The following is a 72,089-nucleotide window of genomic DNA, read 5'->3' as shown; positions in this document are numbered from 1 at the left end:
CAACAGATTCGAGAGGTTTTCCTGCTCATTCCTCATCTGCGCCTGTGATACAGCTGATTACCTTCCGAACGGCGCCCTTTCCGCCTTTCCCTCCTGTTGAATTAGATCGTTCTGGCCCTACGTTCATTCGCTCGGCCATGTCGCGCCTGCTTTTAATCTGTCCCCCCCCCCAAAAATCCAATTGTTAGAAATGTTAAATACCAAAACACTCTTGCTGCGTTATGACGTCAGAACAATCAATCCAATGAAATGACAGAGTTGATGAAATTAGCTCATCGACGAAAAATGCGATAATATTAAATTATAACTTCCAGAAGTATTAAGATCTGCCTCTATTAGCTTCACTTTTCACAACTTTATCGCGGAAAGATTGACTATATCGATATTTATCTATTAGTACAGTCTGGACACTTCAACCTTTCACCACCACATTCACCACACCTCGCCAGGCATCAACGAGAAAGTCACACAGACATTGTTTGTCTGCTTTCACTGATTGTATCCTGCATTCCAAAACATAGCGTTTCAGAAAATCAATATAGTTTTACACTAGGATCCTCTTGTCAATATTTAGTCCACTAAACCTGATGGTCATTAGCATGTTGCTGTTTCGTGCAATCAAAGTGATTGTCGAGTTTCCCTACATTACAATGATAAGAAATAAAACACGTAATTTTATGCGAGGTGCTTAGGGACACCATTATGCCCCGAAAGGAAATGATAGAGTCTGAGTTGTTTGTAGCTTGCACACCAATCGAAGGGCGGCATGGTGGTACAGTGGTTAGAACTGTATTCCGGTCTTTTATCCGTCTCTGCGTGCGTATCCTTCGCGTGGTCCGGTATCCTCCCACAGTCCAAATATGTAAGGTGGTTTGACCATGCTAAATTGCTCCTCCAGTGTTGCGTAGGTTTGGCTCATGTGTTATTGGGATAGGGTGTGGAAGGCGGCCTATGGAGAGTCGGTGCAGACTCGATGGTACGAATGGCTTCCTTCTGCACTGCAGGGTGTTAGGATCCTCCTGGATTCCCTTGTGTATACCCTGTCTGACTATTCCTTGTCCTTTTAGATGCTAGTGGTCATGCGTTTGGAAAGTTCTGTCAAAGGAACCTTGCTGAGTTCCTGCAGTACAGCTTAGAGATGGTACACTCTGCTGCCCAGCCGCTCATACTCCTTTACATTTGGCAAGATTCGCAATCTCAGAATACGGGGTAGACCATTTACAACTCAGATGGGGGACTTCTCTTCACTCAGATGGTTGTGAACTTGTGTAATTCTCTACTGCAGAAGTCTGTGGGGACCAAGTCAGTGAATGTGTTGAAGAATAATTAGATGTATTTATGGACAATAAAGACATGAAGGATATGTGAAGAGTTCGGATGAGGTGTTGAGTTAGTCGGTCAAATGTGATTATATTAATTGTGGTAGAGTAGGCTCGAGAGAATGAATGGCCTACTTCTCCTACATGCATCTTTCTATAACTGGCTAGGCAGGTGCAGAGAGTTGAACGTGCAAAAGCTAACAGCCGGAAATTGAATAATCCATATTGGGAAAGTTTAGAATGAATGGTAGGAGAACTTCCTTGAAGAACTGATGCATGATGCAAATCGCAGAGACATAATTTATTCAAATATCGAAATGAAGCGAACATGAAGATAAATGAAAGTTGATGCTTATTAAAGCTATTTGCATCATTGAAGATACACAAGATTTAACTTGTCTGAATAATCTGTTCCCTGCTACAAAATACCAACATTTTGAAGCCTAATTGAGAGGAAAGTTAATAACTACAACAAATAACCTAATGCCACATCGATGGACCAATTCCCTGCTCTCTCATTATTAGCTACTGATCTGGAGACAGGACATTCTTCTGTTACTCGTGGGAAATGAAGGCCATTTGAAACACATGGCTCTAAATTCAGGAAATGATTTCTGATGTCTGCTGATTTTCACAACAGCTATCGCTTTACGACAGGTGACCATTCCATATGGTATCATGGGCAGTTATGGTGTTCTAACGAGGACAGGAAGTTTGGGTTTGATTGTTCATATTTTTAACAAATGAAAAAATATATACCCAAGGCCATTTCACGAGTTTTACAAGCTCTTCCCTGAACTTCGTTTGTGTGGCTGCATAAATGCATGTGTTTGTACAAGACTTCAATTGGGTGAGCATATCTCCGACTTTAAAGGCAATGTACGCAGAATCTGTATAAACAGGTCGACTATGTATGACCAGGGCGTCAGCCCACTGACTGGCCATCGATGGCAGACTCAACAATATAAAATTAGCCGACACAGCGAAGAGCAAAATAATGGATTTCCTTCGGCTCTCTATCTCTGGGTCGCACTTATTCCCTATCCCAGAAGACCGGAGTCGAATGCGGGCAATATTGGTGACTACAATGCGTCTGATAATTAAACAATTAAACAGCAGCATTAAAGCAAAGGGGATGACGGAAAATAAAACACTTTGTAATCTGAAGTAGGGCCCACCTGCAGGAGATCTAAAAAAGGCCGCACTGGGAATAATCCCCCAGGGAACATTATTAATTATTTTCTTATGTTCAAATGCAAACCAAAAAGGAATAGTCTCTGCACATATTAGCACAGAAACAATGGTTATAACAATGGACGCACTTCTCACTGTGCAATACCTGGTTTTCAGTTTCTGGCAACATATAGCTACAAACCGGTCAAATGTGAAACCAACTGTAAACCACACCGACAGACCCACGTTGCTCCCAGTCAAGTACAACGTAATCTTCCAAATTACAGTGTAGGAAAGAAATGAATGTGGAAACCGTTCCCTGAATATCTGGTGCGCAATTCGTTGGTTGATTGTGGCCAGTAGATCCGCTGTTGCCATGGCCACCATATAGATAGAGATACTTTTGGAAAGGTTGCACCTTCCTCTGCAGAGGGTCACTATTGTCAACACGTTCACTGTAAGAAAGAGAAAGGCATTACATCAGACTGACGTTCAGATAAATTTCATCATATATTGTGGGGCGATGTACAGAATTTGGGGGACAGTTTCTTTTTAGAAAGTTTGGTAAGCATTTATGGCATTGCTTTCGAAACAAATGAATCATTGAACATTTAATAGCCTTCATGCATGTTTCATTCAGAAAAGACCAGGGCCGTTCGGATTCTGGTTGGGGAATGCTAAAGCAGGACGACACACACCCTTCTTGAAACCGAGATTCTGGTGACTAACCACGGAGAGGGGCGGTGGGAGTTGCTAATGATGCACAACATATTCTTTCCCTTTTAAAAAAATAAATTTAGAGTGCCCAATTCATATTTTCATTCCAATTAAGGGGCAATTTACCGTGGCCAACCCAGCTATCCTGCACATCTTTTGGGTTGTGGATGCGAAACCCACGCAAACACGGGGAGAATGTGCAAACTCCACACGGACAGTGACAAAGAGCCGGGGTCGAACTTGGGGCCTCGGTGCCCTGAGGCCGCAGTGCTAACAACTGCGCCACCGTGATGCCGTGCACAACATATTCTGTCCAAGATGCCAGGGGTCGGTTTGGTATTCTGATGACTCCCGTTTTGTCCTATTCCTGATAGTCGTCCTGAGGGGGAACTGGTCGAGTCACCTCCCCCGGCAGAATCAAGGCTGTATGCATTTTGGAGCGATGGCGTGGTGGAAATAATGTTGCGTCGTGCTCCGATCGTTGGAATCATTGTAAGATCCTGAAGAGTGCTCAATGGTCTAGTTTCATCCCAGATTCTGCTGCCATCGTGCGTACATGAAGAAGTATTTATCCTGAGGATTGTCTTGCATTTCAGTTGAAGTCCTTAACAGTGCTCCCTGTTGCCCCGTATTGTTATTTGCGCCGTGATGCATTTCCTTTCATACAGGGGCGTGTATAATCGGGGTGTGATCAGCTGTGCCTTCGGTTATTCTGATTTAACAACTTCGTATCATGTTGAGCCGAATATGGGGAGTGGAATTTGTTTAAAAATTCAATCCTAGAGGTCACCATGCGTTATAACGTCTGGCGAATCCTGTGGTGTAGCGAGGGTGGTGTCCCTTGTTGTCTCCCCCGCCTCGTTTAAAGGGAAAATGACAACAACCGACCCTGGGAGCAGGGTGGACGGCTGGCTTTGGTTGAGTTAGTTCATGCTTGCTGTATCTGAGAATAGTTAGAGCTAATCCGTTTCAGGTTTTTCTTTCGGTTTTGGTTTTCAGAATCCGTGCTTTCATCTTCTCTGGCCCGTCCCCTGGTGAGGAATGGGTTGTCTTTGACTCTACCTTCGGGGCGTGCTTGACTTTTCTCTTCATACAGGTCTCTCTGGTTAGTTTTTGTTGCTGCTATTGCAACTAATAGAGTGTCAGGTCCGCTATTACAAAAGGGGATTTGGTTCAATGGTTTCGGACGGCGGAATGAGGGGGGCCTTGATATCCTTTGATTGGCAGCTGCTTCCGTGATCCGGTCCCCTCCCTCGGTTTTTCTTTCCCTACCATATGGGCGATCACGGTTCTGGTGCTGGCTCTTGCCTGACCACATTTGACGGGTGGTGCTTTTGGTGATGGGGGAGCAGAAATGGCCCTCCCAACCTTGACGCCTATCTTATGGGACTCTTGAGGGTTCTTCGTGCTATGGACTGCGATCTACTCGTGGCAACGGCCAAAGGGTTTATACTTCCTTTTTTGGCGCAATAGATGTATTGTGTTGCCCTGGATACGACTTGTACGTGTAGGCTCAGCTGGTGTAGAGGTTGGAGTTGAGTTGGAGATCCGTGCTGGGTTAGGTCAGGTCGTTCGCCGTGGTCGGTGGCGTGTGGTCCATTTCAGGAACCCATTCAGTGGGAGCGCGGGATGTTCGGTTTGATACTCGGGTGTGTGAAGATTTGGGGATGGGCGGAGTGCCGTTGCCTTGTCGATAACCTGCTTCATTTAAGTTGAGGTATGTGTGATGTTCACTTGTGGCTTGATTGGCTAGCGTTGCTTGTTCGTTGGTGTGTCTCTGGTGGTGTGTGGGTTGGATGCCGATTTCCTGTTACGTAATTAGTTCTGATGGTTCTTCATCTCTCCCTTTTTTCTTTCCCGAGAGACCGCGGAAGTGAATCTTCCACTGTGGTTCGTATTTTATATTTACCTTTTCCCTGTTTGTCTCTGGTGTATGTTGTAGATGGCTGAGTCTCGACGTTCAGGAGTGGGTCCACTTTGTGTGCTCGTTTCTTTTTTCCTGGGTGGTCCTGTTTTTTGGGGTAGGTTCCCTGGCGCTGGGGGCGGGGCAGTGGAGGGGTGGTGGGTTGTGGTGTTTCGACGCTCCCTCCTTGGCTGACCTTTCCAGAGGGAGTGTTGACAGCTACCTCCCAGGAGCGGCGCTGCACTTTCGGCTTTTTTCAAAAGGTTATCCTTCCTTAAATACCAGCTCTCGGGGGCGGGGGCGGCGGGGGGCGGGGGGGGGGGGAGGGGGGGCGTTGTATGCTTGGCGGTCGGGTGGTCTATTCCCTTCTGACTGTTGGACATTTCACGTGTGGTGTTATGAATCTTGACCTGGGATCAGATGGGTTGGTTCTAGTCTCTCTGGTATCCACTCTTTTCCTGTTCTCTGATTCTGAGAATAACTTGGACTTGTTGGCGCCAGCCCTTTCGGAAAAATGTTGCAGTCATACGATTGATTTTGATTCTGTCCTGGGCATGGTTGGGGTTGGATTGTATTTGAAGGTTTAATTTCCCCCCTAGTGCTCGGGTTATTGTAGATTTGCTTTACTTTCTAATGTGGGGTATTATGTATCTTTACGTTGTTGACTATATCCTGCATTGGTTATAGACAGTTCGTACATCCGTGGATGGAACATGATGGGGGATACTGTCCTGAGCATATCTTGTCTTATTTCTTCTAATGTTTGCAATTATTCTTGTTCTGTGCTGCACCTGTTGCAGTGACTACAACTTTCTCTTTTTACTTTGTGGCGATATCTGTAAAAAAAAACAATCCAATAAAGATACGTTTTAAAAATGCAACAGCAGAAGTCTTAATTTGTTTCCATAGCAGTACGATTCAGGAAAGCTGCAGCTTAAGCAGAAATAATTGATGAGAGACGGGATTACAATGGAGGGTTGGCTCTCATCAAGCAGTTGATGCATTTTTGGATGATATCTACGTGGAGCAACTTGTAGATGGGAAGGGGAAGGGCGACCTCGTCTGAGGTCGACATCAGACGGAACGGTGCAGATGTGGGAATAGAAAGCTTTCCAATTGAAAATTTGGCGATTATTAAATAAATAAGAATCAGAGATGAGTTTCGGCATGGAAAGAGTCCACATGAGCCATCGTGACTGTATGGGCTCTCCAAATTACTAATTCACCTCATGCCATTCTCCACCTTCTACATGTAGACCTGAATATTCGGACATTGCCGATAACAGTCTAATTCTACGTTGAATTCTTCAATTGAACTTGCCTTCACCACAATGTTGGACAGTGAACTCCAACCCTAACCATACGCTGAATATAAAACGAAGTTTCTCCTCATGTCACCTTTTAATTTTACGAATTACTTCAAATCGATATCCTCTCATTCTCGATTCCTCCACAAGTGAGAGCAAGTCCTCCCAGTCTACTCGCAAGAACCGTCATGATTTTCAGTGTTACTCAAATCCACTCCATTCCCACCCTCCCCCACCTTTACCACCTTCTGTTCTCGAGGGAAAACAGTTCTAACTTCTTTAGTCTACGTTGGTAACTGAAGTCCCTCATCCCTGGAATCATTCTCATGCACCATTCTTCCAGAAACGCTGCACCGAGAACTGGACGCAATATTCTAGCTGAAGCAGAAATTGTGACTGACACAAAATCAGGATAATCTCCTTGCTCTTTTATTCAATGCCCCCATTATTAACGCTAATAAAACACCCACTAATCACTTTATTTTTCTATTCGCTCAACAAATTATGTATCCACGTTGCAACTGTCCCTCTTATTCCAGGAGATACAACCTTACTCACAAGTCTGTTGTGTGGCCTTATAACAAATGTCTTTTGAATGTCCACACGCGTAACTTGAACAGCGTTATCCTTATAAAAAGTTTCTGTTGCCTCCTGCGAAATTCGCTGGCAAGATCGTTGAACATGTTTCCCCTTAATGTCCCTAAATGTCTTTGGAGCGAGGAGAATACTATCTTGATCAGCTAGAAGACAGAATCGAAGGTTGGAGGAAGGTGGCTTGGTAAACGTTTTCAACGGTTGCAGACAGACACGGAGCGAAACGATAGAATGGACGATTCGTATGTGGTGCGATTTGTTTCTTTGATTGAATCTATTTTCATATTGTAGCTGCAGTTGAACATTATTGGAGGGATTCAAACATGGAGATTGAAAAAGGTCGACACAGTTTAGAGAGGAGACAATGTGTCCAGGGGGCTTTTCAAAGGTAGCGAGGTTGGAGACGAGGCCGTAGTTTGCAAGAACTAGATAAGAAGAGGATTGTTTTTAGTAGTAAGCTGACCATGGAGCGAACGGTCTCATTGGAAGAAAGACAGTTACTGACAATATTAGCCAGCATGGGGAGAATCAAGTGAAGTTGTTGATCAGCAATTTAGACGGACTAAGAATCAGGAAACAAGGAAATGGGTCTCACGGAGAAGATGAGTTTGAAAAGAAATGATACAATGTGAGGACCTAACAGGAAGAGTTCAGCTACAAAAAGCTATGAAAGTAAATCTTAGATGATTCTATAACGTATTTATTTTCGGCAGTGTCAAAGGAATTCTCTCACATATTTCTTAATGTCCATATTTCTGTGCTATGCACTAAAAACAAACAATTTAAATAAACTTGTACATTATGGTTCAGCGACACGATTTTCTGCATTAATACTCAAGACCAGTGGTGAAAGTGATGAAACTTCACATTTAGTTCCTGTGATTTATTTGGAGACAAGGTTCGCAGCATTAGATTCAAACAAAATTAAAGCTCAATAATTGGAAAAACGACAATTCAAATAAATCATTCAAATGAGCGAGAAAATAACATAATTCAGAAACACGCCTGTGTAATAGGCGTGTGCACTGGAACTGAGTGGGATCTGATGGAACCCTTAACTTTTTTCCCAGCCGAGTGTTTTATTACTCGTTGCTTTAAAATGCCTACTTTTCAGGATGGTTTTGCAATTCTTCCGCAGTCAGTAAAATTATCAAATTAATGTAGTCAGGGATGTATAATACCATGAGATGATGGGAAATGCGCCAGCATCAACTCACGTCCAATTAGAAAGGGGCAGCAAATGGTGGCAACGCTAATGCCTCTCACGTGCCTGAAATAATAAAATTTTAAGAACTCTTTGTCATTTGATTCATCAAACTATTGGAGTGTCGGGAATAGTCTCGCCGTCTCTTCTTTTCGAGAGAAAGCTGTGTCCTGACTCTCTCCTTCCACCGTCCAGCAGAGCCCCCCCCCCCCCCCCCCCCAGCCGCTGTGTGGGCTCTTCGCGCTAATATTCACCATGTTAATTGACCAGAAAAACAGATCTGCCAGGAGGACATTCTTGTTCTGTTACATTACCAGTGACACATAAATATTAACAGCTATTATACAGAACGCTATTCTGGCTTACCGGGAGTGCCAATGGCTACCAGAACAGGATAGTAAATGTCTTTGATCTGTAGAATTATCGGCCGTTCCATTATTTGGAAGAACCTTCGCCCACTGATCCGCTTTGCAGTTCTCACTGGAAATGTGTGAGATCCCTCGGAGCCCCTTTATAGAACAATCCTTTCCCAGCTGAGAAACGCAGCTTGCACAATATTTGCCGTTAGTTACAGTCACTAAACAAACAAAGGAGTGTTTCCAGTTCAGTGCATTGTGAACGGCAATGGCAAAATTGAGCAGGTCAGTCCACAATACTACTGCCATTTATATTAATCAACAGAAATAAATCCCAGACGATGTGCCGAATGGCCTTACTTCCGCTCCTATGTCTTATGGTCTTATGGAAACGTGCCTTATTCGTACAGCTCGTAGAACGAAAATTCAAGATAGTTTTTCAGATTAGTATGCCGTCGAACCAACAAGTGAGCCGTTTATTTTAGATCTGGTCTTGAAGAATGAGGGAGGTCTTATAACACATTTGCTTCTAAGGAAGAGTGAAACAATATCATGGAAAATGTCATTCTATATTGAAAAATATTTATGTAGCTTTGTCCCGAGGATGACACATCTCGTAATAGTAAACTACGTAGCTTTTCGTTGCGAACTTTCAAATGGAGATCTTGAAATGACTTTTCAAAATGTATGATTGGAGACATGAAATTCATCGAAAATGTTAAATGCATATTAATGCAAGGACGAACGGCCACACAAATAAAGAAAAGTGGTACAACCGTGATTAACAATAAGATAAATATATCAAATTTTATCGCCAAATTAAATAACAAACCTCGGAAATGGAAGTGGTTTAGATTTCATCAAAATCGGACCTACAATTGGGAAGCACACTGGGGATAAATAAGTGAGACTGAGATGAACACGGTTCAGAGTAAGAGCAGGCAGAGGCTCGGGGCAGGGCCCAGCGCGCCTGTAGTACAGTGCAGAATGAAAGAACTATAACAAGTAAAACAGACGAACTGAGAGCCTGGATTACGAGATGGAATTATGATGCAATTGCAAATACAAAGACAGGTTAAAGGAGGGACAGGACTGGCAGTTTAACATTCCGGGTATCGTTGTTTTAGACGGGTCAGAAGGGGAAACAAAAGAGGTTGGGCAGTTGCAATGCTGAATAGGGAGCAGATCACATCTGTGTTGAGGGAGGGCACATTGGAGGGATCGTGCAGTGCGGTATTATGGGTTGACCTTAGGAATAAAAAGGGTGAAATCACAATGCTCGGAGTAACATTGAGCATCCCCCGCAGGAGACAGAGGAGCAGTTGTGTAGTCAGATACTGAAAGGTGTGAAAAACACAGGGTAATTGCGACGGGGGACTTTAACTTCCATATTGACTAAGAATCCCTTACAGCCAGGTGCCCGGAGGGAGAGTAATTTGTTAGATGTGTCCACCTAACAATTGGAGGGCTATTTGATGCAGTATGTTGATATTCAAACCAGGGAAGGGGCCATACTAGATTTGATATTGGGGAATGTGCCAGGCCACGGGATTGACGTTTCAGTGGGGAAGCATTTTGGTCTTAGCGACTATCATTTCAGAAGATTTTGGGTAGTCACGGATAACGACAAGAGTGGCGCCGGGTGAGGGTGCTTATTTGAGTGAGGGCCAATTATATCCAAATTGAGCAGCAATGACGGGAATGTGGATTGGGAGCGGTTATTTGGCAGCAAATCCACGTCTGACACGTGGGAGATTTTTTAAAGGCCAGTTGATTGAAGTGTCGGATGTCCCCGCCAAAATAAAGGATATAAATGCCAAGATTCGGGAACCATGGATGACAACGGAAATTGTAAGATTAGTCAAATGTGAAAAGGAAGCATACGCTAGGCCTAGGCATCTAAAAACTGACGAAGCCTTGAGGACTACAGTGAAAGTAGGAAGGAACTTGAACGTGGAATTAGGATGGCTACAAAGTGCCATGAAATATCTTCAGCAAACATGATCAACGAGAATCCCAAGGCTTTTAGGCATATATTCGAAACAAGAGGGTGGCAAGAGAAAGTGTAGGCCCGCTCAAGGACAATGGAGGAAGGTTATGCGTACAACCAGATGAACTGAGTGAAATTGAAATTCTTAATGAGTACTTTGAGTATTCGCCAGGGAGAAGGACATGACGGAGTTGGAGGTCAGGGATAGGTGTGTGCACGCGCTTGAGAACGTCTCCATATCAAAGGAGGAAGTGTTAAGTATCCTCATTTGCATTAAGGTATACAAGTCCCCGGGGCCGTACTGGAACCATGCCAGGTTACTTCCGGAGGCAAGGGGAGATATAGCTAGTGCCTTGCCAGATACCTTCACATCCTCTTTGACCAAAGGCGAGGTTCCAGAGAACTGGAGAATGAATACCCAACGCTGTTCCCTTGTTTAAGAAAGGAAGCAGGGAAAATCGAACAAATCATAGGCCGGCTAGCCTGACATCAGCGGTGGGGACGTTTTTGGAAAAGATGCTGAGGGACAGGGTAAATGCGCATTTGGAGGAAAATGCATTAGTTAGTGACCAGCAGAACGGTTTTGTGTGGGGACGTTTATGTCTCACCAACTTGAATGAGTTTTACGAACAGGTAAAAAAGAAAACTGATGTGGGAATGGCTTTGGGTATAGTTTATATGGTCTTTAGTAAGGCGTTTGACAAGTTCCCTCATGGCAGACTGGTACAAAAACTAAACTCACATGAGTTGTGGGGTGGGGAGGGGGGCGGGGGGGGGGGTGGAGCTAGGTGAATGCTGAACTGGCTTGGTTATAGAAGACAGAAAGTAGCGATCGAATGGTCTTTTTCCGAAAGGAGACCTGTAGCAAGTAGTGTTTCGCCAAAACAAAAAATGCTGGAAACTCCCAGCAGATTTGGCAGCATCTGTAAGGAGAGAAACGCGCTAACGTTTCGAGTCTCGATGAACCTTTGTCAAACAAAAAAGGCATAGAAAGTGGGAGATACTTATATTGCAGGGTGAGGGAATGGAAGATGAGTAATAGCCACAGAAACCAAGGGAAAGGAGTGCTAATGGCCGTCCCCAGAGAGAATAAAATGGATGAAAGGCCAAAAAGCAGAGAAATTAAAATCAGATGGTAAACTGTGAGATGTAGATGTGGGGGAACGGGGGACATTGCAGGGAGGGAGGTAAAATGAGAAAAATGGGGAAGGGGAAGCAAAGGGGAGAAAACGTAAGGAAAGGAGGGACAACGAAGGGGGAAAGAGTGGGGGGGGGGGAGAACTATTTATAAAGAAAGACAAGAAAGAAATGAAAGGTAAAATAAAGTTGAAATTAAATGGAATGAGAGCAAATGGGTCGAGGTGGGGTAGAGCTAATAATCTGAAGTTGTCGAATTTTAAGTTGAGACCGGAAGGCTGTAGCGTGCCTAATCGGAAGATGAGATGCTGTTCCTTCAGTTGAGCGTTGAGCTTCACTGGAACATTGCAGCAGGCCACGGACAGACACGTGACCATGGGTGCAGGGCCCTGTGTTAAAATGGCAATCAACGGGAAGCTAAGGGTCCTGAATGCACACAGAATGCAGGTACTCAGCAAAGCGATCACCCAGTCTACGTTTGGTCTCTCGGATATAGAGGAGACCACTAGTGAGCAGCAAATGCGATTGACCAAACTGAATGGGGTGCAATTTAAACGCGGCTTAACCTGGAATGAGTGTTTGTGAGCTGGGATGTTCAACCAGGTAAAAGGACAGGTGTTACACCTTCTGCGATTGCACGGGAAGGTGCCATGGTGATGGGAGAGGTGTTGGGTATGGTGGAGGAGTGGACTAGATTATACCGGATGGAACAGTCTCTGCCGAATTCTGACAGAAGGACTGAAGGGAAGATACATTTGGCGGTGGTATCACGCTGGGGTTGGCGAAAATGGTAGAGGATTATGCTTTGCATACCGAGGCTGGTGGGAGGAAATGAGAGAACGAGGGGGATTCTGTCCTTATTCTGGGATGGTGGGGAGGGGGAGGGGATACTGGCGCGGGTGACGGACCGCACGCTGTTGAGGGCCCTGCCAACAACTGTAGGTGGGAAATCAAGGTTGAGGAAGAACCACTTTGCCAAGCACCTTCGGTCTCTGCGCATTCAGGACCCTGACCTTCCCGTTGCTTGCCATTTTAACACACTCCCTGCTCCCACGTCCACATGTTTGTCCTTGGCCTGCTGCAATGTTCCAGTGAAGCTCAACGCAGACTGGAAACAGAATCTCATCTTCCGGTTAGGCATACAACAGCTTTCTGGTCTCAACGTCGAATTCACCAACATCATATTATTAGCTGCAGCCCTTTTATTTATTTTTTGTCTTTCTTTGTATATATTTTCCCCACCCTTTGCCCTATCTTATGCCCCCTTTTCGAACCCTTTCTCCTCTTTACTTCCCCATCCTGCCCTTTTTCTGATTTTACCTCAAGAATAAACAAGTATTTTTCGCCACTATGTAGACATCAGTGGCATCTGTCGTGCCATGTATAAATTTTCTAATTTTGGATACCCAATTAATTTTTTCCAATTAAGGCGCAATTTAACGTGGCCAATCCACCTACACTGCATATTTTTCGGTTGTGGGGGCGAAGCCAACGTAAACACGAGGCGAATGTGCAAACTCCACATGGATAGTAAGCCAGAGCAGGAATAGAACCTAGGACCCCGGCGTCGTCAGACAGCAATGCTAACCACTGCGCCACCGTGCTGCCCCTGACCTGCCACATTGACCTGAGGAGTAAGAAATTAGTCAGGGAAATGACGATTATTCATTTCGAATAATGGATAATGTTTTTGTTTTAATAACATCTTGGAAGAACCCACTTCAGACAATTCAGTGGCAATTATTTTTAAATTTTGGTCATTTCAATATAGTAATGTAGTTTGACAAGGGTTGAAATCACTTATTTACTTTGTCCCTTTTCTTTCTAAATGTGTGCAAATCACCTTTACAGCATCCCTAAAGATAATATGACTGTAAGATATTGGAACCAAACTAGGCCATTTAGCCTATCGAATCAGCGGGAGTACTGATAGTAGTATTAAAAACTGCAGAAGAGAACAAGCGACAGATGATCCTGTGGGGGAGGTACGACATTTGGACTATAACAGGGTTAACTTTGATCCTTTCGGACTACAGAGCTTGTCCAGATTCCTGTCGATGTCGCTGTTTTGACTTAAAGACATGCATCGGCTAAAGTGTCATGAAGATTTGAGCTTAGGACCTTCTGTTCTTTCGGCAATCATATGTCTTTTCTCGTGTCTTGAAGGAGCTTCTGGCGAAGGAGCGGGCCCCTATGGTGCCCCCGCCCGAGACCCCAGCAACAGCCAGACACCCAGGTGCCAGGCTGCGACTAGGATGATACCACCATAGCTGGGAGTCAACGACCTGCACCTCAGGACACCCCGGAGCTCGAGTCCAGCAATAACACTGATTAATCGTCAGAGATATCTCCAACCCCTCCGAGACCCTGACATCAGTTCGCCACCTCAGTGAAGAGGCTCCTGGGGGGCACTACGACATGCACCGGTACGCAGACTGACGGTCGGGAGTGCGAGCCGATCCATAGACTAGCTGCCTTTCAGATGGGGTTTGGGCTTCTGGATAAGGAAGCCCCATCGATTGCGGAGCTGCAGTCGTAGAACCAGGCACGACATGAGGGGTTAACGGTGATCATACCGCATCTGCAGGTGCAGTTGGAGGACACCATCCGCTTGATGGAGCAGGAGATGGTGCGACCATCTGTGCCACCCAGGCCAACACTGCACGGGTGGCGTCCATGGTGGAGGGCTTGGGGGGTGAAGGTTTCAGCAAATGGGTCAGGGTAAACATGGACCAGGAATCTTTGTGTAGGCGGTGACGAAGGACCAGGGCAGGGCGGCACTATCACAGGCAACTATGTGCCAAGGCCACTTGGATATTGTAGCTGTGCACTGTTGCTTGCACTGGTCGCAATGGGCAATGGTTGAGAGCGTACACAGAATTTCCAGGGGCTTACCGACGTTGCACACAGAGGGAGATGGCCCAGTCACAGCATGACATGGTGCAATCCCAGAACAAGGTGGTCCACTCCCTATCGTCCATGACCGAGAGCATTAAGACCCTGGATGAGGCGGCAGCAGCTTCCAGGACTGGCAGTGTCAGGTAGCAGGGCAGCCTCAGGATGTAGCTCCGCTCGCAGCGCCATTCCATAGATTAGCCCATGGACCAACGGGCACCTTAAGGAAGGAGGAAGTGGTGGAATCTGTGTCAGTGACTCCCGCAGGGGATGTGCCGGAACACCGAAGCACATCGGACTGCCCCCCCCCCCCCCACTCCCCTTCCTCTCCCTGGTGTATCACATGGGCAACGGGTAGAACAGGGCGGTGCCACGCCTCGTAGGAGACCCGAGCTGCAGCCGGGCCCATTCAGGCCAGGTCGCCCTAGAAGGCGGCCACCAAAGGGGAACTAGGTCACAGGGCAGGAATCACAGCAGGTATCCTCCACTCCTGATGTACCACCTGAGGATCACCTAGGCATAGCGTTAGGGTCTGTATAGCTAGAAAAGTGGACACTATTAAGTTGGCACGGGTGCAGGGCACAGTTTAATGATAAGGGCTAGGGCAAAATCCACCATATCTGTTTGCACATTAAAGATCTCTGCAGAATGTTATAACCTGCCTCGGTGCACTGGGATGGAAAGGCTGGACTGGGGTGGACGCAGAGGGCAAGCGGGGCGCGCGGGTGGAAATGTGTAGAGGTTGAGGGTGGGGGGGGGGGGGGGGGGTTGGCCCTGGGACCGCGGTTCAGGGAGTGCTCACCGCTCTGGGGTCGCACCCCCAACCCACCCACCACCCACCACTCCAGCCCCACGTCCGCCAGCCCTTGGAATCTTTGGACCACGTGATGGAATGGCCAGCTCTCATGCAGAGGTCACCTAGGTGGCCGTGGTAAGTACTACTGTGGGCTGGAGTCAGACGTTGTCACGTGATGTGGAGCTCCTGAGCTCATCGCAGAGCAGATTGCCTTCATCCTCCATCCCGTGGGCTAGACAGGCTGCCCGTGCCAGCCCAGGGCCCGCACCTCGTCGTGAGCCAGGTAGCTTTCATGGAGTGGGTGCAGGAGTGGGTGGGGTGTGCCGGTGGCCAAGGGAGACATTGTAGTGTGGGTTGTGGTGTCTTTGCCCTTGGCCAGTGGATGGCGAAATTGCAGACGATCAGAGCATACCGGACGCATTGGCTCTGGCACACAGGTTGTGATTCCTCCCGTGCCTGCCGGGGCCCCATGCCATGACCATCCGCACGCTCACCCACAACCTCCTCCTCGCCCCAGGCCTGGAGTTCAACATACTCCTGCAGCACGTCACCCTTCTGCTGCGTGACCTTGTGGGGGACGCAGCAGGCCACCACAATGTCGGCGATCCTCCCTCCCATCGCTATACTGGAGGGCTCCTCTAGAACGGTGCAGGGAACTGAACTACATCTTGAGGACGTCAAAGCACTGCTCGATCAGGACTCTGGTCGCTGCATGGTCTCTCTGACAGTCTGGGGCTTCCGGATAGGCGTCGTCAGTCACTGCTGCAGCAGCTAAACCCTGTTGCCCAAAAAACAAACTTTCAGCCGGGGGTATCTCACGAAGAAGACGGGAACCGTCGAGTGTTCTTGCATGAAATCTGGGTGCACATTTCCCGTGTACCAACTGCAGTCGTGCAAGATGTGCATCTAAGGTCACACACCAGCTGCAGGTTCATCGAGTGGATCCCTTTAGGTTTATAAAGAATGGCCTGTCATGCGATGGTTCTCATTAGGGACTTGCATCCCGTCGATCACCACTGGACCTGGGCATGTTGGCGAGGATGGCAAAACTCACTGCCTGGGCAACCTGATAGGAATGGTCCACATCGAATTTGATCTATTTGTGCCACCCCGGAATTTAGGGCCAGCATGACGGCATGAATGCACCTGTGAGATGTCGGTTAGGTCCCCACTCAGCGCCTAGAGGGATCCCGTGGCGTCAACGTTCAGGGCGACCATCACCTTGACGGCCACCAGGAGCAGGTATCCTCTTACATTCCCCCGTGTTGCTGTCGGCATCCTGACTTGGGAGACGTGTTGCACTGTCCACCTACTCAGCCAGAGTCTTCGACGGCATGACCGGTCTGCCATGTCCTCGAACGACAAGCGCTGTGAAACACTCGAGGTCTCATGCGTTGCCTTATTCCCACCTCTTGCTCGGCCTGTTGGGCGGTCAGCTCCCCATTCTCACCGGCTGCCTCCTGTTCCACTGGGACAGGATCCAATGTAGCAGGGTCCATCTCCAACATCCCGAACATCTCCAGCTCGTACTGCCTCAGTGCATCCCCCAGGCTAGCCGAAAACAGGATGAATACCACCATTCCTCGTTGCTTTCCGAAGTCCATTGACTGCTGGGGGTGAAAGCCAGATATGTTAGCATTGTCCGTACCCACGTGCCCGACCAGGCCCTACATCGTGGCCGCAGGCTGCACTGCACCTCCCTTCCCCATCCGCAAAACCACCCCAGGCGTTCCCCCTGGCACACTTCCCTCCATGCCCCTTATCCAGTCGGTGCCCAGCACCATGGGGACCTCTGGCACTGTCACCCGCCTCTGCTGCCGGCGGTACCCATGCCAGTGGTACGCACCGATCCTGTGCCCTCCTGCAGGGGCTATTGCAGCCGCTGCCATTGGTGGGCCACGTGCTACTCCGCCGTCGAGTGGCAGTTAGTTGGGGAGGGAAGTTGGTGTAGTGGAGGGTTGGGGGTGAAATATGGAGGCGGTGTGGTGCGGGAACCCATATGCCCGGTGCCACTGCACGGCCATGTGCCATTGATGGCGGTCAGTGAGGTGGGCAGCAAGATGGCGGTCTTGCAGGCTGCGGCAATAGAGGCCATCGATTGATGAACGTGGGTACGCCGGGCGGGGGTGGTGGTGGTATCAGGCCATCCGTTGTTCACCCCCGTCACTTCGCGCTGCACCGCAGACTTGAAGATGCCCCCCCCCCCCCCGCACCCCCACCCCCGCAGCGGACTAGGTCGCTGCTGTTGACGCACTGGAGCAGAGCATTCTGGTGGGCGCCCGGCACCAGCCGGGAGTTTCGCTTCACGACAGATTCTCCACCCAATCGCGTTTCCAGACATCGCCGTCGGCCCACGGAGAATGCTGTCCGTCATTGTTTTGTGTCCCCTGCCCTTGTGGCTTCAATTGCTTATTTATGCCTCTCGCCTTATTTCGCGCTTCTCGCCAGCCATTTACGATCCTAGTTCTACAAGGCTTCCAAATTACTCCAGACTTTCTGCAATAGGTATGTTACACCCATTTCCATCAGCCTGTGTGCTGAATGAGATTTCCTCTTTATTCGCATGCAAACAATGATTCTATTATCCATTCCCACCGACAAGGGCGACCTTAAACAAAGTACTGGCTATTCCTCAGAATTCTTGGAGTCCCAATTTAATTCAATGCCACACCCTTCTGAATCTGCTTTCAAATTATTTTCATTTGTGTTGTGAAGCTGCTGCTTTTGAACCAGGTACAATGAGTTCGTGGACACCTATTTCCTTAATGTTAAAAATATTACTTTTCATGCCCCTGTTAGATTACAAACCCATTCCTAACCTACGCTTCAATTTGACATGCCATCACTTGAAGCCACTTGAAGCTGTTTCCTTCAAAACCCTCTTCACATTAGGGATGTACAACGAAAATGCGGGAGTAACCAGTGACACTGATGTCCTGTGAAATAACGTGAAAAAACAAAATCCACACAGATTTCCTCCTGCTCCCCTCCTGGCCACCATGCCAGATACCATGCATGTTCCTCCATCTGATCACATTTGTATCCGCCTTTCCTCTGCGAAACTATTGATGGCTGCACCGTCTTCCAGCTAACAGCCAGGCTTCCGAATTATTTTTTTGTAACCCCTAGGTCCACTCTGATAAGATATCACGAATGGAATGACTCCCGCAAAAAACAGAAACGCGTCTCAGGCCAGTGGATTGGATAACAATCGGCGCTGTGGCTTAGTTGGTTAAAGCGCCTGTCTAATAAACAGGTGATTCTGAGTTCAAATCTCAGCAGTGCCTTTAGACGTTTCGTCGATGCACGGTTTTAGATCAAAACAGCGAGCTGAAAAACGAATGTTGGAAAATAGAAAATCATGGGAAAACCTGTTTGATGAAAGCATAAAATCATGGCAAAATCTGTAGTACCAACTTTTTTAAAAAGTGCCCTGTGCTCCATCACATGTTTGTCAAATCTTCCCCAGCATCCATTTATCGGTGACCTTATTTTAGGGCAGGACGATATCACAGTCACAGCATAACATTGTGGCTTCACAGCGCCAGAGACCCAGATTCGATTCGCTGCTGGGTCACTATCTGTGCGGTGTCTGCACGTTCTCCCCGTGTCTGCGTAGGTTCCCTCCCACAGTCCAAAGACGTGCAGACACCGCAACGGTGGTTTGCCATCCTAAATTGCCCTTCGTGCCCAAAAAAGGTGAGGAGGGGTGATTGGGTTACGGGGATAAGGTGGAAGTGAGGGCTTAAGTGGGTCGGTGCAGACTCGATGGGCGGAATGGCCACCTTCTGCACTGTATGTTCGATGTTCTAACATTCGCTCCCTGGTGCGATCTCAGTTGCTGTCACTGCAACGGCAGGGGCAAACAGCGATCTCCTTTGGCAGACATCATCAAGCTGAACTCGGAGATTCTCAACTCGGCTGCGTTGCTTTTGAATGCTTCATTCCACCCATTCTGGGGCCATTAACACGCATGCGTTGGTATTTCAATTAGTGTGACTTTTGTTAAAATTTGTATTGGAATTTTAATGATTTCTTGTACAAAGTTTACAGAAACCGAACAATAAGAGGAATAACCGCTCCAACACTCTCTCCCCACATCAATGTAAACTAATCCCTCAATATGCCCCTCATCCCCACCCAATTTCCCCCCACCCCAACTGGTTATTATTGATTTCCCATATTATATTACATGTTTTTAGAGTTTGAATTTGTTTACATGTGACAGTACAATAAGAAAAGAGGAGAAGGAAACCATACATGCAAAAGTACCCAGATAACATCGACCATCTCCCAGCCCTCCTTCTGCAAGTACATTGGCTTTGTTCGTCCACCGGTTTTATTTACATTATTCCATCTGAGATGGAGTGAGTGGTGGTACGGTAGGAAAGTGGATAACACTCTTTGATCACAACTCCAGGGTCGCAGGTTCGATTCCTAGGCTTGGATCACTGGCTGTGTGGAGTTTGCAAGTTATCCCCGTGTGTGCGTGGGTTTGCTCTGAGTGCTCCGGTTTCCTCCCACAAATCCCGAAGGACGTGCTGTTACGTGAATTGGACGTTCTTAATTCTCTCTCTGTGCACTCGAACAGGCGCCGGAATGTGGCGACTAGGGGCTTTTCACAGTGACGTCATTGTAGTGTTAATCGTTGAACATGTTTCCCCTTAATGTCCCTAAATGTCTTTGGAGCGAGGAGAATACTATCTTGATCAGCTAGAAGACAGAATCGAAGGTTGGAGGAAGGTGGCTTGGTAAACGTTTTCAACGGTTGCAGACAGACACGGAGCGAAACGATAGAATGGACGATTCGTATGTGGTGCGATTTGTTTCTTTGATTGAATCTATTTTCATATTGTAGCTGCAGTTGAACATTATTGGAGGGATTCAAACATGGAGATTGAAAAAGGTCGACACACTTTCGAGAGGAGACAATGTGTCCAGGGGCTTTTCAAAGGTAGCGAGGTTGGAGACGAGGCCGTAGTTTGCAAGAACTAGATAAGAAGAGGATTGTTTTTAGTAGTAAGCTGACCATGGAGCGAACGGTCTCATTGGAAGAAAGACAGTTACTGACAATATTAGCCAGCATGGGGAGAATCAAGTGAAGTTGTTGATCAGCAATTTAGACGGACTAAGAAGAATCAGGAAACAAGGAAATGGGTCTCACGGAGAAGATGAGTTTGAAAAGAAATGATACAATGTGAGGACCTAACAGGAAGAGTTCAGCTACAAAAAGCTATGAAAGTAAATCTTAGATGATTCTATAACGTATTTATTTTCGGCAGTGTCAAAGGAATTCTCTCACACATTTCTTAATGTCCACTTTCTGTGCTATGCACTAAAAACAAACAATTTAAATAAACTTGTACATTATGGTTCAGCGACACGATTTTCTGCATTAATACACAAGACCAGTGGTGAAAGTGATGAAACTTCACATTTAGTCCCTGTGATTTATTTGGAGACAAGGTTCGCAGTATTAGATTCAAACAAAATTAAAGCTCAATAATTGGAAAAACGACAATTCAAATAAATCATTCAAATGAGCGAGAAAATAACATAATTCAGAAACACGCCTGTGTAATAGGCGTGTGCACTGGAACTGAGTGGGATCTGGTGGAACCCTTAACTTTTTTCCCAGCCGAGTGTTTTATAACTCGTTGCTTTAAAATGCCGACTTTTCAGGATGGTTTTGCAATTCTTCCGCAGTCAGTAAAATTATCAAATTAATGTAGTCAGGGATGTATAATACCATGAGGTGATGGGAAATGCGCCAGCATCAACTCACGTCCAATTAGAAAGGGACAGCAAATGGTGGCAACGCTAATGCCTCTCACGTGCCTGAAATAATAAAATTTTAAAACCGCTTTGTCATTTGATTCATCAAACTATTGGAGTGTCGGGGAATAGTCTCGCCGTCTCTTCTTTTCGAGAGAAAGCTGTGTCCTGACTCTCTCCTTCCACCGTCCAGCAGAGCCCCCACCCCTGCCGCTGTGTGGGCACTTCGCGCTATTATTCACCGTTAATTGACCAGAAAAACAGATCTGCCAGGAGGACATTCTTGTTCTGTTACATTACCAGTGACACTGGTAATAAGTGACAATAAATATTAACAGCTATTATACAGAACGCTATTCTGGCTTACCGGGAGTACCAATGGCTACCAGAACAGGATAGTAAATGTCTTTGATCTGTAGAATTATCGGCCGTTCCATTATTTGGAAGAACCTTCGCCCACTGATCCGCTTTGCAGTTCTCACTGGAAATGTGTGAGATCCCTCGGAGCCCCTTTATAGAACAATCCGTTCCCAGCTGAGAAACGCAGCTTGCACAATATTTGCCGTTAGTTACAGTCACTAAACAAACAAAGGAGTGTTTCCAGTTCAGTGCATTGTGAACGGCAATAGCAAAATTGAGCAGGTCAGTCCACAATACTACTGCCATTTATATTACTCAACAGAAAGAAATCCCAGACGATGGGCCGAATGGCCTTACTTCCGCTCTACTGGTCTTATGGAAAGTGCCTTATTCGTACAGCTCGTAGAACGAAAATCCAAGATAGTTTTTCAGATCAGTATGCCGTCGAACCAACAAGTGAGCCGTTTATTTTAGATCTGGTCTTGAAGAATGAGGGAGGTCTTATAACACATTGGCTTCGAAGGAAGAGTGAAACAATATCATGGAAATTGTCATTCTATATTTGTCCCGAGGATGACACATCTCGTAATAGTAAACTACGTAGCCTGTCGTTGCGAACATTCAAATGGAGATCTTGAAATGACTTTTCAAAATGTATGATTGTAGACATGAAATTTATCGAAAATGTTAAATGCATATTAATGCAAGGACGAACGGCCACACAAATAAAGAAAAGTGGTACAACCGTGATTAACAATAAGATAAATATATCAAATTTTATCGCCAAATTAAATAACAAACCTCGGAAATGGAAGTGGTTTAGATTTCATCAAAATCGGACCTACAATTGGGAAGCACACTGGGGATAAATAAGTGAGACTGAGATGAACACAGTTCAGAGTAAGAGCAGGCAGAGGCTCGGGGCAGGGCCCAGCGCGCCTGTAGTACAGTGCAGAATGAAAGAACTATAACAAGTAAAACAGACGAACTGAGAGCCTGGATTAAGAGATGGAACTATGATGCAATTGCAAATGCAAAGACAGGTTAAAGGAGGGACAGGACTGGCAGCTTAACATTCCGGGTATCGTTGTTTTAGACGGGTCAGAAGGGGAAACAAAAGAGGTTGGGCAGTTGCAATGCTGAATAGGGAGCAGATCACATCTGTGTTGAGGGAGGACACATTGGAGGGATCGTGCAGTGCGGTATTATGGGTGGAACTTAGGAATAAAAAGGGTGAAATCACAATGCTCGGAGTAACATTGAGCATCCAACACGCCGCAGGAGACAGAGGGGCAGTTGTGTAGTCAGATACTGAAAGGTGTGAAAAACTCAGGGTAATTGCGACGGGGGACTTTAACTTCCATATTGACTAAGAATCCCTTACAGCCAGGTGCCCGGAGGGAGAGTAATTTGTTAGATGTTTCCATCTAACAATTGGAGGGCTATTTGATGCAGTATGTTGATATTCAAACCAGGGAAGGGGCCATACTAGATTTGATATTGGGGAATGTGCCAGGCCACGGGATTGACGTTTCAGTGGGGAAGCATTTTGGTCTTAGCGACTATCATTTCAGAAGATTTTGGGTAGTCACGGATAACGACAAGAGTGGCGCCGGGCGAGGGTGCTTATTTGAGTGAGGGCCAATTATATCCAAATTAAGCAGCAATGGTGGGAATGTGGATTGGGAGCAGTTATTTGGCAGCAAATCCACGTCTGACACGTGGGAGATTTTTAAAAGGCCAGTTGATTGAAGTGTCGGATGTCGCCGCCAAAATAAAGGATATAAATGCCAAGATTCGGGAACCATGGATGACAAGGGAAATTGTAAGATTAGTCAAATGTGAAAAGGAAGCATACGCTAGGTCTAGGCATCTAAAAACTGACGAAGCCTTGAGGACTACAGTGAAAGTAGGAAGGAACTTGAACGTGGAATTAGGATGGCTACCAAGTGCCATGAAATATCTTCAGCAAACATGATCAACGAGAATCCCACTTCTTTTAGGCATATATTCGGAACAAGAGGGTGGCAAGAGAAAGTGTAGGCCCGCTCAAGGACAATGGAGGAAGGTTATGCGTACAACCAGATGAACTGAGTGAAATTGAAATTCTTAATGAGTACTTTGTATTGGTATTCGCCAGGGAGAAGGACATGACGGAGTTTGAGGTCAGGGATAGGTGTGTGCACGCGCTTTAGAACGTCTCCATATCAAAGGAGGAAGTGTTAAGTATCCTCAATTGCATTAAGGTATACAAGTCCCCGGGGCCGTACTGGAACCATGCCAGGTTACTTCCGGAGGCAAAGGGAGATATAGCTAGTGCCTTCACATCCTCTTTGACCACAGGCGAGGTTCCAGAGGACTGGAGAATGAATACCCAACGCTGTTCCCTTGTTTAAGAAAGGAAGCAGGGAAAATCGAACAAATTATAGGCCGGCGAGCCTGACATCAGCGGTCGGGACGTTTTTGGAAAAGATGCTGAGGGACAGGGTAAATGCGCATTTGGAGGAAAATGCATTAGTTAGTGACCAGCAGAACGGTTTTGTGTGGGGAAGTTTATGTCTCACCAACTTGAATGAGTTTTACGAACAGGTAAAAAAGAAAACTGATGAGGGAATGGCTTTGGGTATAGTTTATATGGTCTTTAGTAAGGCGTTTGACAAGTTCCCTCATGGCAGACTGGTACAAAAACTAAACTCACATGAGTTGTGGGGTGGGGAGGGGGAGGGGGAGGGGGGGGGGGAGCTAGGTGAATGCTGAATTGGCTTGGTTATAGAAGACAGAAAGTAGCGATCGAAGGGTCTTTTTTCCGAAAGGAGACCTGTAGCGAGTAGTGTTTCGCCAAAACAAAAAATGCTGGAAACTCCCAGCAGGTTTGGCTGCATCTGTAGCGAGAGAAACGAGCGAACGTTTCGAGTCTCGATGAACCTTTGTCAAACAAAAAAGGCATAGAAAGTGGGAGATACTTATATTGCAGGGTGAGGGAATGGAAGATGAGTCATAGCCACAGAAACCAAGGGAAAGGAGTGCTAATGGCCGTCCCCAGAGAGAATAAAATGGATGAAAGGCCAAAAAGCAGAGAAATTAAAATCAGATGGTAAGCTGTGAGATGTAGATGTGGGGGAACGGGGGACATTGCAGGGAGGGAGGTAAAATGAGAAAAATGGGGAAGGGGATGCAAAGGGGAGAAAACGTAAGGAAAGGAGGGACAACGAAGGGGGGAAGAGTGGGGGAGAACTATATATAAAGAAAGACAAGAAAGAAATGAAAGGTAAAATAAAGTTGAAATTAAATGGAATGAAAGCAAATGGGTCGAGGTGGGGTAGAGCTAATCATCTGAAGTTGTTGAATTTTAAGTTGAGACCGGAAGGCTGTAGCGTGCCTAATCGGAAGATGAGATGCTGTTCCTTCAGTTGAGCGTTGAGCTTCACTGGAACATTGCAGCAGGCCACGGACAGACACGTGACCATGGGTGCAGGGCCCTGTGTTAAAATGGCAATCAACGGGAAGCTAAGGGTCCTGAATGCACACAGAATGCAGGTACTCAGCAAAGCGATCACCCAGTCTACGTTTGGTCTCTCGGATATAGAGGAGACCACTAGTGAGCAGCAAATGCGATTGACCAAACTGAATGGGGTGCAATTTAAACGCGGCTTAACCTGGAATGAGTGTTTGTGAGCTGGGATGTTCAACCAGGTAAAAGGACAGGTGTTACACCTTCTGCGATTGCATGGGAAGGTGCCATGGGTGATGGGAGAGGTGTTGGGTATGGTGGAGGAGTGGACTAGATTATACCGGATGGAACAGTCTCTGCCGAATTCTGACAGAAGGACTGAAGGGAAGATACATTTGGCGGTGGTATCACGCTGGGGTTGGCGAAAATGGTAGAGGATTATGCTTTGCATACCGAGGCTGGTGGGAGGAAATGAGAGAACGAGGGGGATTCTGTCCTTATTCTGGGATGGTGGGGAGGGGGCGGGGATACTGGCGCGGGTGATGGACCGCACGCTGTTGAGGGCCCTGCCAACAACTGTAGGTGGGAAATCAAGGTTGAGGAAGAACCACTTTGCCAAGCACCTTCGGTCTCTGCGCATTCAGGACCCTGACCTTCCCGTTGCTTGCCATTTTAACACACTCCCTGCTCCCACGTCCACATGTTTGTCCTTGGCCTGCTGCAATGTTCCAGTGAAGCTCAACGCAGACTGGAAACAGAATCTCATCTTCCGGTTAGGCATACAACAGCTTTCTGGTCTCAACGTCGAATTCACCAACATCATATTATTAGCTGCAGCCCTTTTATTTATTTTTTGTCTTTCTTTATATATATTTTCCCCACCCTTTGCCCTATCTTATGCCCCCTTTTCGAACCCTTTCTCCTCTTTACTTCCCCATCCTGCCCTTTTTCTGATTTTACCTCAAGAATAAAAACGTATTTTTCGCCACTATGTAGACATCAGTGGCATCTGTCGTGCCATGTATAAATTTTCTAATTTTGGATACCCAATTAATTTTTTCCAATTAAGGCGCAATTTAACGTGGCCAATCCACCTACACTGCATATTTTTCGGTTGTGGGGGCGAAGCCAACGTCAACACGAGGCGAATGTGCAAACTCCACATGGATAGCAAGCCAGAGCAGGAATAGAACCTAGGACCCCAGCGTCGTCAGACAGCAGTGCTAACCACTGCGCCACCGTGCTGCCCCTGACCTGCCACATTGACCTGAGGCGTAAGAAATTAGTCAGGGAAATGACGATTATTCAGTTCGAATAATGGATAATGTTTTTGTTTTAATAACATCTTGGAAGAACCCACTTCAGACAATTCAGTGGCAATTATTTTTAAATTTTGGTCATTTCAATATAGTAATGTAGTTTGACAAGGGTTGAAATCACTTATTTACTTTGTCCCTTTTCTTTCTAAATGTGTGCAAATCACCTTTACAGCATCCCTAAAGATAATAAGACTGTAAGATATTGGAACCAAACTAGGCCATTTAGCCTATCGAATCAGCGGGAGTACTGATAGTAGTATTAAAAACTGCAGAAGAGAACAAGCGACAGATGATCCTGTGGGGGAGGTACGACATTTGGACTATAACAGGGTTAACTTTGATCCTTTCGGACTACAGAGCTTGTCCAGATTCCTGTCGATGTCGCTGTTTTGACTTAAAGACATGCATCGGCTAAAGTGTCATGAAGATTTGAGCTTAGGACCTTCTGTTCTTTCGGCAATCATATGTCTTTTCTCGTGTCTTGAAGGAGCTTCTGGCGAAGGAGCGGGCCCCTATGGTGCCCCCGCCCCAGACCCCAGCAACAGCCAGACACCCAGGTGCCAGGCTGCGACTAGGATGATACCACCATAGCTGGGAGTCCACGACCTGCACCTCAGGACACCCCGGAGCTCGAGTCCAGCAATAACACTGATTAATCGTCAGAGATATCTCCAACCCCTCCGAGACCCTGACATCAGTTCGCCACCTCAGTGAAGAGGCTCCTGGGGGGCACTACGACATGCACCGGTACGCAGAGTGACGGTCGGGAGTGCGAGCCGATCCATAGACTAGCTGCCTTTCAGATGGGGTTTGGGCTTCTGGATAAGGAAGCCCCATCGATTGCGGAGCTGCAGTCGTAGAACCAGGCACGACATGAGGGGTTAACGGTGATCATACCGCATCTGCAGGTGTAGTTGGAGGACACCATCCGCTTGATGGAGCAGGAGATGGTGCGACCATCTGTGCCACCCAGGCCAACACTGCACGGATGGCGTCCATGGTGGAGGGCTTGGGGGGTGAAGGTTTCAGCAAATGGGTCAGGGTAAACATGGACCAGGAATCTTTGTGTAGGCGGTGACGAAGGACTAGGGCAGGGCGGCACTATCACAGGCAACTATGTGCCAAGGCCACTTGGATATTGTAGCTGTGCACTGTTGCTTGCACTGGTCGCAATGGGCAATGGTTGAGAGCATAGACAGAATTTCCAGGGGCTTACCGACGTTGCACACAGAGGGAGATGGCCCAGTCACAGCATGACATGGTGCAATCCCAGAACAAGGTGGTCCACTCCCTATCGTCCATGACCGAGAGCATTAAGACCCTGGATGAGGCGGCAGCAGCTTCCAGGACTGGCAGTGTCAGGTAGCAGGGCAGCCTCAGGATGTAGCCCCGCTCGCAGCGCCATTCCATAGATTAGCCCATGGACCAACGGGCACCTTAAGGAAGGAGGAAGTGGTGGAATCTGTGTCAGTGACTCCCGCAGGGGATGTGCCGGAACACCGAAGCACATCGGACTGCCCCCTCCCCCCCACTCCCCTTCCTCTCCCTGGTGTATCACATGGGCAACGGGTAGAACAGGGCGGCGCCACGCCTCGTAGGAGACCCGAGCTGCAGCCGGGCCCATTCAGGCCAGGTCGCCCTAGAAGGCGGCCACCAAAGGGGAACTAGGTCACAGGGCCGGAATCACAGCAGGTATCCTCCACTCCTGATGTACCACCTGAGGATCACCTAGGCATAGCGTTAGGGTCTGTATAGCTAGAAAAGTGGACACTATTAAGTTGGCACGGGTGCAGGGCACAGTTTAATGATAAGGGCTAGGGCAAAATCCACCATATCTGTTTGCACATTAAAGATCTCTGCAGAATGTTATAACCTGCCTCGGTGCACTGGGATGGAAAGGCTGGACTGGGGTGGACGCAGAGGGCAAGCGGGGCGCGCGGGTGGAAATGTGTAGAGGTTGATGGTGGGGGGGGGGGGGGTGGTTGGCCCTGGGACCGCGGTTCAGGGAGTGCTCACCGCTCTGGGGTCGCACCCCCAACCCACCCACCACCCACCACTCCAGCCCCACGTCCGCCAGCCCTTGGAATCTTTGGACCACGTGATGGAATGGCCAGCTCTCATGCAGAGGTCACCTAGGTGGCCGTGGTAAGTACTACTGTGGGCTGGAGTCAGACGTTGTCACGTGATGTGGAGCTCCTGAGCTCATCGCAGAGCAGATTGTCTTCATCCTCCATCCCGTGGGCTAGACAGGCTGCCCGTGCCAGCCCAGGGCCCGCACCTCGTCGTGAGCCAGGTAGCTTTCATGGAGTGGGTGCAGGAGTGGGTGGGGTGTGCCGGTGGCCAAGGGAGACATTGTAGTGTGGGTTGTGGTGTCTTTGCCCTTGGCCAGTGGATGGCGAAATTGCAGACGATCAGAGCATACCGGACGCATTGGCCCTGGCACACAGGTTGTGATTCCTCCCGTGCCTGCCGGGGCCCCATGCCATGACCATCCGCACGCTCACCCACAACCTCCTCGTCGCCCCAGGCCTGGAGTTCAACATACTCCTGCAGCACGTCGCCCTTCTGCTGCGTGACCTTGTGGGGGACGCAGCAGGCCACCACAATGTCGGCGATCCTCCCTCCCATCGCTATACTGGAGGGCTCCTCTAGAACGGTGCAGGGAACTGAACTACATCTTGAGGACGTCAAAGCACTGCTCGATCAGGACTCTGGTCGCTGCATGGTCTCTCTGACAGTCTGGGGCTTCCGGATAGGCGTCGTCAGTCACTGCTGCAGCAGCTAAACCCTGTTGCCCAAAAAACAAACTTTCAGCCGGGGGTATCTCGCGAAGAAGACGGGAACCGTCGAGTGTTCTTGCATGAAATCTGGGTGCACATTTCCCGTGTACCAACTGCAGTCGTGCAAGATGTGCACCTAAGGTCACACACCAGCTGCAGGTTCATCGAGTGGATCCCTTTAGGTTTATAAAGAATGGCCTTTCATGCGATGGTTCTCATTAGGGACTTGCATCCCGTCGATCACCACTGGACCTGGGCATGTTGGCGAGGATGGCAAAACTCACTGCCTGGGCAACCTGATAGGAATGGTCCACATCGAATTTGATCTATTTGTGCCACCCCGGAATTTAGGGCCAGCATGACGGCATGAATGCACCTGTGAGATGCCGGTTAGGTCCCCACTCAGCGCCTAGAGGGATCCCGTGGCGTCAACGTTCAGGGCGACCATCACCTTGACGGCCACCAGGAGCAGGTATCCTCTTACATTCCCCCGTGTTGCTGTCGGCATCCTGACTTGGGAGACGTGTTGCACTGTCCACCTACTCAGCCAGCGTCTTCGACGGCACGACCGGTCTGCCATGTCCTCGAACGACAAGCGCTGTGAAACACTCGAGGTCTCATGCGTTGCCTTATTCCCACCTCTTGCTCGGCCTGTTGGGCGGTCAGCTCCCCATTCTCACCGGCTGCCTCCTGTTGCACTGGGACAGGATCCAATGTAGCAGGGTCCATCTCCAACATCCCGAACATCTCCAGCTCGTACTGCCTCAGTGCATCCCCCAGGCTAGCAGAAAACAGGATGAATACCACCATTCCTCGTTGCTTTCCGAAGTCCATTGACTGCTGGGGGTGAAAGCCAGATATGTTAGCATTGTCCGTACCCACGTGCCCGACCAGGCCCTACATCGTGGCCGCAGGCTGCACTGCGCCTCCCTTCCCCATCCGCAAAACCACCCCAGGCGTTCCCCCTGGCACACTTCCCTCCATGCCCCTTATCCAGTCGGTGCCCAGCACCATGGGGACCTCTGGCACTGTCACCCGCCTCTGCTGCCGGCGGTACCCATGCCAGTGGTACGCACCGATCCTGTGCCCTCCTGCAGGGGCTATTGCAGCCGCTGCCATTGGTGGGCCACGTGCTACTCCGCCGTCGAGTGGCAGTTAGTTGGGGAGGGAAGTTGGTGTAGTGGAGGGTTGGGGGTGAAATATGGAGGCGGTGTGGTGCGGGAACCCATATGCCCGGTGCCATTGCACGGCCATGTGCCATTGATGGCGGTCAGTGAGGTGGGCAGCAAGATGGCGGTCTTGCAGGCTGCGGCAATAGAGGCCATCGATTGATGAACGTGGGTACGCCGGGCGGGGGTGGTGGTGGTATCAGGCCATCCGTTGTTCACCCCCGTCACTTCGCGCTGCACCGCAGACTTGAAGATGCCCCCCCGCCCCCCCCCCCCGCACCCCCACCCCCGCAGCGGAGTAGGTCGCTGCTGTTGACGCACTGGAGCATAGCATTCTGGTGGGCGCCCGGCACCAGCCGGGAGTTTCGCTTCACGACAGATTCTCCACCCAATCGCGTTTCCAGACATCGCCGTCGGCCCACGGAGAATGCCGTCCGTCATGGTTTTGTGTCCCCTGCCCTTGTGGCTTCAATTGCTTATTTATGCCTCTCGCCTTATTTCGCGCTTCTCGCCAGCCATTTACGATCCTAGTTCTACAAGGCTTCCAAATTACCCCAGCCTTTCTGCAATAGGTACGTTACACCCATTTCCATCAGCCTGTGTGCTGAATGAGATTTCCTCTTTATTCGCATGTAAACAATGATTCTATTATCCATTCCCACCGACAAGGGCGACCTTAAACAAAGTACTGGCTATTCCTCAGAATTCTTGGAGTCCCAATTTAATTCAATGCCACACCCTTCTGAATCTGCTTTCAAATTATTTTCATTTGTGTTGTGAAGCTGCTGCTTTTGAACCAGGTACAATGAGTTCGTGGACACCTATTTCCTTAATGTTAAAAATATTACTTTTCATGCCCCTCTTAGATTACAAACCCATTCCTAACCTACGCTTCAATTTGACATGCCATCACTTGAAGCCACTTGAAGCTGTTTCCTTCAAAACCCTCTTCACATTAGGGATGTACAACGAAAATGCGGGAGTAACCAGTGACACTGATGTCCTGTGAAGTAACGTGAAAAAACAAAATCCACACAGATTTCCTCCTGCTCCCCTCCTGGCCACCTTGCCAGATACCATGCATGTTCCTCCATCTGATCACATTTGTATCCGCCTTTCCTCTGCGAAACTATTGATGGCTGCACCGTCTTCCAGCTAACACCCAGGCTTCCGAATTATTTTTTTGTAACCCCTCGGTCCACTCTGATAAGATATCACGAATGGAATGACTCCCGCAAAAAACAGAAACGCGTCTCAGGCCAGCGGATTGGACAGCAATCGGCGCTGTGGCTTAGTCGGTTAAAGCGCCTGTCTAATAAACAGGCGATTCTGAGTTCAAGTCTCAGCAGTGCCTTTAGACGTTTCGTCGATGCACGGTTTTAGATCAAAACAGCGAGCTGAAAAACGAATGTTGGAAAATAGAAAATCATGGGAAAACCTGTTTGATGAAAGCATAAAATCATGGCAAAATCTGTAGTACCAACTTTTTAAAAAAGTGCCCTGTGCTCCATCACATGTTTGTCAAATCTTCCCCAGCATCCATTTATCGGTGACCTTATTTTAGGGCAGGACGATATCACAGTCACAGCATAACATTGTGGCTTCACAGCGCCAGAGACCCAGATTCGATTCGCTGCTGGGTCACTGTCTGTGCGGTGTCTGCACGTTCTCCCCGTGTCTGCGTAGGTTCCCTCCCACAGTCCAAAGACGTGCAGACACCGCAACGGTGGTTTGGCCATCCTAAATTGCCCTTCGTGCCCAAAAAAGGTGAGGAGGGGTGATTGGGTTACGGGGATAAGGTGAAAGTGAGGGCTTAAGTGGGTCGGTGCAGACTCGATGGGCGGAATGGCCACCTTCTGCACTGTATGTTCGATGTTCTAACATTCGCTCCCTGGTGCGATCTCAGTTGCTGTCACTGCAACGGCAGGGGCAAACAGCGATCTCCTTTGGCAGACATCATCAAGCTGAACTCGGAGATTCTCAACTCGGCTGCGTTGCTTTTGAATGCTTCATTCCACCCATTCTGGGGCCATTAACACGCATGCGTTGGTATTTCAATTAGTGTGACTTTTGTTAATATTTGTATTGGAATTTTAATGATTTCTTGTACAAAGTTTACAGAAACCGAACAATAAGAGGAATAACCGCTCCAACACTCTCTCCCCACATCAATGTAAACTAATCCCTCAATATGCCCCTCATCCCCACCCAATTTCCCCCCACCCCAACTGGTTATTATTGATTTCCCATGTTATATTACATGTTTTTAGAGTTTGAATTTGTTTACATGTGACAGTACAATAAGAAAAGAGGAGAAGGAAACCATACATGCAAAAGTACCCAGATAACATCGACCATCTCCCAGCCCTCCTTCTGCAAGTACACTGGCTTTGTTCGTCCACCGGTTTTATTTACATTATTCCATCTGGGCCGGAGTGAGTGGTGGTACGGTAGGAAAGTGGATAACACTCTTTGATCACAACTCCAGGGTCGCAGGTTCGATTCCTAGGCTTGGATTACTGGCTGTGTGGAGTTTGCACGTTATCCCCGTGTGTGCGTGGGTTTGCTCTGGGTGCTCTGGCTTCCTCCCACAAATCCAGAAGGACGTGCTGTTACGTGAATTGGACGTTCTTAATTCTCTCTCTGTGTACTCGAACAGGCGCCGGAATGTGGCGACTAGGGGCTTTTCACAGTAACGTCATTGTAGTGTTAATGTAAGCCAACTTGTGAAAATAAAGATTATTATTATTAGGTGGAGTTCGCCCTGTTCAGGTCAGGGCTTCGCTCCAGAGCCTCTATGTTATTTCCACCCGTAATCCTTCCCCATTTTGTTCTGTGTGTCTTCCAGCTGGCGGCGCGTCTCCCCTAAAGGTTGCCCATACAAGTCCCCGCACGTCCCCCACCTAAGTCGCCTGTGTCCAACAGTTCCTCTAACATTGAGATAGTGGAGGAAGTTTTTGATTTGTAAGTGTTTCAGTTCATTCCCGTTGGGCAGTTGCAAACTTTCCATCAGTTCCACTAACGTCGCTAGTGTGTCGTCTGTGTAGATGTCCCTAACTGTCATTGTCCCTCTGTCCTGTCTCCATCTGTTTAATGTGGCATTCATCGTGACTGGCACGAACCGTGGTTGCTGCAGATGGAGGCCACGGTAGAACGGAGTGCTGTCTCAGTTGGTTCAATGTCCAGAGTGTGGTATTACTACTGTGCTTGCTGAGTGTTTGGCTGGCGGAGAAAGCAGTGTTGTTCTTGTGAGTGCTCGGAGGAACGTATCCATGCAGGAACTCTCCTCCATCCTCACCCATTATATTTATGGCCCCTTCGCCCATCCCCTCATTCTCCCTGCTGTGGCAGCACTGGTAGTGTTGTTGGTTTCGGAAGGCCAGGCATCCCATATTTCATTTTCTGTAGAGGACCCTTTTGGGGATCCTTGGATTCCCCCCCTCAACCCCCCCTCCCCCCCCACCCCACATATTTGGGGTTGTTGCCACGGTTGGAGGCAGGAAACTTCTTGCTATCGAATCCATCCGGTCCCTGCGCCTTTTCCCTTGAATGGCATTAATGCTCTCCATTACTTCGCTCTGATCAAATGGTGCTTCCAGCCTCCGCCTCCTAGTTTCGCCCGCGACTGGCATGTCCAGACCATGACGGAATTGCTTCATACCCGAGTTCCCTTCGGAGCGTTCAGAGGTGCACAGTGCCCGGTAGAAGGTTTCAACTGCTTTCCCCCTCGATCACAGTGCTTATTAGCTACCACCTTGAGCAAGGTTTTGGCGAAGTGACCTAATGGACTTGAATTCCAGACAAAAAACCCAAAGTCCGGACCAGTTCCGGGTCTCTACTCTGCATAATCTGTTCTGGGCACTGGTTGCCTGATTTTAAAAAGACCGGACGAATGCACAGATGCGAACAGACATACTGAAAATTCAGGATGACAACAGCCGATTCGGAAGCTGATGAAGAAAAACTGCCTGGACACGCAAGACTCTTGGAAGAAAAGGGATAATTTTTCCTATTTAGAAATGACAGCTGCCTGATTGTGAACATCGAGAGAACAATTTCCACAGGATGGTCACGTCCACTATGTTGCTCCACTTGCCATGAATGATCTGGATTGGAGGAATCCCTCGTTCGCCGCTTTTCCATCATGAGCCCACGTGTCTGCATGGTCATGGTAACTTTCCTCCATTTAATCCAGGGAACCAGTGTTCAATAAATCCATCATTAGCCCAAATTAGTTTAAATTAACTCGCAGCGAGCAATTCAATGGACCCATTTCCAAACAGTGTTTTAAAATTATTAAATTTCGTTATACCTATTCCAGGTTTTGAATTCCCCAGTCACTCCAACTTTTTACTTTTCCAAACAAAGCTACTGCTGTTAATGCTACAAATTGAAAATAAAACATATATGCTGAAGTTACTTGTCAATTCTGGTAGAAACTTTGGAGAGACAAACAGAGGTAATGCTTCAAGTTCACGACCCTTCGTTAGAAATGAGAATGTATAGATTATTTATAGTTATGTGAAGAAAGGAGAAAGTAAGGGGTTATGATTAACATTGAGTTCAACAGTTAGAGTGTAACATACTTTCTCATTTGTTCTTTTGTGTACGATTAATTCAATACCTAATGAAATTCGCAATAGGTCGTCAATCCTTTTAGAACTCTGTTGCTTTACCTTCCACTTAATTTAGGAGTAATGTTTATCCTGCCTTGGAAAAGTGCAATCTCCCCGAGCACTACTTCCGACCTGATATCCATATCTGGGTTTGATTATATCGTCGGTAAGCTCACCCCTCTGTTGATATAAGTCCAATGGTTTCATTTCATGATTTTCATTAATGAATGAAATGACTACGCCATCTTCCATATGACTGCTCGGTCTGGTTCACCGTCACTCACTTGTTTGGCTGATTTGTACGCATTATTGACAGAAGCTGAAAAGTAAATATTTCACCGAAAGAAATGTAGCTCTGGTTGTATAAATAACATCACCTGGCATTGTGTATTAAAGGCTCATATTAGCACGCAAACCCCTTTATTTAGTCTTGTGAAAGTAACAACGTTTGGTTCTCTCATTTTAAGTTATCAATCAAGAGGGCAGCACGGTGGCGCAGTGGTTAGCATTGCTGCCTCACGGCGCCGCGGTCCCAGGTTCGATCCCGTCTCTGGATCACTTTCCGTCTGAAATTTGAACATCCCCCCCCCCCCCCCCCCCCCCCCCGTGTTTCCGAGGATTTCGCCCCCACAACCCAAAGATGTGCAGGGTAGGTGAATTGGCCACGCTAAATTGCCCCTCCATTAGAAACAATGTATTGGGTACTCTAAATTAAAAATAAAGTTGGAAATCAAGATACTCAACTCATCCAAAATTAATTTACGGGCCAGCATTCATTGCCCAACCAGAACAACCCGCCATTTCGGAGGGCATTTAAGAGGCATTACAATTTACCTGCATCTGGATTTACATGACGGCCAGACAAGGTAATGATGGTAGATTTCGTTCAAGGGCATTCGTGAACCAGATGGGATTTTACGGCAATTGACAATGGTTTCATGATCATTGTTAACTCCAACCTTTATTGGATTCAAATTTCACCATGTGCTGTACCAGGATCCAATCTCCAGGTCTCTTTCTGGGTCTGTGGATTATTAATCCAGTGACGATACAACTACGCCACCACGCCACTGCCTTCCCAAACACCGGCTGTACCATTTGATGTGATTCTTCTGCGCAATGCATTCACGGTTATACACATTTTAATGAGCACTAGCGGCCTTATAAGACTAGAATTTCACAAAAGTTTGAATCCCAGAGACAAAGAATGAAGACAAAAAGGAAAACGGGCTTTTTGCTGTTTTGTTTTTAATCTTTTAATCAGTGAAACAGCTCTGAAAGAGACACTTGGCGTTTGGTTATTAATGATCACAGTAAAGTAAAGGACATCACTGAAACAGCATCAAATTTCGTAACGGAACTGATGGCTGTGAGTGAATAGAACCATTGCTACTAGAATACAGTTCCTATTTTAAAACTTATTTATTGTGATCAGAATTAAACAAGAGAGTGTCATCACCAGATGTGTTCTGTCAAAACAGAACATTAATTATCTGCTGTAACCTGATTTATTTATGTAAATGAACAATGTTGTAATCTCAGTATCCCCGTGGAATTTCCATGGGGTATAAATAAAGGCTGTGAAAATATATTGACGTAAAGTTCGACAGATCATAGTTTGCAGCACGAAGGAGCAGAGCACTTCACACACGAAATGCATTATCCAATTGATAATGTGATGAAAATATATTACACTACTCTTGCTGTTATTGGTGTTCCTGGTAAGTGGTCATAAATGCGAGGCTATTTAAATCTGTATGTGTGCTGGTCTTTGGTTTACTCTCTTACTGATGGTGTTGCATCCTGATGTTGTGCTTACCGTAAAACAGTTACCCAATCAATGATATTGTTTTACTGAAGCAAATATGTGTTGTTTAAATTACTCGCCAAATATGGGCTTTGCTAAGTCTGCCAAGACCATTGCCCATCGGTAATTGGTCATGGGAAGGTGGTGGCGAGCTGCCTCTTGAACCGCAAACGTCCATGCAGTGTAGGTACGCACACAGGGCTCTTAGCGAGGGAGTTCCAGGATATTAACCCAGAGACAGTGAAGGAAAGACGATATAATTCTAAGGCAGAATGGTGAGCGACTCGAGGGGCAATATGCAGATGGCGGTGTTCCCATGTATTTTCTGCTCTCGTCCATCCAGCTGGAACTGGCCGTGAGTTTTGAAAGTGCTGTCTAAGAAGCTGTGGTTAGTTATTACAGTCCACCAGTCCAAGGTACACACTCCTGTTTTTTGCGTCGGTGTTGAATGGATTCCATCCTGTGGAAGGGATAGCAATCAAGCCAGTGCTGTGTACTGGATTGTGTCGGAGGTTTTGAGGATTGTTGGAATTGCACTCATCCAGGCAAGAGGAGAGCCTTCCATTCTACCCTTGACTTGTGCCTTCCAGATTATGGACACGGTTTGGTAGGTCAGGAGGTGAGGTACTCGCCACGATTCCTACCTTCTGACCTGCTCTTGTAATCATGGCATTTATATGGCTATTCCAGGTAATATTCCAGCCAATGGTACCCCCCCCCCCCCCAGGATGCTGATAGTGGGAGTTTCAATGACGACAATGCCATTCAATGAAGGTAATGCAGTTGATGTAGTATACATGGATTTCAGCAAAGCATGTGTCAAGGTCACACATGGGAACTTATAAAGAAGGCAAATTCACATTGGATACAGGAGAACATGATAAGGTGGATTAAAAGTTGGCTGAACTGTAGGAAACAGAGGGCGATGACAGACGGCTGTTTTCGTGACTGGAAGCCAGTGCCCAGTAGTGTACCACAGGGATCTGCGCTGTGTCCCCAATTATTTGTCATTTATATAAATGACTTAGTTGACTATGTGGGGGGTAGGATCATTAAGTTTGCAGATGACACAAAGATAGGCAGGGTGGTTAACAGTGAGGTTGAGAGTGTTAGGTTACAAGAAGATATAGATGGGATGGTCAAATGGGCAGAAACGTGTCAGACGGAATTTAATCCTGAAAAGTGTCATCTGTTACACTTTGGAAGGAGCAGTTTGACAAGGAAATATTCAATGAATGGCACCACGTTGAGAGGTCCCGAGGAACAAAGAGACTTTGGCGTATTGGTAAATAGATCTTTGAAGGTAGGATAATAGGGTGGTGGAAAAGAATTATGATACACTTGTCTTTATCAGTCGTGGCATAGATTACAAAAGCAAGGTAGTTATGTTGGAGTAATATAGAACATTGGCGATACCACAGCTGGAGTACTGTGTGCAGTTCGGGTCGCCACATTGAAGGAAGTATGTGATTGCAATGAAGCGGGTACAGGGCTGTTTCACCAGGATGATGCCTGGAATGGAACTTTAAGTTTTTAAAAATGTTTTTATTGTTTTTGTTATACAGAGCACAGTATAAGTACATACAAGATAGGACTTCTGCAGGGGTGGGAGGGGGACCTGGGTGGTGCCCCTGGTGTTATTTACATTTCTTTTTGTTAAATAGATTTAGAGTACCCAATTCATTTTTTCAAATTAAGGGGCAATTTAGTGTGGTCAATCCACCTACCCTGCACATCTTTAGGTTGTGGGGGGCGAAACCCACGCAACCACGGGGAGAATGTGCAAACTCCACACGGACAGTGACCCAGAGCTGGGATCGAACCTGGGACCTGGTTCTACTCCGTTGTTGCCCACCCTCCACTACTGTGGACATTGGCTTGAATAAGGCTGTCTCGTACCCGACAAGTCTGGGGAAAGACCAGAACATGTGGGCCTGGTTGGCCCGGCCTCCTTGGCATCGTTCGCACCTGTCCTCCACCTCTGGGAAGAACCTACTCATTCGGGCTCTGGCCAAGTTGACTCTATGTACCACTTTTTGTTGCGTTAGATTAAGTCTTGCGCATGTGGAGGTGGAGTTAACCCTGTGAAGTGCTTCGCTCCAGAGTCTCTACCCTGTTTTTAGCGTTTCAATTTGTTTACATGTGACAGTACAATAAGAAAAAGGAAGAAGGTAGCCATACATGCAAAAGTACCCAGATAACATCGACCATCTTCCAGCCCTCCTTCTGCAAGCACATTGGCTTGGTTCGTCCACCGGTTCTATTTACATAATTCCATCTGGGATGGAGTGAGTGGTGGTACGGTAGGAAAGTGGATAGCACTCTTTGATCACAACTCCAGGGTCGCAGGATCGATTCCCAGGCTTGGATCACTGGCTGTGTGGAGTTTGCACGTTATCCCCGTGTGTGCGTGGGTTTGCTCTGAGTGCTCCGGTTTCCTCCCACAAATCCCGAAGGACGTGCTGTTACGTGAATTGGACGTTCTTAATTCTCTCTCTGTGTACTCGAACAGGCGCCGGAATGTGGTGACTAGGGGCTTTTCACAGTAACGTCATTGTAGTGTTAATGTAAGCCAACTTGTGAAAATAAAGATTATTATTATTATGTGGAGTTCGCCCTGTTCAGGTCAGGGCTTCGCTCCAGAGCCTCTATGCTATTTCCACCCGTAGTTCTTCCTCCCATTTTGTTCTGTGTGTCTTCCAGCTGGCGGCGCGTCTCCCCTAAAGGTTGCCCATACAGGTCCCCGGACGTCCCCCACCTAAGTCGCCTGTGTCCAACAGTTCCTCTAACATTGAGATAGTGGAGGAAGTTTTTGATTTGTAAGTGTTTCAGTTCATTCCCGTTGGGCAGTTGCAAACTTTCCATCAGTTCCACTAACGTCGCTAGTGTGTCGTCTGTGTAAATGTCCCGAACTGTCATTGTCCCTCTGTCCTGTCTCCATCTGTTTAATGTGGCATTCATCGTGACTGGCACGAACCGTGGTTGCTGCAGATGGAGGCCACGGCAGAACGGAGTGCTGTCTCAGTTGGTTCAATGTCCAGAGTGTGGTATTACTACTGTGCTTGCTGAGTGTTTGGCTGGCGGAGAAAGCAGTGTTGTTCTTGTGAGGGCTCGGAGGAACGTATCCATGCAGGAACTCTCCTCCATCCTCACCCATTATATTTATGGCCCCTTCGCCCATCCCCTCACTCTCCCTGCTGTGGCAGCACTGGTAGTGTTGTTGGTTTCGGAAGGCCAGGCATCCCATATTTTATTTTCTGTAGAGGACCCTTTTGGGGATCCTTGGATTCTTCCCCCCCCCCCCCCCCCAACACATATCACACGAACGTTATGATAAATTTATCAACCGTATCAACTGTGCTGAAGAGGGACTTTGCGATGTCGATCGGTATGGAACTGATCAGGAAGAGTGACACGCCCAACACGTTCATCTTGATCATCTGCAACCTCCCGCCAAGGAGAGTGGGAGTACGTCCTTCCTCTGCAGGTCCTTTTTTACTTCTTCTACCAGGCTAGTCAGGTACGGTGCGTGGATTTGTGCCCAGTCATGGGCAATTTGGATCCCAGGTAGCGGAATTTGCTTTGGGCTTGCTTGTACGGCAGCCCTTCCTGCTCTGCCCATCTCTCTTTCGGATATACCGGGAATATTTCTCTTGCTCAGGTTGCGTTTGTAGTGGGAGAAGGCTTCAAACGCTTTCAGGAGCTTCGTCACCCCTTCCATGCTCTTTTGCGGGTCTGAGACCTAGAGGAACAGACCATCCGCATAGAGTAACCATCTGTTCCGTCTCCGAATCCCCTTCCAATTTTTTGCCATTCTGATGGACGATCGCCAGCGGCTCAATTGCCAGGGCGAATAAATGTGGGGAGAGCGGACATCCCTGCCCATATGCCCTTTGCTGCTGGAAGTATTGAGAGCTGGTGGTGCGGTATGTACGTTCGCCATGAGGCTGTGCACGGGAGTTTCTCCCAGGAGATGAACCCTGTTCCAAATCCAACCGAATACAGTACTATGTGCTCCTTGCACTCGACTCTGTCGAATGCCTTTTCTGCATCCAGGAAAATGATCACTTCTGGTGTTCTCTCCCTAGATGGGGTCAATATCAAGTTCAGAAGGCGTCTGATTTTCGTTGTTCGTTGCCTGTTCTTGACAAAACCCGTCAGGCTGTCACCTAACACCTCTGGTACGCAGTTCTCCATTCGCATGGCCAGGACTTTTGCCATTATTTTCGCGTCCATATTGAGCTGCAAGATGCGTCTGTCAGATTCACATTTGCTGTGGACATTGTCTTTCTTAGGTATCAGCGAGATTGTGGTTGGTGCCACGGTTGGAGGCAGGAAACTTCTTGCTATCGAGTCTGTTAACTTCTCCCACAAATGAGCTGCAGTGCTGCCGCACATTTGTTGTGGAAGACGGCTGGGAATCCATCCGGTCCCTGCGCCTTTTCCCTTGAATGGCGTTAATGCTCTCCATTACTTCTCCCTGATCAAATGGTGCTTCCAGCCTCTGCCTCCTAGTTTCGCCCACGACTGGCATGTCCAGACCATGACGGAATTGCTTCATACCCGAGTTCCCTTCGGAGCGTTCAGAGGTGCACAGTGCCCGGTAGAAGGTTCAACTGCTTTCCCACTCGATCACAATGCTTATTAGCTACCACCTTGAGCACTGATCACCCTGCATAATCTGTTCTGGGCACTGGTTGCCTGATTTTAAAAAGACCGGACGAATGCACAGATGCGAACAGACATACTGAAAATTCAGGAAGACAACAGCCGATTCGGAAGCTGATGAAGAAAAACTGCCTGGACACGCAAGACTCTTGGACGAAAAGGGATAATTTTTCCTATTTAGAAATTACAGCTGCCTGATTGTGAACATCAAGAGAACAATTTCCACAGGATGGTCACGTCCACTATGTTGCTCCACTTGCCATGAATTATCTGGATTGGCGGAATCCCTCGTTTGCCGCTTTTGCATCATGAGCCCACGTGTCTGCATGGTCATGGTAACTTTCCTCCATTTTACCCAGGGAAGCAATTTTCAATAAATCCATGATTAGCCCAAATTAGCAATTCCCTATTTCGCGAATAGGTCTACCCTATTTCGAACCTCGTGTTTCCTCTCATTTCCCCCTTGTCACGTCCAGTTTGGCATCGGCCCTGTCCATCAGTCGTCCGTTCATGTTACTACAGTTCCCTCTGCCTAAAATGTCTGCGTCCAGTAATTCTTCTAGTAGTGACTGTCGTGGCGGCATGGATATGTCCTTGTTTCCTTCTATCGGAAGTTTTTAAGCTGCAGGTACCTGTATTCGCTGCCGCCAGCTAGTTGAAATCTTTCAATTAGTTCATCCAGTGTTGTGACCCTGCCGTTGGTCGAAACGTCATTCTACCTTTTAAAGGAGACGTCTGTGAGTACCGGCCTAAACCTATGGCTGTTGCAGGTGAGGGTCTTATCGTGCATTTTTCTTGGGCCAAACTGTTGTCGTAACTGGCTCCACGACTGGAGTGTTGCCACCATCACCAAGTTTGAGTACTTCTTGGATGGGGATGGGACTGCCGCCATGGCGAGGGTCCGGAGGGAGGACCCCTTGCGGGAATCCTCCTCCGTGCGCATTCATTCGGCTTCTGGTTCCTTTATCTATCCCATTACTCTTTCTGCTGTCACTGCCCAGTGGTAGTACTGCAGGTTTGGGAGAGCTAGTCCCCCTGGATTTCGTTTGCTGTAGGACCTTCGTGGCGATCCTTGCATTCTTCCTCCCCTCCACTCCCCCCCCCCCCCCCCCCCACACACACATGAACGCCATAATTAGTTAGTTCTTGTTGGGGGTCGCGACAGGCGTCCCGGCGATAGCTATCCTGCTCGTCACGTGACCTCCCTCCCTTAAGTTACTGTCCTGCTTTTCCACGCCAGCGCCTTGAAGTTCCTACCCGTCCCATACCCGTCTTATCCTGTGTTTTTCTTGAGTGTCACTCTGCTTTCCCTCTGTCGCTACCCTTGTTGTCCTGAACGAGGCCACAATCTCCTGCATAAAGCGGTTTCCTAGGTGGTGGCTTGATGTTGGTAGTACAGGTTGTGTTAGGGTTAGAGGTTCATCTCTGTCCCCCCCATGGCAGCCCATTGCCGCATTTCTGATTGTTCCAGTGGGCTCCTCATCGCTTCGCTTGTTGTCGTTGCTCCAGCCCGCATTCCGTGAAGAACTTGTCTGCCTCTGCCGGGGCTGTAAAGAAATGTTCCTTGCCCTGGTATGTGACCCAGAGCTTGTCTGGGTACAGCATACCAAAACGTACGCCGTTCTTGTACAGCGCACCCTTTGCCCTGTTCAATTCGGAAAGACGCTTGGCCAGGCAAGCCCCAATGTCCTGGAAATTCTACTTCTGTGTCCTTCACAGCTGCAGTTCTTGGACTGCCTGGCCCAGCGCAGGACTCTCCCGGTCTTGGCAGGGTGTAATTTCGCTATCACCGCCCTTGGTTGGTCCCTGGCTTTCGGCTTTGGTCCCAGCGACCAGCGTGATCTGTCTATTTCTGGTGGGTGAGGAAGGGTCTACCTGCCCATCAGGTTGCCCAGCATTTGGACCACACAGTTTGAGGGGTCCCTACATTCGATCCCCTCTGCTCGGCCCAGGATTCACAAGTTTTGTCACCCCGACCGGTTATCTTGGCCCTCTACCTTTCATTTGTCACGTCCAGCCTCGTCACCTCTTTTTCAGGGCATCGATCCAGTCACTCTGGTCCGTCGCGGCCCTTTCCAGTTCTATGATCGTCGCTCCTTGGGCCTCCAGTCTCTTTTCAGCTATGTCCAGGGCGAGCTGCATGCGTCTCTGGGCTTCGGCTACTGCACCCTTCACCGCTGCCTGGGTATCCACTTTCGTTTATTGTTTTTGTTCCTTTAGTGTTTCCGAGAAGAACCTCATCCAGTTACCCCTCCCCCCAGCCCCCCCCCCCCACCCCGAGGGGGGGCTTTGTGTGCGACTGGTCTGCCCTTCTCATTCCGGTGGATCTTGGGCTTCGTCGCCTCAAGCACTGATTGGCTCGTCCGTTTGTTTCTGCTCCAGGCTCCTTCCACTCCTGGTCTCTGCTCGGACCCTGGACTGTCTTTTTCCAGGTATTTTCCCTTTCTCTCTGACAACCCCTCCCTCCCCCCCCCCCCCCACCCCCACCCCCGCCGTCCTCACCTGTTTAACTCAGGTTGGGCGAAGGAGTTTTTTTTTGTGGCGAATCTCCGATGAAAAGTGGCTATTTTGCTGGTGCGCGGGGGGGGGGGGGGAGAGCCACTTGATGTGCAACTGCTCAGTACATCGCCGTTGCCGGAAGTCCAGACCCTGAAGTTACCAAGACAGTTTGGATCGGCTTGGGTTGTTTTCGCTGGAGCAGAGAAGACTGAGGGGCGATCTGATCGAGGTGTATATGACTGTGCGGGGAACGGACAGGGTAGATGGGCAACAAAGAACAAAGAACAAAGAGAAATACAGCACAGGAACAGGCCCTTCGGCCCTCCAAGCCTGCGCCGATCATGCTGCCCGTCTAAACTAAAATCTTCTACACTTCCGGGGTCCGTATCCCTCTATTCCCATCCTATTCATGTTTTTGTCAAGATACCCCTTAAACGTCACTATCGTCCCTGCTTCCACCACCTCCTCCGGCAGCGAGTTCCAGGTACCCACTACCCTCTGTGTAAAAAGACTTGCCTCATACATCTCCTCTAAACCTTGCCCCTCGCACTTAAATCTATGCCCCCTAGTGACTGACCCCTCTACCCTGGGAAAAAGTCTCTGACTATCCACTCTGTCTATGCCCCTCATAATTTTGTAGACCTCTATCAGGTCACCCCTCAACCTCCTTCGTTCCAGTGAGAACAAACCAAGTTTATTCAACCTCTCCTCATAGCTAATGTCCTCCATACCAGGCAACATTCTGGTAAATCTCTTCTGCACCCTCTCTAAAGCCTCCACATCCTTCTGGTAGTGTGGCGACCAGAATTGAACACTATACTCCAAGTGTGGCCTAACTAAGGTTCTATACAGCTGCAACATGACTTGCCAATTCTTATACTCAATGCCCCGGCCAATGAAGGCAAGCATGCCGTATGCCTTCTTGACTACCTACTCCACCTGTGTTGTCCCTTTCAGTGACCTGTGGACCTGTACTCCTAGATCTCTTTGACTGTAAATGCTCTTGAGGGTTCTACCATTCACTGTATATTCCCTACCTGTATTAGACCTTCCAAAATGCATTACCTCACATTTGTCCGGATTAAACTCCATCTGCCATCTCTTCGCCCAAGTCTCCAAACAATCTAAATCCTGCTGTATCCTCTGACAGTCCTCATCCCTATCCGCAATTCCACCAACCTTTGCGTCGTCTGCAAACTTACTAATCAGACCAGTTACATTTTCCTCCAAATCGTTTATATGCTTTTCTTAATTTTACTGAAAGCGGTTTTGTTGCCAGTTTAGATGAGCCAAGATGAGAAAATAGCCACCTTCCAAAATTCTTTCTTTTGTTCTAGTTTCAAGTCCATTGCTCTACTTTCCCACTGTTCAAACTACCACACCAACTCCTATTCAACTTCATTACTCATCTGGAACTCAACTGGAACTGTAGAATTCCTTATTTCTTTCAATCTTTCTTTACCCTCATAAAACTAAAATATTAGTAATCTGATCACTGTCGCCGTACTTATCAACCTTCTCAAACTCATTTAAACTTGCTGGTGACCTTCACTATGGGCCTTGGCTTTTGAGATTCTCAATTAAAAACGCTCAACAACTTCAATCCAAAGTTTCTTACTTTTTGCCGTTGCTGAATATTGCTCATGGTGTCTGGTTGAAACTCCAGCTTGTCTGTTCGACAGAACTTCCAGTACAGGATTGTGATGATGACGACCACCACAAATACTGGCACGATCACTGCCACAATGATCCACAGGTTCTTATTTTCATCTGTCGGGGAAGAGGTGGCAATGATCTCCACCGGTTGTGCCAGTGCAACTGAAGTGCCGGTTCCGAGGGGACTGAAGTTCAAGGTGAGGGGCGGGAGTTTCAGGCGGCATTTGAGGAAAAACGTTTTTAACCAGGCGGTGGTGACGGTCTGTAACGTACTTCCGAGGAGGGTGGTAGAGAATGTTGCCTCGTATCCTTTAAAAAGCACCTGGATGAGCACTTGGCAGGTATTAACATTTGACGTTATGGGTCAAGTGCTCGCAAATGGGTTTGGATTGGCAGATGAGGTGCCTTTCATGCGGCGGTGCAGACCCGATGGGCCGAAGGGCTTTTTCAGAACTGTATTTTTCTGTGATTCTGCGAATGTCAAGGAGCGAAGATTAGATCATTTCCTGTTGCAGATGGTCACTGTCTGGCACATCTGTGACGTAAATTTTACTTGTTACTTGTCAGCCAAATTCTGCTTATTGTTCAGGTCTTGTTGCATTTGGACAGGGGCTGCTTCAGTATTTGAGTGGTCAGGAATTATTGTGAAATATACCTGGGCTCATAAGCACCTCTCTTTGCAGTTTGAAGCTATTACATTTCCTGCGGCAGCTTGTACGGTGTATTCAGAACTCAGTGCAGCCTAATCTCCCAGGAAGGGTCTAAGTTGGAGTATCTCTAAGTGTATATTTATATTGAACAAAGATCACCAACTTCGTTGCAATACATAATCTCAGTATAATGCATTACTGGAAATAAGTATCTGTTGAAATGTGCTTAGCGTTAGTTCCAACAAGCATGGAATACCTGACCCTCGTGGTCATATTTCTTCATGGAGTTCCTGTCACGATAGGGTGTTGTTGAATGTGGGTGACTAACTGTAGTGAAGGAGCTTGTTATATTACGAAAATCTTCAGTGACTCAATTCCGTGGCGCTGCCTACGTTTTTATAGCTGTTATAGATTGCAAAGGAGATGGACAGTTGTGTTTTTTCGTTATGGTTTAATTAAGTTAAGTTTGTTTTTCAGACGAACTGCTGCAATAAAGACGGGTTTTATCTACCTGCAGAGAGCGAAGCATCTGAATAGCGTTGCTATTGTACTCAAAATATCTGTGTGTTAGTTACACCAAATATTAATACTTCATGTTTTAGTGCCGATTATCATACCCGTCCCAACAGGCTCTTGAGAATCTGTGGGCCAAGTGTTATCTTACATCATATGACATAGGATTAATATTGGGCTTTGCCTATTTATATTCCCAAATCATTTGTTTCTTTTATCGATTCATATGCTGTGCCATTCACTGAAAAGCACATTACTCTGTGGTCAATTTCTTTTGAGAACATAGAGGTGAGTTGGACCTTGAAAGTTCGTAGTCCATGTGGTGCAGACACACGTTCAGTGACATGAGGAACATGGGAAAAACACGAGGGCTGCCTGCTCCATTACAAAAATGGGAATTAAACATTGAGGTCCAAAACGGGCTGAACTCTGATAGAAGGCGTTCATTCCTGGGGAGGGTCGCATCCCCTGCTACAGAATGGTCCTGAGATGATCTGTGTGCAGGGGATAGCTCAGATTATAGGAGAAAGGGGTTCCACACTCAAGAGTATATGGTGCTGGAAGGGGCTTCTTATCCATGGGAACCAATTCCAGTTATGGAACAGAAGGAGTGGATTGGCCAATATCATGTGACTTTTATATATCGGACGGAATATAGTATAGGGTGGGTGGGGGGGGGCAATTTCACAGAGTTAAAATTGTCCATCAGGTTTAAACAGATTTCCAGCCTCATTAAAATCTTTCAGTCGATAACTGCCCTCTTGTGTGCGCTGGTGTGCACTCCCCTTATCTAAACTCATCTTACCCAAATATGAGTGGGTAGGAGGTGAATTCAAGCCAGGGTTCTGATTTTGAACATTTTGACCTCGTACGCAAACCAAACATCTTTTAATATTAATGTTTCACCCATTCTGTCACAGTGAATGTTTTATCTGTCAGTTCTATTCACTTGCCCATTGTCTGCCTTACAGTTAATTTGGTTGCGATTGTGATCCTGTCCCAGGGGAAATGTGGTCTCTCCACATGCACTACTCGCTACTTAGTGGCCATGGCAACGGCAGATCTACTGTTCATTACTACTGAAGTTATAATGTGGCGGATCATTTATTATTATTTCCCGGGATCTTTTCTTCTCATCACACATGCGTGCAGTGTTATCAATGTCCTGCGTCGTGCAACGACAGAGTGTTCGGTCTGGTTTACTGTTACTTTCACTTTTGATAGATTTGTGGCTATTTGTTGTCAGAAGCTAAAAACAAAATTTTGCACCGAGAAAACTGCGACTTTGGTTCTCGCAACAACCTGCGGACTGCTCTGTGTAAAGGACATTCCGTACTACTTTGCACAGGAGCCTGGAGAGATAATCAACAACGTACCATGGTTCTGTTATATAAAGCCAAGCTATTACACGGAACCAGCATGGGTAGTATATGATTGGTTTGATAATGTTTTAACCCCACTGCTCCCATTCACTTTTATTCTATTGCTCAACACTCTGACAGTGAGACACATCTTAGTTAGTAACCGGGTCCGTCAGGGACTGAGGGCCCAGAGTAAAGGAGAAAATCACAGTGATCCAGAGATGGAGAGCAGAAGAAAGTCTGTGATTTTACTCTTCACTATATCCGGCAGTTTCATTCTTCTGTGGTTGGTACACGTCGTAGATTTCTTATATTATAACATTACAGGAGCAAATACCCGGGACTACAGCAAGGCTGAATTCATATTTCAGAGAGTCGGATTTATGCTGCGGAATTTAAGCTGCTGCACAAACACATTTATTTATGGAGCCACTCAATCCAAGTTCAGAGAACAGCTCAAGCAGGCTGTAAAATATCCAGTTACTGTTATTATTCAAATAATCCATAAGCATACTAACTGAGACCAGGCCTGAGCTAAATTGCATTATTACCTGTTTATTAATGTAATATTTATCCCAGACTCCCAATAGGATCACAAAAGAAAGTACATATGCAGCAAGAGGTAACCGCTGGAGGTTTGGATGAAAAGGGTGCAGGGCGACTGCCATAGTGACCACAAAATTACAGGAAGATAAAGTACAGTCACCATCAGTCCTTCACTGCAACTCGTTCAATTCTCTTTGCCTCACATCCGGTTCTTGCGAAAACAACATTCAATCTGTTTAGTAATCTTCCCGTGACCGTTAATTATCACTCAATTTATTGCTGGCAACACATTCGGAGTCATGACACTTACCATTCCCTGTTGCCAATAATTCCCGTCTCTCCTTCTACAAATCAGATGGTGGAAATGGCTATGCGGTTTCACCCCTGGGGAAGCATCAGTGAAACACTCCAGGTCGAGCCTCTGACCGCACCAGTGTCTCAGTCTGACGTCTGATCGGATGGATATGACTGGGTGCCTTGGCTGCTCCCAAGTGAGCTATATTGTTAGTTATTTTCGCTCCTCGGATTCCGACTCTCTCCTCATCACGACTACCTTCAAGAAATCAAACATTGACCTCTCCGTTCATGCAAAATTATTCCCGATATCCGAACTAATTATCCAGGCGAACTCTTTGACCTTGTTGTTGCCTCTAAAATCTGTTCCCATTTTCCCAGAACTCAATATGAAATCCACCGTATCGGCGTCCTAGGTCTGCCACCGTAACACAGAGCTTATCACATCCGTGTGTGCGTGGGTTTCCTCCGGTTGCTCCGGTTTCCTCCCACAGTCCAAAGATGTGCGGGTTAGGTGGATTGGCCATGATAATTGCCCTTAGTGTCCAAAATTGCCCTTAGTGTTGGGTGGGGTTACTGGGTTATGGGGATAGGGCGGAGGTGTTGACCTTGGGTAGGGTGCTCTTTCCAAGAGCCGGTGCAGACTCGATGGGCCGAATGGCCTCCTTCTGCACTGTAAATTCTATGATAATCTATGATAATCTATGAAACTCACTAATAACATTCTATTATCTGCTTTTTTGGTTGGTTGTCACATTTTGCTGTACATTTGTGTGAAGTGTCATGAGATTTGTGGTGGGGAAGGCAGTATATAAAGATATTTTCTGCTGTTGTCCTTCGTCAGTCTTCCTTTCTCAAACACACACCTCAACGGTCACCCCTGAACCAACAATTGGTCTGAAATATATCCCAAATCCAGCTGTACCCCTAATGCTGAAGAAGAATCATAACAAAAAAAACAATGTTTTAACATGAAGGCTAACCATAACCTGAAATGCAAACTCCACCCTAATCATATTCATCACAATGTGTGGGGATAGGTGGGAGGGGGTTGGGAGAGGTGTGGGGAGACATGGCCATACTTTCATAATCACAGAATCACAGAATACTACAGTGCAGAAGAGGCCTTTCGGCCCATCGAGTCTGCGCCGACTGATGAAAAGCACTGATCGACCCACGTAAACCCATTTTCCAGACTTGGCCCATAGCCTTGAATGTTATTGTGTGCCAAGTACACATCCAGATACTTTTTAAAGGATATGAGGCATGCCGCAAGTTCCACCCTCCCAGGCAGTGCATTTCAGACTGTCACCATTCTCTGGATTAAAATATATTTCCTCAAACCCCTGCTAAACCTCCCATCCCTCACTTTGAACATGTCTCCCCTCGTAACGGCCCCTTCCTAAAGGGTACAACTGCTCCCAATCCACTCTGTCTGTGCCCTTCATAACCGTACATCTAAATCAGGTCACCCCTGTGCTCCAGCGAAAATAACCCAATCAAATCAAAACCTCTCTTTACAACTTAACTGTTCCACCCCAGGCAACATTCTGGTGAATCCTATTTGCACCCCTCCAGTGAAATTACACCCATCCTATAATGTGGCGACCAGAATTGCACATAATACTCCAGCTGTGGCCTCACCAAAGCTCTGAACAGCTCCATTATGATCTCCCGCTTTTGTAATCAATGCCCCGATTGCTAAAATCACGTTTCCCATATCCCTTTCCCACCACTCTGTTAACATGCACTTCTGCCTTCAGGAGATCTATGGAAATAATATGCCAAGGTCCCTTTGTTCTTCGGAACTTACCAGTGTCAGACCTTTCTTGGTACACATCCTTGTTTAATTACGCCTTCCAAAGTGTATAATGAAAATGAAAATCGCTTATTGTCACGAGTAGGCTTCAATGAAGTTACCGTGAAAAGCCCCCAGTCGCCACATTCCGGCGCCTGTTCGGGGAGGCTGGCACGGGAATTGAACCGTGCTGCTGGCCTGCCTTGGTCTGCTTTAAAAGCCAGCGATTTAGCCCAGTGAGCTAAACCATCCCCTTTTCAGGGATAAATACCATCTGCCATTTATCCACCTATTTGACCGTCCGTCTATTTCTACCTGTAACAGAAGACACTCAATCTCACTGTTAAGCATCCGGCCAAACTTTGTGTCATCCGTAAACTTAAGTATCCGACCTGCCGCATAATCATCTATATCATCTATACAAATGATAAACAATAGGGGGCACAACACGGATCCCTGTGGTATGCCACTGGCCACTGGCCTCCAGACACTAAAGCAGTCTCCTGTGTTCCGTCGCTAAGCCAATTATGAATCCACCTTCTCAAATTATTCTGCATCCCATGTGCATTTTCCTTCTTAATAAGTCTCCCATGTGGGACACGGTCAACGTCTTTGCTGAAATACATGTTAACTACATCAACTGCACTGCCCTCATCTTAACACTTGGTTACATGCTCACAAAAATCAATCACATTTACATAGAACATACAGTGCAGAAGTATGCCATTCGGCCCATCGAGTCTGCACCGACCCACTTAAGCCCTCACTTCCACCCTATCCCCGTAACTCAATACCCCCCCCCTAACCTTTTTGGTCACTAAGGGCAATTTATCATGGCCAATCCACCTAACCTGCACGCATTTGGACTGTGGGAGGAAACCGGGGCACCCGGAGGAAACCAGACACGGGGAGAACGTGCAGACTCCGCACAGACAGTGACCCAGTGGGGAATCGAACCTGGGACACTGGCGCTGTGAAACCACAGTGCTATCCACTTGTGCCACCGTGCATGCCCCACATTTGTTCGGCATGACCTCCCTCTGACAAAGCAAAGTTGACTATCCCTGATCAAACCTTGCCTCTCCATGTGGAGATAGATTCTCTCCTTCAGAACATACTCCAGTATTATCCCAACCACTGACGTGAGACTCGCTGACCTGTAGTTCCCTGGCCTGTCTCTACAATTTTGCAGAAATGTTGGGACCACGTGAGCTGTTCTCCAGTCCTCTGCCACCTTCCCCCTGGCCAGAGAAGAATTAAAAATTTGGGTCAGGGCTCCGGCAACCTCCCCCCCGCGCCTCCCACAGCAGCCTATGACAGAATTGAGCTAAACAGCCTGGGAGAAAATTTAACCGGACGTGTGGATTTGTCCACTTTTATGCCCGCCAATATCTCCCTGTCACTCCCTGTGACAATTTGCTCAAGACTTTCACAATCTCTCTCTCCGAATTCCATTCTCTTGGGCGAAACATACGTGAAATATTCATTCAACATGCGATCGATGTCCTCTGGCACTACCCACAGATATCCTCCTTGGTCATTAATTGACACTACACTTTCCCTGGTTACGCACTCCCATTTAAATGCTTACAGAATATTTTGGAATTTTTCTTACCGTTAACAGCAAGAGCATTCTGATATCCCCTCTTTGCTCTCCTCAAAGATCCATCCTGCACTTTCTGTACTCCACTAATTCCTCTGCAGACCTGTTCCCCTTATACTTGTTAAAAGCCTCTCATTTCTTTCTTATCGTATCCTGAATGTCTCTGGTCATCCATGATTTTCTGGGTTTGTTACACCTCCCTGTTACCTCAGAGGGAACATATTGGGCCTTCAGCCGCCCCGTTTCATTTTTAAAAGCCCCCACTGCTCGTCTGTAGGTTTCCCCACAAGTAACTCTTTCCAGTCGACCTTGGCAAGATCCTGCCTTACTTTGCTAAAATCTACTCTTCCCCCATTCCGAAGCCTTTTTTGGCAACTTGTCAATTATTTTGTCCATAACAAATTTAAATTGAACCATGTTGTGTTCGCTATCACTGAAATGCTCCCCTATCTGGGTTGAAGTATCCGGTCAATTTATGTGTCATCTGCAAACTTACTGATCCTATTCCCCGTCTAGTCATCTATGTCTTTTATATAAATGATAAACTATAGGGGACACAGGACGGATCCCTGTGGTACGTCAGTGGTCACAGGTTTCTTCCCGATAATTAGGTACGACGCTGCACCATCCCTTGTTGGACCCTCTACACATTGAGCTAATGTTCTGCGCTTTGACCCTCCTTGCTGATCAACAGAGCCAGCCGTGCTGCCACTGCTCTGAACGCTGCTGTTATTGTTTACCCCGATAGGCCACCCTGTCCCCCGAACATTATCCAAAGCTGTATACTTTTTAGAGAGAGGACAGCCACGGAGATACTTGAAATGTCTGCCTGCCCTTTGGAGCGGCCACCCATCTGTCTTCCCGCACCTTGGGTGTGACCACGTCTCTATAACTCCTATCTATGACGCTTTCCGCCATCTGCATGCTCTTAAGCGCATCCAATTGTTGCTCCAACCGAACCACGTGGAATGTGAGGAGCTGCAATTGGGTACACATCCTGAGACGTAGACATCTGGAACATTGGAAGCGCAACAGAACTCCCACATGTCACAGTTAGAACACTGCCCACACTGACAGACATTTCTAGCACTATTTTTTTCATTACGTCAAAATACGTAGTCATTAAATTTAGTACAAATTAATTAGTTACATTAAAATAAATACTTACTACATTTAAGTTCAAATTAGTTGTATGGTCCCTTGTGCTATATTTATCCGATAAATACTAAATGCTAAATTCACTAACCTCCTCGTTACTCCGCTACTTGGTTAATTACTCTAGTTTTTCACATTTACAACAAATTACCAACCAGCCAATCAGGTCACTGCTTTATTGTGACATCACTTTTCAGGTAATTAATTTATACTTACTGTTCCATAAGACCATAAGACACAGGAACAGAATTGGGCCACTCGGCCCATCGTGTCTGCTCCGCCATTCAATTGTGCCTGATATTCTTCTCATCCCCATTCTCCTGCCTTCTCCCCAGAATCCCTGATCCCTTTATTAATCAAGAACCTATCTATTTCTGTCTTTAAGGCACGCAGTGATCTTGCCTCCACAGCCTTTTGCACCAAAAAGTTCCACAGATTCACCACCCTTTGGCTGAAGAAATTCCTGCTCGTCTGATTTAAAGGAGCGTCCCTTTAGACTAAGATTGTGGCCTCTGGTTCTGGTTTTGCGACAAGTGGACACATCCTCTCCACATCCACGCTATCCAGGCCTCGCAGCATCCTGTAAGTTTCAATAAGATCCCCCCTCATCCTTCTAAACTCCAACGTGTACAGACCCAGAGTCCTCAACCGTTCCTCATATGACAAACTCTTCATTCCAGGGATCATTCTTGTGAATCCCCTCTAGACCCTTTCCAAGGCCAGCACATCCTCCCTTAGATACGAGGCCCCAAACTGCTCACAATACTCCAAATGGGGTTTGACCGGAGCCTTATAAAGCCTCAGACTTACATCCCTGGTCTTCTGTTCTAGTCTGCTCGACATGAATGCTAACATTGCATTTGCCTTCCTAACTGCCAACTGAACCTGCACGTTAACCTTAAGAGAATCGTGAACAAGGACTCCCAAGTCCCTTTGTGCTTCTGATTTGCTAAGCATTTCCCCAGTTAGAAAATAGTATGTCATCATTCCTCCTTCCAAAGTGCATAACCTCACATTTTTCCACATTGAATTTCATCTGCCACTTCATTCCCGACTCTCCTAGCCTGTACAAATACTTCTGCAGCCCCCCTGCTGCCTCAATAATACCTGTCGCTCTACAGATCTTAGTATCATCTGCAAACTTAGCAACAGTGCCTTCAGTTCCTTCTTCCAGATCATTAATATATATTGTGCAAAGTTGTGATCCCTGCACTCACCCCTGAGGCACACCAGTAGTCACCGGCTGTCATCCTGAAAAATACCCTTTATCCCCGCTCTCTGCCCTCTTCCAGTCAGCCAAGCCTCTGTCCATGCTAGTATCTTACTCTTAACACCATGGGCTCTTAATTTATTTAACAGCCTCCTGTGCGGCACCGTGTCAAAGGCCTTCTGGAAATCTAAATAAATCATGTCCACTGGTTCTCCTTTCTCTTACTTCCTTGTTACCTCCTCAAATAACTCTAACAGATTTGTCAGACGTGCCCTCCCTTTGACAAAGCTGTGCTGACTCAGTCGCATTTTGTTATGCCTTCCAAGTACTCCGCAATTTCATCTTTAATAATGGACTCTAAAATCTTTCCAATGACCGAAGTCAGGCTAACCGGCCTATAATTTCCCGTCTTCTTCCTCCCTCCCTTCTTAAACAGCAGTGTTACAATAGCCACTTTCCAGTCCCCGGGACACTTCCTGCCTCCAGTGATTCCTGAAAGATCACCACAATGCCTCCACTATCACCTGAGCTATCTCTTTTAGAACCCTGGGTGTAATCCATCTGGTCCAGGTGATGTAGCCACCTTCAGAACTTTCCATTTCCCCAGAAACTTCTACTTAGTGATGGCACTGCACTCACCTCTGCCCCTTGATTCTCTGGCATCCCACTGGTGTCTTCTACCGTGAAGACTAATGCAAAATAACAATTCAGCTCTTCTGCTATTTATTTATTTCCTATTATTACACCTGCAGCTTCATTTTCAGTGGTCCAACGTCTATTTTTATATATTTAAAAATAATTATTCTTATCTTCTTTTATATTACGAGCTAGCTTGCACATATTTCATCTTCTGTCCGCTTATTGCTCTTTTAGCTGCCCTCCACTCGCTTTTAAAGGTTCCCCAATCCTCTCACTTCCCACTAATCCTCGCGACTTTGTATGCTTTTTCTTTTTGTTTTATGCTGTCGTTGACTTCCCGCGTCAACCGTGGATGCCTTGTCCTCCCTTAGCATGTTTCCTCCTCCTTGGGATGAATTTGTGTTGTGCCTACCGATTATCTACCAAAATCTCCTGCAATTGCTGATCAACTGTTTTCCCTGCGAGACTCATTTTCTAATAAACTCTGGCCAGCTTTTCCCTCATGTCTTTGTAGTTATCCTTATTTAATTGTAATACCTTTACATCTGATTCCAGCTTCTCCCTCTCAAACTGTAGGGTAAATTCTATCATATTGTGGTCACTGCTCCCTAAGGGTTCCTTCACCTTACGTTCCCTAATCAAGTCCGCCTCATTACACGTCACCAAATCCAGAATTGCCTGTTTCCTGTTGCCTATGACAGAGGCTCTGTCACAAGCTTCTCCAAAAAAACATCTTCGACATTCCGCAAATTCAATTTCTTGGGATCTACTGCCAAGCTGGTTTTCCTAGACCAGCTGCATATTGAAGTCCCCCATGATTATTGTGATATTGCCTTTTTTACATGCTTTCTCTATCTCCTTATTTATTTTCTGCCCCACATCCTGACTACTGCTAGGGAGCCTGCACATAACTGCCATCGGGAACTTTTTACCTTTGCACTTCCACAAAGATTCTCTCCCTTCTGATCCTATATCGCTCCTTACTATCCATTTAAGTTCATTCCTTACAAACAATGCAACCCCGCCCCCTTTGCCGATCTTCCTATCCTTTCACTAGAACACATATCTTTGTATATTTAGATCCCAGCCCTGATCCCCTTGCAGCCACGTTCCTGTGATGTACCGGCCAATTTCAATGTGTTCAAAAAGCTCATTTACCTTGTTTGTACACTGCACGCATTCATTCACAACACCCTCAGTCCTGCATTTACCACCTCACTTCTCACACTCGTCACCTTTTTTGCCCTGCCTGAGGGAAATGTTGTTCTCTTATTTTTGCCCTCTATTTCCCCTTCAGTTATTACACCTCCGAAGCTAACGTTCTGGTTCCCAGCCCCCTGCCATACTAGTATAAGTCCTCCCAAGTGACTCTAGCAAACCTCCCAGCCAGAATATTGGTGCCCTCGAGTTTAGATGCAACCAGTCCTTCTGTACGGTTCCCACCTGCCCCGCAAGACATCCCAATGATCCAGAAATCTGAAACTCCCCCTCCTACACCACCAGTTAGGCCACGTGTTTAGCTGCACTGTCTTCCCATTTCTAGCCTCGCTGGCACGTGGCAAAGTGAGTAATCCTGAGATTACAACCATGGAGGTCCTGATTTTTGCTTAATGCCTAACTCCCTGAACTCCTTCTGCAGGACATCATCACTCTTCTGCCTATGCCGTTAGTACCTATGTGTACGACGACATCTGGCTGTTGATCATCCCCCTTCAGGATGCCCTGTGTTCGTCCCAAAGCTCCGCCTCCCTGAGTTCGTGCCAACCCCGCTCCCTGATGGCTAGTTAGATTAAATCCAATTTTCTATGGCCTGTCCTCGTTACTACCAATTATAGTCCTTACTGATTATAAACCACAATATCTATTTTTAAACTATAATTGATGAAAGTTCTGAAGACTTACCGACCTTGACCACTACTAACGAATCAGCTCATTCCCTTACGTCCTCAGCTACAGCAGGGCAAGACCATTCTCTGAAAGTGTGAAAGCTGAAAAGTAAGGAGAAACGGCAAAGGGCACCTCGCCCTGCTCTGCAGACAATTCCCGCTCTGCACCACATTCCCAAGTTTAAAGCTTGAAATTCACTCTGCCTGTGGCCTCACTGAGGATCATAGAATTGACATTGCAGAAGGAGGCCATTCGGCCCATCGAGACTGCACCGACCCTTGGAAAGGGCACCCGACAGAAGCCCACACCTCCACCCTATCCCCGTAACCCAGTAACCCCACCCCACCTTTTTTTACATTAAGGGCAATTTAGCATAGTCAACCTAACCTGCACATCTTTGGACTGTTGGAGGAAATCGGAGCACCCGGAGGAAACCCACGTAGACACGGGGAGAACGTGCAGAGTCCGCACAGACAGTGACCCAAGCCGGGAATCGAAACTGGGATCCTGGAACGGTGAAGCAACTGTGTTAACCACTGTGCTACCGTGTTGCACAAAGAAAGATGTGGCCTCTCTCTCCCTGCTCATGGACAAATTGGATTTGGATTTTCTTTATTGTCACGTGTACCGAGGTACAGTGAAAAGTATTTTTCTGCGAGCAGCTCACATATCATTTAGTATGTGAAAAGAAAATACAGAATAGGGCAACACAAGGTAGACAATGGAACGACATAACCGCGGAACCGGGTGAATCAGACAGGGGTGTAGTGTTAATCATGTCAGCCCATAATGTTAGACGTTTTAGTTGCTGTGAAATGAAGAATCTAAAGTTCTTGTTCCTTTTCACCAAACACCATTTATTTCACTTCCACAGCCTCTGCCCAAAACTGTTAACAACACACCACCTGACAGAGGCCACCTGAAGACCCTTTACATATCAGTGTCAATTAATGGATACTTAACATAAATGAGACAACTAATTGCAATGTCTCTTAACCCATTACTTAACACATAAGAGGGTCGTTTAGGAGTCTGGGAACAGCGGGGCAGAAGCTGTTTGTAAGTCTTAAAACTCACTCTGCCTTTGCCTCACTCGGATGTTCCTTCTCTCCCACGGCCTGTGCGCAAAGCTCACTGTCTCATTAAACGGCGGAGATGATTCGATGGACTGAATAGCCTACTTCTGCTCCTACGTCTTATGGTCTGTGCAGGCTCTCTGAAAGAACTCTTCAATTAGTTGAAGTGCTCGTTCCTTTCTCCATAACCATGTGACTTCCCGACATAACGGATTAATTAAAATCCGTTCTGAAAGTTAGTATTGAATCTGCTCCCTTCGCCCTTTCAGAGAGTGATTTCCAGGTCAAAGCAATCCTATGCATCAAATAAACCCTTTTCATTTCCCCCATGATGATGCTGTCAATTTTCAATCCTCTGTTTTTAACTTCTTGTCTCAAAGGAAACAAGTTATTCTGATTTATTTCAGCATGCATACCTTCAGCATGCTGGACAGCTTTATTAAATGTCTCGACATCCTGTGTTGGAGGAGAACACTCCACTTTCCTATTGTTTCCAACTGTTGGCCTGTATAGCAAATTGGGGGTCCTGATTTTGAATCTAATCAGGGCCTCTCTCTGTTTTACTAATGCACACAATAAATTAAAAAATAAACGCTGTCCCTTGAGAAGTGAGATTTATTGGGTTTGTTTATTTCGAGTTGTCTATTGTCACATGTCTCGAGGTACAGTAAATAGTATTTCTCTGCATGCAGCTCAAACAGATCATTTAGTACATGAAAAGAAAATGCGTAATAGGGCAACACAAGGTACACAATGTAAATGCATAGACACCGGCATCGGGTGAAGCATACAGGAGTGCAGTGTTAAGCTGATTAGTCCATAAGAGTGTCCTTTCGGAGTCTGGTGTCAGCGGGGAAGAAGCTGTTTTTGAATGTGTTCGTCTGCATTCTCAGACTTTTGTATCTCCTGCTCGCTGGAAGAAGTTGGAAGAGTGAGTAAGCCGGCTGATGTGTTTTTGATTATGCTGCCCGCTTTACGAAGGCAGCGAGAGGTATAGATACAGTCAGTTGATAGGAGGCGGGTTCCAGTGATGGACTGGGCGGTGTTCACGATATTCTGTAGTTTCCTGCCGTCTTGGATCGAGCACTTGCCATACCAGGCTGTGATGCAACCAGATAGGATGTTTTATACGGTGCATCTGTAAAGGTTGGTAAAATTAAATGTTGACAGGCCGACTTCCCTTAGTTTCCTGAGACAGTACAGGCACTGTTGTGCTTTCTTGGTCGTAGCGGCAACCTGTGTAGACCTGGATAGATCTTTGCCGATATGCACACCTAGGAATTTGACGCTGTTAACCATCTCCACCTTTCCCTACTTCGTTGGTGCTGTCAGGGGTGCATACAGTACCTTGCGTTCTGAAGTTAATGACCAGCTTTTTAGTTTTGTTGGTATTGAGGAGGGAGAAATTGTTGCCATTACACCACTCCACCGGTTCTCTATCTCCCTAATGTATTCTGACTCGTCGTTGTTCGAGATCAGGCCCGCTATGGTCATGTCGTCAGCAAACGTGTAGATGGAGTTGGAGCCAAATATTGCATGCAGTCGTGTGTGGATAGGGAGTATAACAGGGGGCTAAGTATTCAACATTGCAGGGCTCAGTTTTGAGGTCTATCGTGGAGGAGATGTTATAGTTTCTTCTTACTGATTGTGGTCTAGGCGTCAGAAAGTTGAGGATCCAGTTGCAGAGTTGCATTGATTTCGGAGAGATATTTCGTGGATGAAATTACAGTGGTATGCTGCAAAGGTTAGGGCAAATTCTACACCCTTGTAATGTTTGAATATTGTACGAATAGCAATTACAGGCGAGACAGTTCAACATCAATAGCGGGCAAGCTCCGAGAAAGAATTAATCGGGATAAAATTAATAGACACATGAAGAAATATAGGTTGCTTAACAAGAGGCAGCATGCATTTCTGAAGGGAAAAACGTATCAAACTATCTTGCTGGGATTTTTCAATAAGGTAACAGAAAGACTCGACGAGAATAATGCTGTTGATGTGATAACATGGACTTTCATAAGGTCATCCACACCGTGCAAACAACAGACTGGCGTGAAAAATTACAGCGTATTGAATAAAAGTTGCAACTTGGATGTAAAATGGGCTGATAAATAGGAATTCCAGCATGCGCAGCAATTTGCTTTTATCCTTATTGAGTCTTGCATTTGTACCTCAAGTCACTATCCTGTTTGGGCCAGGACTTAACTTATCCTTTTAACCACTCCGGAATGAATACGAAATCCAGTCTTTATTCGGTCTGAGAATGTAAATGTCTGAAGTTGCTATCATCCCGGGAACATATTGATTCTATGTTCTATAGTGTAGGTTAGATGGCTTTTGTTTCGGTGCAACATCGTGGGCCGAAGGGCCTGTACTGCGCTGTATTGTTCTATGTTCTATATGTGAATCCATTCCTTAGCCATTTTGTATCTTATACAATCAATAAGGAGTTCTTTGAATGTCCAGTTGTCTAATTTATGTTGAAATTTGTTTCCTGGCTAATAGTCTACGTCTACATAGGTCGCCATTCCTTATCCACTTCAGGCCATATGTAACTGAAACCTAATCCTTTGTGGGCGTTTTTGTTCATCAGTCTTTGCCAAATGTGACGTGCACGTGCATAGACCGGGCCTACGTGTCTGTCAGTCCTTTCCTATTCTGGCACTATATGTAACACTGTTTCATACAAAACCCTTGGGCTATATGTGACTCGAGTGCTTAAACAGTGTGGGAGTTAATAGAACTATTGTCCTTACGCACTCTGCTCCTATGCGTAATTGCAGTCATGTCCTATCTCGGTTTGTATGTCAACCATGACCTTCCACAATCAGCTAAAACAACATCTCAAGTATGAACACAGATTCATGGAATCGCAACAATATTTCTCCAGCGTTCAAAAATTACCAGACTAATATTTGAGACCATCTGACTCACACAATGAAGCACTGAATCGGGAATCAGAAACTGGACATATTGAGTTTCAATCAGGTGGACGTCTACTTAGGGGCAAAGGTGCAAATTTATACTTATCTGATCTGGTCCTTACTATACTTCAATGAGCCGGAGTTCTGGCATGTGCAATGCAACTTGTGGCAGGTAGAATATTTTCTAGTTTTTCACCCCGACCTAATTTTTTAACACCCAATCAATGCATCAACGTTGATGACACCTTATTGCAACAGTTGACATTTAATTTATTGTGTGAGAAACACTGATGGGGTGTTTAACGTGTCTTGCATCATTTTAGGGAACAGTGAGAAAATGGCCATTGACTTACATTTGAGGCTGGCTGATAGAGTTTGTTCCAGCTGACTAGCCCGTGCATTAGAAAGCACAAGAGAACCTGGTGAACATATTTCATTTCATTAGTATTAAGTTTGACTGACATATTGATATATAAGTTCACGTTTTCTTGCTACATTGGTTGGTACAGTACCTTTTTCTTTATTTCTTTTAAAATGCTTTTCAGTTTTGGCTTTGTTCCTTGCATTTTCACCAATGTTTCCAAGAATTCCCGGTTAGTCTGACCATTCTTTTGAGCTAAGATGTCGAGTAGGTATTGGGCTGCTTCCTTTCTGCGTTGATGTTTTGACAGTTTACTGATGAACTGGAATTAGAGAAAACGGAAAAGGAAAAAAAGGGAGGGGGAGAAAAGAAAGGAAGAGGGGAAAGATGAGATAAGGGAGGATTGAGAAAATATATTAGAAAAGCAAAATCAAGAGCAGGAGAAATAAAACAACGAGGGGAGATATCACGATTCTACCTACATCCACTGTATCTCCTCGTTCAAATAAAAAGTTACATCCTTGTTCTTCTGATCAAATTTGATGATTTTCCCCCAGTAAATTCCACAGTCGATTTTTTGCACACTTTTTAAACGTTCCATACCCCATGCATACTCTTAGTCTTCTCCTCACTATTTAGTTCCCCTTATGTCATTCATCATCAGCAAACCTCGCTACAACATTCTCGTCCTTCAACCAAGGCATTAGTATCTAGTACAAAGTGTTCAGACCCTACGCTAATTTCTCTGTAATTCCACGATTTACCGTTTCCACACAAAGAAATACATTTATTTTGTTTTCTGTTGTTTGGCTAATTCCTATCCATGCTAATGTATTGCTCCCAATACGTTAATTTCGTGATCACAGTAGCAGCATTCAATGTGTCAACTTATCAATTGTTTTCGGTAAATTGTAACTGATTAGATGTAACAGTATATTTTTAGCCCCACTGCTCACTGCGTCCGCAGCAAAGTCCACTAAGTTAGCAAACACTTTTCCCTTTCATAAAGCCATGATTAATATACATGTTTACGTACCTTATCATAATAATCAGCTATTACTCCGCGGAGAACAAATTGGAGAAGTTTACAGTGAAAGAACTTCATACAATTATAAAATCCTTACAGTGCACAAGAAGGCCATGCAATCCATCAGGTTTGCACCGACCTTCTGATGGAGCACGCTACCTAGACCCACATCCCACCCTATCCCGTAACGCCGTAACCCAACCTAACCTTTTGGACACCGAGGGGCAATTTAGAATAACCAATCTACGTAACCTGCACATACTTGGACTGTGGGAGGAAACTGGAACAACCGGCGGAAACTCATGCAGACATGTGGAAACATACAAACTCACATAGAGAGTCACCTAATGCTCGCATTGAACCTGGGTCCCCGGCACTGAGGCAGCAGCGCTAACCACTGTGCCGCCGTGCTGCTATGCAAGGATAATTGGCCTCTCGTTTCATGCTCTATTTCCCTATTGTTTCTTCTATTGGTACGTTGCATTTCCATTTCTCATGTCCTGTGTGATCCTTCCAGAATTTAACAAATTCGGGAGATTGGAAATGACGCATTCAGTATCTCTGCAGTCACTTACTTTCTAACTACAGTATATATAGGATCCGGGGGACCTGTCGGCTTTGAATCCTATAAATGTGTTTCATTTTTCTCCATTGATAATGATTATTTTCAGTTCATCCCTTACTTTTCAATCGATTTTTATACTATTATTCAGATGTATTTACTTCCTCCCACAGTGCAGACAGATTAAAAAACATGTGTTTAAACTTTCGAACATTACATTATTAGTTTGCCAGTCCCATCATTCAAGTAGTGGCTATTCAGCTATTACCTTCATTTGCATATACTTAGTAAAATCCTCACAGCTGCCTGTTTAATTTATAATTTTGCGTTATTATTCTCAATCAATTTTCCATTTCTTTCTGTTCTCATTTCGTTCAGTTCAGCTTCACTGGTTTCCAAACCTTTCTCATGTTTCTGATCGGGCGCTGACTTCCGATGACAGGGGAGGGGGGGGGGGGCGTTGCTGAGCCGTCACATCACATGTCGCTCTCCTCCAAAACACTGAATAACAGGCAAGGGGCCGGAGGGGTGAGCAAGCGGATCTGCAAACCCACAAGGCAAGGGGTGCCCGGCTGCCCCCGAGGGACGGAGAACAGCGACCAATAGACTGTCTCCCGCCCCTCTCCGCCAGGTCATGGATGGAAGACTATCCTCACAAGGGACCTGAAGTAGATGAGAGACGATATTGAGGCCAAACTAAAGACGGCAGTCAAGGTGGCAGTGACTGATGTGCTGGCCACCGTGCACGTGGCCCTCGGCAGCAAAGGAAGGATACTGGAGGCCGAGGGAACCACGATAAAGGAGCAATGAAAACGTCGACGGACCAGAGTGACTGAATCGTCTCCCGTGATTTGAAATTAAGCGGTTGATGACGGTTGGTGCATCAGAACGCAGGAGAGGGTGTGGAGGAGACAGAGGGGAATCCATCAGAGGGGGTCAGACCGATCCCAGGAAGGGGGTTCATCAGATCTATGGGAAAGAAAGCGCCAGGAAGCATAAGTGAGGAGGCGGAGCATCTCTCACCAGGGAGAAAGCATGGGGGTGGGGGCGGAAAGAGGGGGACGGCGAGGGGGGGGTGGGGGGGGGGGGGGCGGGGGAGGTGGCGCAACACCAAATGGGGGAAGCAGAGGAGTAAAGAGAATGAGGGTGGTGGTGGTGGTATGGGAAATGGACATGAGGAGTGAGGCAGAAGTAGGGAGAAGGGAACAAATGCGCAGGGGGTGAAAACGACGGAGACAGTGGTGGGAGCAGGAGACCTTTAGACTGGCTGCAACAGTTCACTCTCGTGAACGTGGAACAAGATGGCATCGCAAGTTGCCACTTTGGCGGGCCCCTGAACAAAGGGAAGCCACGGAGTACAGGGGGCACGCACAGGTGACGACCATGTTGGGTGGCACCTGTAGAAAGGAAAACCCCAGAGTGCAGGGTCACAGTTTGCAAGATAAGAATCATTGATTCCACAGGAGGGGGGCGGTCGACAAAACTCCTCAACAGGATAGCCACTTGAAACGTCAGGGGACCTAACGGCCCAGGGGAGAGATCCGGAGTCGTCGTCCACCTCAACGTTATTAAAGCTGACGTAGTTTCCTCTAAGAGACGCACCTGAGGGAGCACGACCGACCTTGGCTAAGAAAGAGATGAGTGGGGTGGACATGCCATTCATATTACGGGACGGGAGACGGGGGCGAGGAGGTAGTCATATTGGTAAGTAAGAGGATGATGCTCACTGCGACAAAGACGCTTCCGGACCAAGGGGGATGGTACGTCATGGTCAGCGGTGTCCTAGATGGGGCATCAGTTGTCCCAGTCAACATGTAATCACCCAACGTGGACGGCACAGAATTTGTTAAGAAGACCATTACGGAAATCCCCGCCATAGATACTCACCGACTGGTCATGGGGGCTGGTGTTGGTGGTGGTGGAACTTTAATTGGGTATAGGACCACTGACAGACATGTCAAACCCCAGAACTGGGAAAACGTCAGGCAAGGCGAGAGAACTGGGAACATTTATGGAGTAGATGGTGGCTGTGGACGCATGGCAGTTCAATCACCCAGGTGATATGGTGCTTTATTTCTTCTCGTAAGTACACAAGGTCGATACCAGGATTTACTTATTTGTAGTGGGGAAATGGGTGCTTCCAGGGGTAGTTCGAGCAGAGTACTGCAAGATCGTAATCACCGACCGCGCCCAATGCTCATGGAGGTGAGTTTAGAGACTTTCCGTGCCCAACGCGCACAAAGAGATTGGACGTGATCCTCTTGGCCGACAAAGTCTTCTGTCAGAAGACATCACAGGTCATAGACGAGTATGTTACGAACAACCGGAACGGGGAGGTCTCACCCTCCACGCTCTGGGATGCGCTGAAGGCTGTGATTAAATGAAAAATTATCTCCGATAAGGCATGCTGGAAATAGGTGTTCAGGATCATTCCATCAAACATACGTTTCTCGTAGAAACCAATGCAAATAATAGCGAGAGTGGGACCCACAGTGGATCTCATGGCAACACGATGTGCATACATGCTGTTATTAAAACCCAACTCGATTGCATGATTTGCTCACTTCATAAATTCAATGAATAAATTAAGGAAATGACAACTGACCAGGACATTTTGGAAGGCAGAGTTTCCCTTCCTGCCATCCAAGGAGTCAGCCGCCAACTCATCCCAACAACCATTCCAAGTGGCCCCTTATTCAGGAGAAAGTCCACCTCAGAGAGCTGCCAGTTAATCTGATTGGCTGGCAGATCTCTAATCCCAGCAGCTCCAGAAGATGCAGTGGACAGGGAAGAAGACGGCGGCTCAGCAGCAAATGATGGACTCTATTGTGGACGTCGATGGAAGATACTCTGAGGCCCCTGTTGAAGAGCTTGTGACAGAGAGGAAAAAGCTACAAATGGACTTTAACCTGCTATTCACCAGGAAGGCAGTGCACCAAATCCACCAAACACGGGAGACTTTCTCTGAACAAAGAGACAAGATTAGCCGCCTGCTGGCATAGAACATAGAACATAGAACATTACAGCGCAGTACAGGCCCTTCGGCCCTCGATGTTGCGCCGACCTGTGAAACCACTCGAAAGCCCATCTACACTATTCCATTATCGTCCATATGTCTATCCAATGGCCATTTGAAAGCCCTTAGTGTTGGCGAGTCCACTACTGTTGCAGGCAGGGCATTCCACGCCCTTGCTACTCTCTGAGTAAAGAACCTACCTCTGACATCTGTCTTATATCTATCTCCCCTCAATTTAAAGCTATGTCCCCTCGTGCTAGACATCACCGTCCGAGGAAGAAGGCTTTCTCTGTCCACTCTATCCAATCCTCTGATCATCTTGTATGCCTCAATTAAGTCACCTATTAACCTTCTTCTCTCTAACGAAAACAGCCTCAAGTCCCTCAGCCTTTCCTCATAAGATCTTCCCTCCGTACCAGGCAACATTCTGGTAAATCTCCTCTGCTCCCTTTCCAATGCTTCCATGTCCTTCCTATAATGCGGCAACCAGAATTGCACGCAATACTCCAAATGCGGCCGCACCAGAGTTTTGTACAGCTGCGACATGACCTCATGGCTCCGAAACTCAATCCCGCTACCAATAAAAGCTAACACACCGTACGCCTTCTTAACAACCCTCTCAACCTGAGTGGCAACGTTCAGGGATATATGTACATGGACACCGAGATCTCTCTGCTCATCCACACTGCCAAGAATCTTACCATTAGCCCAGTACTCTGGGGAAGCCCGGTGGCACAGTGGTTAGCACAATTACTTCACAGCTCCAGGGTCCCAGGTTCGATGCCAGGCTTGGGTCACTGTCTGTGCGGTCTGCACGTTCTCCCCGTGTCTGCGTGGGTTTCCTCCGGGTGCTCCGGTTTCCTCCCACAGTCCAAAAATGTGTGGGCTAGGTGGAATGGCCATGCTAAATTGTCCTTAGTGTCCTAAAGGGTTAAGTGGGGATTCTGGGTTACAGAGATAGGGTGGAGGCATGGGCTTGAGCATGGTGCGCTTTCCAAGGGCCGGTGCAGACTCGATAGGCCGAATGGCCTCCTTCTGCACTGTAAATTCTATGATTATATTCTAAGATTGGTAGCCGAAACAACAAAAAGGTAAATGATGCATTCAAAGCCTTCTACCGGGGCCTGCACACCTCTGAGCCCTTCGATGGGGACTTGGTGATGAAACAGTTGGTCGATGGACTGGGCATGCCACCTCATGGTGAATCTCTTGTCCAACGCCGCAAGGCGAGCGTACGGATCAACACCGCCAGTTCTGAGTACTTCCAGCTGCACAGAGGCACTGGGTGGGATACCCGCTGTCCATGCTCGTATTTCCCATGGCAATTGAGCCATTGGTGATCATCTTCAAAGCGCCGAGAAGCTGGAAGGTAATCCAAAGAGCAGACAGAGTCTCTATCTATGCAGATGACCTGCTCCCCATCTCGAATCCGCAAAGTAGCATTGAAGGGCTCATGAAGCTATTGAGCGAGTTTGGAGCCTTCTCGTGCTACAACCACAATCTGAACAAGAATGAGGTCTTCCCGATGAACCCGAGAGGAGGAGCAGAAGAGCTGGGGGGGACTACCATTCAAACTTGCCCAATGAAAATTGCACTACCTGGGTGTCCAGTTGGCCCATGATTGGACACAATCTATAAGTGCAACCTGACCAGTCTGGCGGAGGAGTAAGGAAGGACTAGAGATAGGATGCACTCCTGCTCGCCCTAGCGGGGACGGTACAGACGATCATGGTGAGCGTACTGCACAGGTTCCTCTTCCAGTTCAGATCCACACCGATCTACATCCCCAAGGCCTTCTTCAATACGGTCGACAAAATGTTTATGACGCTTGTTTGGGGAGGGGGGAGGGAAGAACCCAAGGATACCCAAAAACCCCAGCAGAGAGGAAGGAACATGGGGCGCCTGGCCATCCCAAACCTACAGTACTGCCACTGTGCAGCCACGGCAGAAAGAATGATTTGATGGGTGAAAGAACCAGCCATGGAATGGGCGATGATGGAGGAGAGCTCCTGTACAGGGATGGCCCTCTGGGCCCTCGCCACAGCAGTACTCCCATCTCCACCAACAAAGCACTCATCAGGCCCAGTGGTAGTAGCCACCCTCTGAATCTGGAACCAAATGAGGCAGCAGTTCGGCCTTACTGAGATGTACACCATGCCCCCCCCCCCCCCATCTGTGGCAACCACAGGTTCATGCCAGCCATGCTAGATGGCACCGTTAAAAGGTAGAAACCGGACGGTGGAATACTGACCGTTTGGCACTTTTATACAGTAGGCAGGCTAGTGACCTTAGAGGAACCGACAGAGAAAGTGCAGCTATCTAACCACAATGAACTCCGGCACCAACAAATTAAGAACGTTCTCCACAAGGGGACAACAGCACAGCAACGGTTCCCGAGACACAGACTGCTAGAGGAGCTACTGGACATGGGTAATAAAGGAGAGACCTGCACAGACGACTACTAGAAAGTGCACGCTCTCCACTGGACGAAGCATGGAAAAATGGGAGGAAGAACTAGGGATGGAAATAGGCTGGGTACTGTGGAGCGAAGCACTGAACAGGGCTAATTCCACATCCACTTGCGCAAGGCTAAGCCTCATGCAACTGAATATGGTGCACAGAGCGCACTGGCAGGAACCGGAATGAGCAGATTCTTCCTGGAGATGTGAGGACAAACGTGAAAGTTGGTAGATAGGCCCAGTCAACCAAAACTAAATGTTCTCGGCATGCTCCAGACTCGTCGGATTCTGGACAGCATTTTCCGAGGCAATGTGCAAGGTTGTGTGGGTGAGAGTGAAGTCGTGTTCGAGAGCGGCAGTCTTCAGGGTATCGGACAAACCAGAAGCAGACATGGGGAAGGGGCCAGGACCCTTGCCTTTCCTTCCCTTATCGCCGTTGATAAATTCTGCTAGTCTGGCATCAGCAATACAACCCACAACTGCAGACTAGCTGATAGACCTGTCGGAATTTTTCCACCTCAAGAAGATCCAATTCGCTATCCGAGGGTCAAAGGCGGTCTTCCACACAACGTGGAGAACTTGTTCCAGGACCTGTGCGAAACGAACAACCAATAGGGCGCGAGGAGGGGGGGGGGGGGGGGGGGCATTCGGGAGCCAACGAGATTGCAAGGAACAGACCAGGAAGGGGAGGAGGGACGCCAGAGAGAGAGAGGGCGGAGAGGCTGCACAATGGTCGAAACGGATATTCGGGGCATCGAGCAAGGCCACAAAGAACAGACCCCCAAAGAAATACAGAAAATAGGATTGGTGGGGTGGGGGACCAATCGACAAAGCGGGTGGTGGGAAAGGGGCAAGAACTGCATATATGTAAATGATGCGAATTGCCTACTGTATGATAAGAGACCTAAGAAAATGTCTTAAAGCAACAAAAAATGGTGGTGCTGATGGGGGAAGCGGGAATTGGGGGTGGGGGGGGGGGGGACATGGGGGAAGCCAAGGCGGGCCGGAGGAGGGTGGGTTGATATAAATGTAAACATCTTGCATATTTCACCCGTTGCACATACCCTTATCTACTGTGCAGTGTATAAAATAAAGACTGCAATCAAATGTTTTCAAAATAAATGTTTCAGATCTGCCAATAATCTGACTAATGTTCTTCATATGGTTACTCTGAAGTGTTCAGTTGCCAGTTCCCTACAAGTTTCTACATTTCTCGTCATCTGAACCCTCATTACTGCTATTTTTGTATTAACCAAAAATGGTACAATAACTGAGCTTCTGGATTGCAACATACCCCATATTCCTCGTTGCTCAATGAACCTGTTGCTATTAATGCCAAGGCAATGCTCTCCACCAGTTCTAAAATAGCCTCCTCCAATCTCTGACGGTAGAATTGGGTAATGACCTCTAACTCCGTGTCACTATAACTGTTCATTAGTTTTCGGATTTCATCGCTATCGTCAGCTATAAATAGAAAACAGTGGAACTGGACAAAATATAATTTACAAAATATTGCACACATATGTATGAAAATATCACTGCACATAACCTCTCCCTTGTATGATTGGCAATGGATTTAATTTCCAAACCATTATTTCTTCTCTGTCTTGAAAGCATTCCTATTTGCTGTTACGTTACAATTGGATGATTACAATAGAATAGATGGCATTGAGGTACGTAGGGAAGAGGTGTTGGCAATTCTGGACAGGCTGAAAATAGATAAGTCCCCGGGACCTGATGGGATTTATCCTAGGATTCTATGGGAGGCCAGGGAAGAGATTGCTGGACCTTTGGCTTTGATTTTTATGTCATCATTGGCTACAGGAATAGTGCCAGAGGACTGGAGGACAGCAAATGTGGTCCCTTTGTTCAAAAAGGGGAGCAGAGACAACCCCGGCAACAATAGACCGGTGAGCCTCACGTCTGTAGTGGGTAAAGTCTTGGAGGGGATTATAAGGGACAAGATTTATAATCATCTAGATAGGAATAATATGATCAGGGATAGTCAGCATGGCTTTGTGAGGGGTAGGTCATGCCTCACAAACCTTATTGAGTTCTTTGAGAAGGTGACTGAACAGGTAGACGAGGGTAGAGCAGTTGATGTGGTGTATATGGATTTCAGCAAAGCGTTTGATAAGGTTCCCCACGGTAGGCTATTGCAAAAAATACGGAGGCTGGGGATTGAGGGTGATTTAGAGATGTGGATCAGAAATTGGCTAGCTGAAAGAAGACAGAGGGTGGTGGTTGATGGGAAATGTTCAGAATGGAGTACAGTCACAAGTGGAGTACCACAAGGATCTGTTCTGGGGCCGTTGCTGTTTGTCATTTTTATCAATGACCTAGAGGAAGGCGCAGAAGGGTGGGTGAGTAAATTTGCAGACGATACTAAAGTCGGTGGTGTTGTCGATAGTGTGGAAGGATGTAGCAGGTTACAGAGGGATATAGATAAGCTGCAGAGCTGGGCTGAGAGGTGGCAAATGGAGTTTAATGTAGAGAAGTGTGAGGTGATTCACTTTGGAAGGAATAACAGGAATGCGGAATATTTGGCTAATGGTAAAGTTCTTGAAAGTGTGGCTGAGCAGAGGGATCTAGGTGTCCATGTACATAGATCCCTGAAAGTTGCCACCCAGGTTGATAGGGTTGTGAAGAAGGCCTATGGAGTGTTGGCCTTTATTGGTAGAGGGATTGAGTTCCGGAGTCGGGAGGTCATGTTGCAGCTGTACAGAACTCTGGTCCGGCCGCATTTGGAGTATTGCGTACAGTTCTGGTCACCGCATTATAGGAAGGACGTGGAGGCTTTGGAGCGGGTGCAGAGGAGATTTACCAGGATGTTGCCTGGTATGGAGGGAAAATCTTATGAGGAAAGGCTGACGGACTTGAGGTTGTTTTCGTTGGAGAGAAGAAGGTTAAGAGGAGACTTAATAGAGGCATACAAAATGATCAGGGGGTTGGATAGGGTGGACAGTGAGAGCCTTCTCCCGCGGATGGATATGGCTGGCACGAGGGGACATAACTTTAAACTGAGGGGTAATAGATATAGGACAGAGGTCAGAGGTAGGTTCTTTACGCAAAGAGTAGTGAGGCCGTGGAATGCCCTACCTGCTACAGTAGTGAACTCGCCAACATTGAGGGCATTTAAAAGTTTATTGGATAAACATATGGATGATAATGGCATAGTGTAGGTTAGATGGCTTTTGTTTCGGTGCAACATCGTGGGCCGAAGGGCCTGTACTGCGCTGTATTGTTCTATGTTCTATGTTCTAACCTCAGTACATGGTGGAAGGGATTCTACGAGCTAAGTGGCTCATCTGTGTACCCGTGTTTTATGTTCAAGTCTCTTATTGGTCTCATAAAAACGAAATACTGTGGATGCTTTAAATCTGAAATAAAAGATGAATAAGATGCTGGATAAACTCAGCACGTCTGGCGGTACCTGCAGAGTGAGAACCAGACTTAACGTTTAGATTCCCTTTGATTTTGGTACAGATCGGTTTCTCACTCCACTGATATTGCCAAA

The 72,089-nt window shown here is 47.0% G+C and overlaps 1 protein-coding gene and 2 non-coding genes across 3 annotated transcripts; all 3 read left to right on the top strand.

Annotated features, from left to right (window-relative positions):
- The first annotated feature begins 18,604 nt into the window (after positions 1-18,604).
- On the top strand, positions 18,605-18,678 carry trnai-aau (transfer RNA isoleucine (anticodon AAU)). The gene has a single exon. It is a non-coding gene; the product is annotated as a tRNA-Ile (tRNA).
- An 11,994-nt stretch (positions 18,679-30,672) lies between these two features.
- Positions 30,673-48,536, top strand: LOC140411364 (probable G-protein coupled receptor 139). Its single transcript, XM_072500484.1, has 3 exons — positions 30,673-30,817; positions 34,567-34,704; positions 47,626-48,536. Exons 1-3 carry the CDS (start codon positions 30,673-30,675, stop codon positions 48,534-48,536), a joined length of 1,194 nt encoding a protein of 397 aa, XP_072356585.1.
- On the top strand, positions 31,526-31,599 carry trnai-aau (transfer RNA isoleucine (anticodon AAU)). The gene has a single exon. It is a non-coding gene; the product is annotated as a tRNA-Ile (tRNA).
- Positions 48,537-72,089: the final 23,553 nt, after the last annotated feature.

Source organism: Scyliorhinus torazame, chromosome 4, assembly GCF_047496885.1.
Source record: "Scyliorhinus torazame isolate Kashiwa2021f chromosome 4, sScyTor2.1, whole genome shotgun sequence".
Taxonomy (NCBI): Eukaryota; Metazoa; Chordata; class Chondrichthyes; order Carcharhiniformes; family Scyliorhinidae; genus Scyliorhinus; species Scyliorhinus torazame.
The sequence above is the reverse complement of the archived record's forward strand: the minus strand, read 5'-3'. Positions and strand labels throughout refer to the sequence as shown.

Bases quoted from the DNA above. Each gene is read 5' to 3' on its own strand.
- LOC140411364 (XM_072500484.1), top strand. From the start codon at position 30,673: ATGCCGTCCGTCATGGTTTTGTGTCCCCTGCCCTTGTGGCTTCAATTG. The intron at 30,818-34,566 runs GTACGTTACACC...TACCTATTCCAG, and splicing joins CCCCAGCCTTTCTGCAATAG to GTTTTGAATTCCCCAGTCAC. The intron at 34,705-47,625 runs GTAATGCTTCAA...TCTGCCTTACAG, and splicing joins CTTTGGAGAGACAAACAGAG to TTAATTTGGTTGCGATTGTG.